This window comes from Populus nigra, chromosome 4, assembly GCF_951802175.1.
Source record: "Populus nigra chromosome 4, ddPopNigr1.1, whole genome shotgun sequence".
In the NCBI taxonomy this organism is placed as follows: domain Eukaryota; kingdom Viridiplantae; phylum Streptophyta; class Magnoliopsida; order Malpighiales; family Salicaceae; genus Populus; species Populus nigra.
Window position 1 is genome coordinate 16,345,752 of NC_084855.1, and position 72,089 is coordinate 16,417,840.

Below are 72,089 nucleotides of genomic sequence, written 5' to 3' on the forward strand. Positions count from 1 at the left end.
AGACATGTTGCCCACAACATCTTTATTCCAGTGCTTACATCTCTCTTTTAACATCTTAAAAGCTGAGACCATATTCCTTCTACCGGTTGATGAGACCAAAATTGAGTTCCAGAAGTTCTGTACCATCTGCCTGAAGTCAGCCACCAGCCATCAGCCACCAGCAGTTCATGAACCGAAATGGTTTTGGTCCTTAATTCGTAGAGTCTAATAATAGCTGCAGGGGTCTGTGGTCAGAAGAGAACTTTGAGAAACCGAATAAAGTAGAGGATGGAAGAAACTGCAACCAATCACCCAATATGAAAATTCTGTCAATGCGACTCGCTGCGTTACCTCTGGACCAGGTAAATCCTTTTCCATTTAAGGGGAGATCAATAAGTTCGCAGCCATCAATACAGTGCTTGAATCTTGTCATAGAAGCAGAAACTTTCGAACCACCTTTTCTATCCGAGGGTGACAAAGTTTCATTAAAATCACCTGCAAGACACCATGGGGTGCTGACACTATCTTTGAAAGTAATCAAGTAGTCCTATAATTCCTTCTTCAGGATACCATCAATCAGAGCATAGATAAAGGATACCATGCAATTTAAATTGTAACGAGTAAAGGTACCTTCAACATGTAAAATACGCCCATTCATAGCAATTGAACATCTAGATACACAAAATGAAGCTGGATTCCATATACATAAAATCCCTCTAGAGAGGCCTAAAGAAGGAACTGCATACCAATCACTAGCATGCCGGCCCCAGACAGAGCTAATAATACTATTAGTAATATTTTCCATTTTTGTTTCTAATAAACCCAGAACATCAATAGAAAATTTCCTACCCAAATTCCTCACGCATCTTTTCTTATCTCTACCCCCTAAACCACAAACATTCCAAACAACAATACTACCGATAAAAACGAGTTGAAAGAACCATACCATCAGACTGGATAAGATAATTAGCTTACTCCTTTTTCCTTCGTAGCCACTCCTCCTGCTCTTTTTCTATGAATCCCTGCAGTGTTTGTGTCATCAGGCGATTATCATCATGCACTTGAAGGATAGCTTTTCCCACTTCCCAGCAAGCATTAGCTTCCTCCCACGAGCCGGACAATAAAGTGTCAGCAGCTTGGTTACCATGAGTTGCAGGGGATCGATGGAGTGAGCTACTGGCCTCATCATCACCCGCCTGTTCCTTCTCAGAATAGATAATTGCATTTATGTTCTTAATGCCATTGTCCGACACTGAATACTCTATGATTGCCAGCTCAGATTGTTTTGGCCTGTGGTTTGCCAGTTTGCGTGATTTCCTTCTCGAAAAAGAGTGAGTTCTGCGTTTAATCCTCTTTGCTCTGTGTTTCTGCGATTTCTTATTTCTTAATTCAAGGATGGAAAGCTCAGATGGGTCAGCAATAGGTTTTATGAAGTTTGCAAAAGATGGCCCAGTGTCCGTTGAAGTAGCCATTGTTGTTGGGCCTACAATGGGTTGTTTCTGCCTTTGCTTTCGGCCCGTTTGCTTAGGCTTTCCACAAGTATTGCCCCCCTCTTGATCCAATTCTTCTCCCTCAGAAAGATAGACAACGAGCTGCCCAACTACAGTTCTATAATCAGCTGCAGCCGCCTTGGCATAGTCATATCGTACCAGTGCTAAACAGCTGTCAACTTCGTACACACTCTTCTCGGCTAAAGCTGCTTGTTTACATGGCTCCGTGATTTCTGGATATAGGTACATAGGTGGCATGACATTCTCGGTGAGTGCACTGTCAATCGGATTATTGTTACCCAATGCGGCAATGAGATCAAATTCAAATTCTGCACTTTTTCCTGTAGCTCTGTGGGACAGTGTAGCTCTCATCGGAGCATCACCTTGATCGTCCTCGTCGTCTTCAGAGAGACCCGATTCTGTGTAAAGGGAGATGTCCATGGAATGCTTGACTGTTGTGAGGGAGGGGATGAACGTGCCTTTAATTTCTGCCAAAGAGACCTTCACCTGAATTCCATCAAGTTTGAGTAGCACTTGACCTTGTAGAGGTTCCAGTTTAGTGGTTCTGATAAGAACTCTTATGCCTGATATGGATCCCTGGCTAACACAGGACGTGTCATAGCTAATAATATTTCCCCAACTCTGCAGAATGGCATCAATGCAATTCCTATTCCAACCTTCCATCGGTAGCCCAAATATGGATATCCAAGCGAACCTGTCATAGGCGCATATCCTTGCTTCCCATTGCCTAAGGTTACTAAGTAAAGAATACAGAATAGATCTTGCATTTTGTTATTCCTTCCATGAGGCTAACTCGTCCTCAAAAGTAACAATCACTTGACTAGCTCCTAGGAATCTAAAGCTCACAGCTTTCTCAATTGATTTTAATACCATTTCCTCCATGATTGCTACATCAGCATTTGGCAAGATCTTTCCCACTAAGCTCCTACTCAGCCATTCCTTATCCTCATCTGTGGAGTCGTATTGTATCATTCTCCTCTCATCACTAACTGGAGGCTTTGTGGACTTGAGGACCTCAATAAAAGATCTGGTATCTCTGAACAGAAGTTCAGGTTTATGAGGTGGAGCAGGTTTGGGAAGGGTTTTTGATGGTATCAAGGCAGGAGTAAAGGGACGATGTTTGGCTGGGTTTACTCTTAGTTTGTAAGTGTCAAACCAAAGGCTGCTGGCATGATCACAAAGATCATTAACAGACATGGGAGATAGTATGTCCACAAATCCAAAGCGTCGACCTAGAGCAGTTTTTCGCTTGGAGAGGAACAACTTGGTAATGTTGAAAGTTAAGCTGGTTACTTGCCTTTAAAGCTTCAGAAGTAAATCTTGAAGTTATAATGTGAAGAATGAAGAGTGAAGAATGAAGTAATGGAAGAAGGTTCTGTTAAAAGCATTTACAGCAGTTAAAGAAAACAGTTAAAGCAGTTATATTAGTTATAGCAGTTTTTTCTGTTAATTTCTGTTACAAATCGATTCTTACATATGTAAGAATCGTAGCCCTCAATTGATGAAAGGTTGAGATGAATTGATTCCTAAAATCTAGGATTCTGTTATTAATTACATGTAATGTGTATAAAAGCAGGATTCCTGCATTGGAAAATTAAGAGAAACAGAACTACAAGAATTTCTTCTCATCTTCTCTGCAAAACTCTTCTACAAACTCTTCGTTAGAAATCTCAAAATCAACATGGTATCAGAGCACATGGAAAACTGATTCCTAAGAGGGGCGTAAACTGTGAAAACAGCTTGATTAAACTGTTGCTTACTCAAAATGGTAGGATCAAGCTCGGTTGGAGGAGATCTAAGAACTCCACAGTTCAATGGCACAAATTATGATTTTTGGGCTGTAAAAATGGAGACAATCCTCATAGCATTCGATCTATGGGACGTAATAGAAGATGGAATACAATCTAAACAATCACCTGAGGTTGCAGATGGATTAGGCAATGAAGAAAGTGATGTTGAGCAAACTACTTTGCAAACATCCACTACCTCCAGAGAAAACAAAATTAAGAATGCAAAGGCATTAAGCCTCATACAAGGAGCATTAACAGATGATCTTTTCCCACGCTTAAGAAACGAGAAGACTGCAAAAGGAGCTTAGGACATTCTGAGCAGAGAATTCAGAGGAGATAAAAAGGTTAGAGCTGTGAAACTTCAAGCAATTAGAGCAGATTTTGAATACATGAGGATGTCAGAAGGTGAAAGTTTAGATGGTTATCTAGCAAAATTCTTTGCAACTGTGAATAATCTGAAATCATTAGGAGAAGATGTATCAGAAACCAAAATTGTGCAAAAATTGCTGATGAGTTTAAGTAGAAGATATAAGTCCATCGTGTCTATCATTGAAGAGACACGAGACCTTGATGTTCTAAGAGCAGAAGAGGTCATTGCGTCTGTCAAAGTCTATGATAAAAGGGAGGATTTGCATGATGAAAGGGACAAGTTAACAGGAACAGAAAAAGCCTTTAGTAGTTTAAAGGTTGGAAGCAATCAAGCCTACAGCTCACATAAAGGCTTCCAAGGCAGATCTACTCAAAAATGGCAATCACAAGACAGGAGGGGATCAAATTGGACTCCAAACAGAAACTTGAACAGCTATAACGATACAAGCTGGAATAACACTACTGGGGGGAGTAGTCAAGCAGGTGTTAAACTACAGTGTCAGGTATGCCAAAAGCATCATTTTGGATTGTGCAGGCATAAAGGAAAACCAAGATGTGGAAGATGCAATCGATTTGGCCATATTGCAAAGGACTGTGATAGTCACAGTCACAAACAATTAGCCAACTATGCAAAGGAAGAAGGAGTAACCACAGGAACCATGTTCTATGCTTGTCATTCTGCAAGTCTGCAAGACAGAAATATATGGTTTGTGGACAGTGCCTACAGAAACCATATGACATCTCAAGAATCCGAACTAATCAACATTGATAGAACTGTAACCTGCAAAATAAAGATGGGCTCTAGACACCTTGTGCAAGCAACTGGAAAAGGCATACTTGTGGTGAAGACTCAGCATGGAAAGAGATACATACAAGAGGTGCTGCTTGTTCCAGGATTGGATGAAAACTTATTGAGTGTAGGCCAGATGATGGAGCATGGTTATTATATCATGTTTGGAGGTAACAACGCAGTGATATTTGATGATGAAAGCCTCAACAATATTGTAGCAATAGTAACCATGGGAGGAAATCGTTGCTTTCCCCTTTCACTTGAGTCTATGACACCTGCAGCAAGGAAAGCATCAGTGATTGAAGATTCTTGGATATGGCATAAAAGACTGGGACACTTGAACTTTGCTAGCATGAAAAAGATACAGCAGAAGGAGATGGTATGTGGACTTCCTGTATTGACAGAAGTGGAAGATGTGTGTGCAGGCTGTGCTTCAGGAAAACATCACAGGGAAAAATTTAACAAAGAACAAACGTGGAGAGCAAGCTATCCACTGGAGCTGATACACACAGACCTGTGTGGACCAATGCAGAATGAATCAGTTGGGGGGAACAAATACTTCATCACATTCATTGACGACTACTCAAGAATGTACTAGGTATACTTCCTCCGAAATAAATCTGAGACACTTAATGTGTTCAAGAAATTTAAAGCTCTTGTTGAACTGCAAAGTGAGTATAAATTGAAGAAGTTAAGGAGTGACAGAGGTGGTGAATATACCTCAAATGAGTTTCAAGAATACTGTGTAAAATAAGGAATGGAGAGGCAGCTGATAATTGCATACTCTCCTCAACAGAATGGAGTTGTAGAGAGGAGAAACAGGACAATCTGTGAGATGGCAAGGTCCATGTTAATAGAGAAAGAAATGCCAGTGAGATTCTGGGCAGAAGCTGTGAGTACAACCGTTTATCTTCAAAACAGATGTTATACAACATCTGTTATGGAAAAAACACCATTTGAAGCCTTCACAGGAAGAAAGCCAGGAGTCAAGCACCTGAAAGTGTTCGGGTGTTTATGCTACACACATATCCCATCATCCCTAAGGCAGAAATGGGATAGCAAAGCTGGAAAAAGAGTCTTTATTGGATATGGCAGTTGTGAAAAGGGATATAGAGTGTATGATCTGAAATCTGAGAAGATTGTACTCTCAAGAAGTGTGATTTTCAGTGAGGACAAGTCATGGAATTGGGGAAGAAATCAGATGAATCAAATGCAAATGCCTCTTAACATTGAAGGAGATGAAGCTGAAGGTGAAAATCCTGAAGAACATTCTGCTGCAATTCAACCCGATAATGTTGAATGTTCTTATCCAAACTCTACAGTTGAAGAGTTAGTTGAGAATACTGACAGTGATAACAGTCAACAATCAACACCTAGCTCTACTCCAGTAAAGTTAAAATCCTTGGAAGATATATATGCTAGGTGCCACATGTGCATCATAGAACCTGAGAACTACCAAGAAGCAGCTGGAGATAAAGCCTGGCAGGAGGCTATGAAGGAAGAACTGGAAATGATAGAGAAGAACAACACTTGGGAATTGGTGGAGAGACCGACCGACAAACCTGTTATAGGAGTGAAATGGGTGTACAAAACCAAACTTCATCTTGATGGAACAATACAGAAACACAAGGCTCGACTTGTAGCAAAAGGATATGCACAGAAATCTGGAATTGATTACAATGAAACCTTTGCACCAGTAGCAAGGTTAGACACAATTCGAACGCTTATTGCACTTGCAGCACAAAAGGGGTGGAAGCTGCACCAATTGGATGTTAAGTCAGCATTCTTAAATGGTGTGCTTGAAGAAGATGTGTATGTAGAGCAGCCTGAGGGGTTTGAAGTAAAGAATGCTGGACACAAAATCTACAAACTCAGGAAGGCTTTATATGGATTAAAGCAGGCACCAAGGGCATGGTACAGTGAGATTGATGCGTACCTCTCCATGTGCAAATTCAAAAGGAGCACAAGTGAAGCTACTTTGTATACAAGGTCTGATCGTGAAGGTAATTTGATTATTGTCTCAATTTATGTTGATGACATTGTATACACTGGTAGTAGTGAGAGGATGCTGAGTGAGTTCAAAAGAGAAATGATGCAGAGATATGAGATGACTGATCTTGGACTTCTTCATCATTTTCTTGGCATGGGAATACTGCAAACCGATCAAGGAGTATTTATTCATCAAAGCAAGTATGCCAAATCCTTGCTTAGCAAGTTTGGACTTGAAGACTGCAAACCAGTCTCTATCCCTTTAGCCACTGGTGAGAAATTGAAGAAGGTGGATGGGAGTGAGTTGGCTGATGAAGGTCTTTACAGAAAAATAGTAGGAAGTTTACTATATTTGACAGCAACAAGACCTGATCTGATGTATGCTACCAGTTTGCTGTCACGGTTCATGAATGGACCTACCAAAATTCATATGGGAGCTGCAAAAAGGGTTCTAAGATATGTGCAAGGAACTCTCAGCTATGGCATTGAATATGTGAGAACCCAGTCAACAACTCTTATTGGATTTTGTGATGCAGATTGGGCAGGAAGTGAAGATGACAGCAGGAGCACCTCTGGTTATGCATTCAGTTTTGGAAATGGAGCATTCTCTTGGGCTTCTATGAAACAGAACACAATAGCATTATCAACTGCAGAAGCTGAGTATGTCTCAGCATCTGAAGCAACAACTCAGGCAATTTGGCTAAGATTTGTTCTTGATGATTTTGGTGAAATGCAAGCTGAAGCAACACCTTTGTTCTGTGATAACATGTCAGCAATTTCAATGGCCAAGAATCCTGTTTTTCATCAAAGAACAAGACACATAAACAGGAAGTATCATTTTATAAGAGAAGCTCTGCAAGAGGGAGTGATAAATATGAAATTCTGCAGAAGTGAAGAGCAACTTACAGACATCTTCACCAAAGCATTGCCGAAAGACAGATTCAAGAAACTAAGATTGAATCTTGGAGTTAAACCAGTAAGCAGCTTAGGAGAGGCTTTTGAAAGTTAAGCTGGTTACTTGCCTTTAAAGCTTCAGAAGTAAATCTTGAAGTTATAACGTGAAGAATGAAGAATGAAGTAATGGAAGAAGGTTCTGTTAAAAGCAATTACAGCAGTTAAAGAAAACAGTTAAAACAGTTATAGTAGTTATAGTAGTTTTTTCTGTTAATTTCTGTTATAAACCGATTCTTACATGTGTAAGAATCGTAGCCCTCAATTGATGAAAGGTTGAGATGAATTGATTCCTAAAATCTAGGATTCTGTTATTAATTACATGTAATGTGTATAAAAGCAGGATTCCTGCATTGGAAAATTAAGAGAAACAGAACTACAAGAATTTCTTCTCATCTTCTCTGCAAAACTCTTCTACAAACTCTTTGTTAGAAATCTCAAAATCAAGAGGTAACCCGTCCAAACTTTAAGGAAAGTCTTTTTCAGATCTTGATAATCAACCCAGGAAGGAAATCTCTCAAAAAACAGCTTAATAGGTTGCGAGATAGGAGGGGCACTGTCAAGTGGTGACAGGCCAAGGCTTTTGGTATTAGATGCAGATTTTCATGCAAAGGTAGCAGGGTGATTTGGAATTTGAGAAGACGATAAGGTTGCTGCAGATGATTGAAACAAAGTGTGAGCATGTTGGTCGGGTCTTTCTACGGTGGTAGGGGGAAGGTGGTGGATTAAGGTAGGTTTGGTGGGCAGGGGAGGGTAGTGGTTTGGGAGAGTTTTGGCCATACTCTATCCAGCTCAGCACATGATCAAGCTGGTATTGAACTCTATATATTCTCTCATCTCTGTCACTTTGTTGAACGAAGAAGACGATATGGGCGGGGTGTTTTCAGATGCCCAGTCTAAGCAAGGATGTTATGGCCGTGGAAGGAGCAGTCAACCAAAGGGTTCCAGATTCGAGAAAAAAGAATCTATCAAGCAGAAATATCGTTTCATGGAACAACATTCAATTAATAAAACAATGAATCAAAACAGAATTTCTTCTTCTTCTTTGTTTTACAGAATTCTTCTCTGCTTTTCTTCACATCTCTCTATTCCTTTTTCTGTGTAAATCATATTATCCTAACACCACCATTCCCCAACTTGCCATGAATAATCTTCCCTTAAAAAAGAGGAGGCTTTTAAAATATATAGCACGCCAAGGGGGAGAGATTTTGTGACCCGGAGAATTATTCATTATGCAACATGGTGAAAACAAAAGATAGTATATCTAATACTTTTTTTTAAAGAAATTCTTTCGCAGAGTATTTATTTACAGCATTTATATATGTTCGTATATATTATCAATTAATTTCTTACCAATTGGAGCATATTCCAACTTTTTGTAAGGTCATTAAAACTATCCAGATTAAAAAATCTCTATAATACTGCTCACCACGTATTTCGTGAAGGCAATTTGAAGTTCATTTGAATTGCCACCACGTACAATATTCCTTCCCTAATATGCACCAAAGTTTCTCACACGTATCTTTTCTTTTCTTTTTTTAATCCTGAACTAGAAAAACAAATGTGAAGCATCCTTTCTATAAAATGCCTTCCTAGCGACCAGCCTCCCTCATTAATAATCAGTAATTTCGTACATCTTTCTTCGTGCTTTGCATTGCAATGGCTCTAACCCGTTTTTTCTTCGCAGCCTCTATCCTTCTTTTGTCATCCTTGGTCATTACTTCTGCTAATGATTATAGCTATGACTCGAAGACAGACACTGTTAAACCTGGCCATCACCCAAAATCAGACTCAAATTATGATAACACCCCGAAACCAGACCTCCCCAAGCCTACATTAACCATACCAAAATCAGACAACGAAAAACCAAATTATGGGTATGATTCAATCCCAGAAGCTCCACTCCCCATTGGGATTGAAGGTCTTGTTCTTTGCAAATCAGGCTCTAATTATATTCCCATTAAAGGTAACCTCTCTAAACCCAATATATTTTTATGCTCTGTTACATTACAGCTTTTATATTTGAAGTCACTTGATTCTGACTGTGTGCATGGAGAGTTCTCATTTATTTAAAATAATATTGTATCTGAATTTCCTGAACTGGTCATTAGCATCACTCTGGTGACAATAAATAATCTTATTTTTCTTACAAAAAGGGAGGCAAAGGTTTTTCACCTTAAATTGTCTTTTATCATGTGCAGGAGCTTTGGTAAGGATAGCATGTATGGCTGTGGACCAGAACGGATACGAGACAACACCTTTCTCATGCTTGACTGGGGCAACTGACGCAAACGGTTACTATTACAAAACATTGCCTGCTTTTGGACTTGGTTATTTGAAAGTCACAGAATGCAAGGCCTACCTTGAAAGCTCTCCATTGGAGACCTGCAAAATCCCAACAGATGTCAACAATGGCATGAGCGGTGCCCTTCTTTCTTCTTACCACATCCTCAGTAGCAAAAACATTAAGTTGTATTCTATGAGAACTTTCTTCTACACCTCCGAAACAACACCAACTCCTGCCGGCGGTTATTAAATTTCTTCTTGGTTTACCTTATTTTTTATTTTTCAAACTTTTGGTATGGGAATTTGATTGCATTCTTATTGTTTATTTAGTTTAATTTATTTTGATTGTCTTGATTTATTGCTCATTATATATATTTGGATTTTAAGATTGTAATAAACTTGGTTCTTTATACATCAAGAAGTTAAAGAACTTGTTGTTTTTTATTTCTTTGTAGATAAGCAGCTTTGCAATAATTTTGATTTGAGTTCAGTACTTGCACCAGTAAACGTATCGACTTTTGTGAACAAAGGTTAGCGGAAAGCCTAAACTTATACTGAACGCCTCGTTATTATAGCTTTGTAAGTGGACCTTTTCTTCTCTAAGAATAAAAAGGATTATGAATTTTATTAAAGAAGTTAAAAGTGCATGTTCATTTCAATCTCTTGTGCCGCGTTACCAAACGATTACGATTGAATCATTAATTAGGTGTCCTTTCTCTCTCTGTCTTGTCTTTTATCCTATGCATAAGATATTTCATATATATATATATATATATATATATATATATATATTTATATATAAAGAGAGAGAGAGAGAGAGAGAGAGAGAGAGAGAGAAGGATTTCAAGAAAAAAAATGTATTGAAAGCCTAATTCTATTAAAAAAAAAACTCACCTTATCTTTATGTATACACTCATATTCATTTTACTATTTTTAAATAAAATTCATTAGTTTTTTTTTGGGTAATATGATTTTTTATTCATGATTTATTGGTTATTATCAAATTAATCATGGAAAAATTAGTCTTCACACTTTTTTTTCTTAGTAAAATAACTTATTTATCCTTAAAAGCAAAAAGTATAAAATTGCCTTTAGGGGTTTTTTAGTCTTTTATTATTCTAAGCACAACAAAATAATTTAATTACCCTTAAAATCATAAAATTATTAAACTAGCTTCAATGAGCTTTTTCATCTTTTCCTTAAGTTTTTTTTTATAATGATATTGACTGAAAAGCAATTTGATATTTTAATAATATAAAATAATATTTTAAAAAAGTCAACCAGCACGTGCAAGGCATGCACTAGCAGGACAAGGCACGAACCAACAAATGAAAGTCACTTGCACCTTTCAGGCGGAGTATGAGAGCTTTTCTAGTAGCCAAAAACATTCAACCATCATGTCATCTGAAGGATCGAGTGATTACACATCCAATGAGGTGGCACATATAGCGTTATGAACAATAGTTCACTGGCGATGAAATATTTTTCTTCTCCCTCTTTTTGCTATATTCTTCCATTGGGATTCACACTGGTCTAGCAAAAAAATAAAAATTTTCCTCCCATTTATTTTTATTTCAATTGTGATCCTCATTCTTTTCATTTCTATTTATTTGTTTTGAATCCTTCTTTTGATTTTTTTTTTCAATTTCATCGCTTATCATTTGGTTTTATTTGATTTTTATATCAAATATAGTCCTCATTCTTTTGATTATTATTTTTTTTATTTTCTTTAATTAATTGAATTTATTTTTCAATTTCATCCCTCATCATTATTTTTAATTATTATTTGTTTTGTTTTGGATCCTTTTTTGAAATTGATTTTACTTTTTTAATTTCATCTTTTAATATTGGAATGGTTGAGAATTGGGCTTCGTAACTTTTTCAATACGGTGATTCAAGTCTCATGACTCAGGTCACAGGTTTGAAATGTTAACCCAGATTGATATTGGTCTTTTCTTCTTCTTCTTTTTTCACATTGATTTTCTTTTTTAATTATATTATTCAGTATTGAGTTCATTGAAGATTGAGATTTTTTTTATTTGCTTTCTTTAGGGGATAACTCAACCACATGAGTCGAGTCATGAATTTGCCCTGCTAACTTGGATTGACTCGGAGCTTTTACATCATTTTTTTAAGTCAATTTTTATCCTCATTGTTTTAATTGGTTTTTTAGATTTTCTTTTAATTTCATAATTCAATATTGGATTGGTTGAGAATTGAATTTTGTAATTTTTTTTGATGCGGTGATCCTAGTCTCATAACCCAGATCATGAGTATGAAATGTTAACATGGATTTCCATTTGTATTTTTTTTATCAATTTTTTTTATTTCATCTTTTAACACTAGGTTTATTGAATATTCAACTTCTTTGTTATTAATGTTTTTGCTTTCTATGAGTATAATTCAACCTCAAGACTAATGGCATGGGTTTGCCATACTAACTTAGTTTTAATTTGAGCTTTTACATCATTTTATTTTACTTTACTTTTATGTCAAATTTGGTCATCATCCTTTTTAATTGCTATTTTTGTATGGTTTGGGTTCTTTTTTATTTTTATCCTTCAATATTTAATTATTAAAAAATAAATATGATAATTTTTCTCTAAATAATGATTATGGTCTCATGACTCAAATCAAGATTATGAAATGTTAACTTGAATTGACATTGATATATTTACTATTATTTTTTTAATCATATAATTAAATTAAATTATCTTATTAGATCCAGTAGGGTTTATGACTCGAGCCATATATTTTTTTTATGCTATAAAACACACTAGCAACATTTGAATATATTTTATTAAATTACAAAAAAAATAATCAACTTGGCCAACAACGAAACACCGACAATCTATCAAGTACCATCCGAAATGACTCAATATTATAATTTCCGCTATTATCTTAGCTCTCGTACATCTAAAATGTCTTATCTTAGATGAGGCCAAAATAATCCAAGTCTTTCTCTTTTGGTATATGACATGATCAAAGAGTTGATATCTTATCTCAAGTATAGGAGTGTCGAAATAATAAATAACCCGCAAGACCGGGATCGAACCACAGGGAGGTGAACTATATAGAATTATAAATAAAAGAAAAGATTTGAAAAGAGCTTTGAGATGTGACAATGATATAAGGATTTAAACAAAGATAAAACAATTGTCAACGTTAGAGGATCCACTAATGGTATTTCAAATAAGTATAGTATAAACTTTTTTTATTACTTGACTAGAAACCACACATAAAGGAGGTTTCACTCGGATTATAAATTGTTAATATGATTACATTAATTATCTTATTCGAGTAATCCCAATACTTGTAAATATTATCAGGTATTCATGGTGATAACTTATGTTAACAACAAATCAAGTTTTTTTCATAACACAGGTGTCGGTTATACTATACAGTTGGACTATGAAAGCACAAAGTATTTGTTATACCAAGGGTTGTTCAACACAAATCTAGATTAACCATTTAACAAGCAAGGTATTAAGAGTGAGTAAGATAAGAAATATAAAACATGTTAGTATCAAACATTAAAGTCCATGTTGAGTTTATACTATACTTATTCTTACACCATTAGTGTAACCTTTTTATCTTGACATAATAAACTTAGCTGAACATTATGAATAAGAGAAACATAGATAAACAAGAAGAGAACATGATTATATAAGTATAATAAAGGAAATGAAAGGCATAAATAAGGGTTGTGATTATTTATCTAATCAGTTTAGAAAATTATATGATGAAAAAGGGATAAAATGACAATTGACTATTCCTAGAATGCCACAATAAAATGGTGTTGTGAAAAGAAGAAACAGAACCCTATTTGAAATGGTTAGTCAATGATGGCACAAACAAATTTGCTTATCACTGACACGATTAAAAGATTGATATCTTCTTCAAAATGCAGGAGTGCTGAAGTAGTTAATAACCCGGCAAGACCGAGGTTGAACCACAGAGAGGTTAATTGTATAAATTATAAATAACAATAATACAACAACAACAACAACAACAACAACAACAACAACAACAACAATAATAATAATAATAATAATGAGAGCTTTGAGATGTGATATTGATATAAGGATTAAACAATGATAAAAACAATTGTCAAGGTTAGAGGATTCACTAATGATATTTCAAACAAGTATAGTATAAACTCTTATTACTCAACTGAAAACTACACACAAAGAAGGTTCCAATCAGATTATAAATTATTAACATGATTATATTAGTTATCTCATTCGAATAATGCTAATACTTGTAAATGTTGTCAAGTATTCATGATTATAACTTATGTTCACAACAAATCAAGTTCCTTTCATAGCACAGGTGTCGGTTATACCATACAGTTTTGGGTTATGAAAGTGCCAAGTATTTGTTGTACCAAGGTTATATAACATAAATCTAGATTAACCATTTAACAAGCAAAATATTAAAAGTGAACAAGATAATAAATATAAAACATGTTAGTATCAAACATTAAGGTCCATGTTGAGTTTATACTATACTTATTCTTACACCATTAGTGTAACCTTTTCACCTTGACATAATAAACTTAACTAAACATAATGAAAGAAAAAAAGATAAATAAATAAGATAAGAACATAAATAAGATAAAGTTAACTAAGTAAAGAAAAAGAAATGAAAGGCATAAACAAGATATTAATAAAAGCAAAACTTAAGCATTACAAAAATATAAAGAGAGAGAGCAAGAACATAATCTTGATCTGAAAACCAAGATGCCTAAATGCATGATAAATACCTCCTTTTATAGGCTAAAATTTGGAACTATTGATTTGATGACTAATTATTGAGTGGATAACCACCTCTTGACTTGATAATAATCCTTATCTTCTTGTCTGCAGAAAATGTCATTGCTAACATAATAATTTGAGCAGATAGTCTTCATGAAAGTTCTGAGAAAATTGTCTCAGCTTTCCAACAAAACAAGAATCGGTGAATTTGGACTTATAGAACTTGAGATATAGGCTGAACACTGAATAGTGTCTAGGCTGCAGGACAAATTCTGACTTCTTTGTTGTTGCTGCAATTTGAACTTGAAAACGGTCCTTTTAAATCTTGGACTCTCATGGAAGTTTTAGGCCTATGTCTTAGCTTTCCATACATATAAACTAGACCTAAATCCAAGTTCTACAGCTCCAGTTATGATCCAAAAACCGAATGGTGTTTCAGTTTGGACTAAACCAGCATCTCTTTTGTAATCTTAGCCCTTTCTTTGTCTTCTTAATTTCAGTAGTTAAATTCATCAATCAATCATTTGATTTATGTGATAGGCCTGCATTTAAGATGAACATTTATCATAAATTAAATGTATCTTATATTATTAGACATGTTATTATAAAACATGCTCTAGTTAAGGAGTTATTAATATTTTAAATGCAAAATGATGATATAAAACCTTGATAAAAATGCACTTTTAAGTACTAATTAGTATATAAAATGAGTGTTTAAATAAAATATTTGTATATTTCATATGAAACATTGATAATTCTTGGGAAAATAAATATCTTTTAATAATTTTTTTGGTTTAGTAATTATTTATTTATTTTTATTTTCCCATCCACTATCATTGATTTTTCTATTTTTTTATTTAAAGATAATATTTTTTATTTTTTATTTTTCTATTCAATATTAATATCCTTTTAGTATTGTCTAGTTTTTTATATATATACATAAAAGGTTGAAATAGCCTTTTGATAAGTAAGACTTGGATAAATAAAAATTACATATGTTGAGTCTTTTCTCATAATTATGATGTTCGTGGTTTTTGATAGTTTTGACTTACGATAAATCTCATTATCCTTTTTTTCTTGTTATGTTAGTAGGTATCAAAGTCCAATGATTCTCAGTAGTTAGCTAGCTGTTGTGTTTTGTTATTAGAAATCTTGGTGGTGGAATACATGATAAAGTGACCCACACAGAGGTGTTAGGGACCTATGATAGGATTGCTTGTGCAGAAAAAGTCATTGGTTTTCTAATTGAGGAGATTCTACTTAAAGAGTGTTAGGTTAGATGTTTTTTGTTTGTATACGCTTGTAGCTAATCTATTGGTTACACATGGCTCTACCTTTGTTCATATAAACTTATATTTATTATTAATAAAGGCTTTCTTTATCTTTAATATTTATTTATATTTGATTAATGAGTTTATAGTAAAAATAAAATTCATGAAACAAAAATATTTTGCAAATAAAATTATAAAGTGATTATAATTATGACATTTCTATTGTTTCAAAGCATTGTTCCTAAATATTTTTAGTCATTGATGTATTAAGATTGGACATTAATTAAGGATGTCGAGTCTAATACATATTATGTTTTTTTCTTTATGAAAGGAAACAATTGTTCTTATAAGCTGAGGTATGAGAGATACTTATAACTAATATATAGGTGCTTGTCAAATGACATATACACTGAACTAACTCATATGAGAATTCCATATGGAGAGATTATATGTGTATATGGAAAGACTCATGTGATAGTTGTAAAAGTGATGCAAAGCCGGAAGGTAAGCACCCTATAACCCATATGCAAGAAAGAACAAAGCCAAGAAAGCTAGAAATAGTTTTGGATGATAAAAGCTCGACACAATGATTACCTAAACTGAGGTACCAAAACTATTGGAATAAACCCCACCTAACAATTATAAAAAATATCATGAAGACACTTATTATTTGATAGTTAAGTCAGTTCAATAAAGAACCAAAAAGTATAAGTTTTGATCATACACATAAATATTATTTTGAAACCAAAGTGATGCAAACCTCATGATCACGTGGTCACGTAACCCACAATAAAGACTAAAATATGATCCTGAAATGTTGAAAGAGATCTGATAGGAGAATGACACAATGAAAACCTCTTCTAAAGAATACAAGAATCACTCTCACATACAAGCTGAAAATTTAGAATGATATTATTCAATGACTATTGAATTTTAGGCTTACAAAGAGTTTAAATACTTTTATGAAATAACCCCAATGAATCTACCTATATGGATTAAATTGGATCACTTACAAAACTGACCTAAACCCTACACTGATAAGCCCTAAAAAATGATCTAAACAAGCTTGGATCTTAGCTGAAAACCAAGTACTAATTAAGCCTAAATATGAAGAAAATAATAAAAATAACAAATTTGACACATAAACTAAAGTTGTTGCACCTAATTAAACAAAATAATCTAAGATAGACAAATTTCCTGATTTAAATAATGTCATGAATGAAATTTTCATCATGGAAGCACCAGGGTCTTTGTGGCTGGCTTTAGATATCCAAAATAAGCTAGGAATTTGATTTTTAAAGTTGCCTTCCTTCCTTGCTTGTCTAGGATAATTAATTAAAGCTTTAAAGAACTCTCTCAAAACATGAAAACCCTTGTTGCTTTCCTTTAACCTTTCTTGTAGGATTAGGAAAGTCTCTAAAATAAGCTAATCAATCTATAATTAAATACCGCCAGGCACCAGCTCTTCATTCCTTGTTTAGTTAGGATGGATAAGAAATTCTTGTAGGAAAAAAAATTTGGAACATTAATGAATCTTTACCACACTTGGAGATTATATAGTAGCCCATCAAATATCCTTGTAGAACTAGAAAATTCTTAAAACAAGCTATCACATCCTTGTAGAAAAATGATCATTGTCAAATACGAAGTTCACTAGTCAAAATAAAGTAAATAACAAAATTTGTACAACTTGTTTTGACCTATATTCCTATATTGCAAGGCCTTCTTAAACTTTGATGACTTGAAATTTTACCTTAACATGGAAAAATACCTTTGGAATCTTCTATTAAAGTTTCAGATCGATCCAACAGTTTGATTTGGAGTTATATTCAATAACATAAAGCTAGACAGTAGAAAATTTACACCAAAATCTAAATCTAACCTTGCTTTGATCGTATCATTTCCTCTTTTCAAGATGATTCATCCTTGAATCACCAATAGGTATAATGGACAATTCTCTATAATTTTCTATAATTATAATATTTATTGTCTTTAAGAATTTTAACTTATAATAAATTCTGTTATCTATTACTCTCTACTGTACCAAACTTTCACACATACATATACACATAACTATAGTGATTAAAACCAAGCCTATGGACCAATATGATGAATATATGCAATAAGTTTTTAGGTGTTTACAATATGAATATTCTCAAGGCATTTTTTTTATACTGATATTAAGTTTTTTGTTGTTGGGTCTTAAACAAGCTATCCATATCCTAACTATTTATAAAAAGTTATCCTCTTAGCTCACCAAAAAGATTCCAATCATAAATTTCCAATCGTAAATGATAAATGTGAATATTAAATTCATTTATTAAATATATTAAACCTCTAACATCTTTTATACGCGATCGTGTTTGAATGTTTGGCTAGATGTATATTCACTCACTAGATGTATACTTAATCTATTGTATGATATTATAGTTGATTATGTTGTATGTGACATCTTTGATGAATTAAGGATAAAAATAGAAAATAAGAGTCGACACCTAACTTTATGATAACTAGAAACCCTTAGTGATGTTTCAAATATTATTGAGTAAGGGGATAATTATGTAAAAAAAATAGAGATGAAAATAACCCTAAGATATCTTATCTAAGGTAAGTTATATTTTATGTTAAAATGCATCTATAATGCTTTTATACTAAGTACTTTTTTTGGGTCTAAACTAACGTTGATACATTTACAGTAAAGGATAAACAAAACCTTAAATAATAATTTAGGATACGAGGCATCTTTATAAGGCGTAATCCTTAAATTTTTAAATACGATTGTTGGACCCAAGAAATGTTGAATTGGGCTTTTGATGCGATCTAACTATCAAATGATCCATTGGAGGTTCTAGTTGGTCCAGTTACTAGGCTTAGGGCTAAAAAGTTTAAAGAAGCTTTCAATGGACGTCTTCAAGAGACATGGGCTAAGGTGGACTTCAAGTGGATTTGTAATAATAAAGAGCAAGTCTTGATTAATCTGATTCATGTTCAAGAGAGGCTTGTTGGTGGAACCAAGACCATTACACAATGATTGAGAGAAGAAGACTAGATTCGGACAGTTTGACCTTGCGTTACTCTTTTGGTCATAACTAGAGCTATAAATTGAATTTTTATGTGATTGTAGTTGTGCTGGAAACTAGACTTCCATACCTTTCCAACAGTATATGGAACGTCTTCTAATTCATTAGAAAAACATCTGTTTTAATTGGGTTTTTGTTGTTGCCAGACAGAATGTAGAAACAACAAACCTGTCTTATTTAATTAGTTGGGTTATCAAACTTTATTTATTTTGAGAGGAGACATTATATTTGGGTGTTAGACTTGTTTATTTTAATTAGTTTAGGCTAGTTTTAACTTGGTTTGATTATTATTTAAATTGGGCTTATGTGAGACCCATTAGGAAAACTAGGGTTTTGGCTTAGAGTTTAAATACTCTTTCAAAATAATTTTAGGGCGGATTTTTTTATGATATTTTCAGCATTAATTGTAGCCGACTTCTTGGTTGCTCAATCTTGGTTCTTGATTGAACTTTCAACTCTTCAAAGAACTAACCATTCTTTGTTGTGAATTTATATTTTTTTTACTCGTCTCCAGGTGTAGGCGTTGTGATCGAGTTGGTTTATAATTTTATTACCTTGGAGTAAGTTTTTCATTGTGATAAACTCATTCAAATCTCAAAAAACTTGGATTAAGTTGATCTTAGAGTCGTGAATTCCATTAAATTCCACTAGAGTTCACATAAGCTTTCGCCCATTTACTTTGGTTTTGTTTTTTCTTTTTAAAATAAGTATGAAAGCCACCATTTGTACTTAATGAGCCTTGATAGGATTTCGTCGATCCCACTCAAATCTATTCACAAGGTAATATATATATCCTAACACTTGGATATATCTAAATAAGCATTTTCAAACATGAAAAGATAGAGAAAGAAGCATATTTAAGGACAAAGAGTAAAATAATATTTACTACCTATAGAATCGTAGTTTACTATTTAATAAAGAAACGAATTAAAAGGTTATTGTCAAAGAAAACAATAAGACACCTTCTAACTTACAAGCCTGGACTCATATAAAAAAATATTCTATATTCTAGAGAAGGAAAAAAACAGTAACACGGAAAACAAGATATTTTTATTATACTATTTTCTTATTATGATTTTTCATAATTAAAAATTGTATCAAAACTTTTCACTTTTTTTTACCCCATTATAAACTCGATTGGTCTACTTAATCACAATCAAATATCATCATTCAACTCAAGTATTATATTTTTTTCTTTATTATATTATTCGATTATTTATATAATTTGATCTTCTTCTTTTTTTGCCTGATATTTTCTCAACCCAATCCTTTTATCATTTTTTTAAATTGTTTTCATGACAAAACATTGGAAAATCATTCGGTCAAAAATGAGTTATGATAAATTGAACAACATAGAAACATCATCTTAAAATGGAACAATAATATGAATTTTAGCTTTTTCTTCATATAACTTAATACTAACTAATGTTGCATCGTGTGTCGAGTGGAATGCTATAGCTTTTTCCAAGACACACGATAAGGACAGACTTGAGTCAAATTAAAGAACGATCAAGATGATGTTTCGGGGAGAGGACACTTAATTATTATGAAAAATTAAACAAATTAAAAAATCAGGTATCAAATTAAAAAACTTTACAACTTCAGGGATGTCATGCCCCCAAGTGCCCTCCTAAATCATACCATAGTTCCATCCTTATGGACTGTTAAAGGTTTAAGTGCGTTTGGCACAAGTCGAAAAATGGTGAATTTTATTATATATTATATTAGATTTTAGATTAAAAAACATCTAGTAATATAAATTTGTGGTCCAAAAGTAAAATAATAATGTCAATTTATTGAGATATGTATGTGTGTTAAAGACAAGAAACATGGTGACTTACAAATAAGAATGAATCCATAATCTAATAGTTTAGATTTTAGGATTGAATGCGGTCCATTCTAATATATAATTTGTTAATACTTTACTTTAAAATAACATAATATAACTAATAAAATAGGTTGCCATACAGTCTCAAGTATTTTTAGTATGAACACATTGTTTGTAGCGGGAAAAAGAAAAACCCCCCATGATTGAATTGTGCGGGTCCGGGGCAGATAACATGAAGGAAAACAAAAAAAAAACTATAAGACGTGCAGTCCAATATATATAGCAGCACCGGGCCATGTCTATGGATATAATATGGAGAGACTATCAATCGTGCAGCCAAATTACTTCCATCATCAAAAATAAATAAATATATATATATATATAATAAGATTGAAACCTTATAAAAGGTCTTCATGCTATCTTCCATCCTTCATCCCATTCCCTTCCTTTTCTTTCTTGGTATCCCTTACAAGATAATGGCTCCTACCTCTTCCTACTTCGCCTTCTTCATGTCTCTGTCAATGGTGGCTGCTATTACTTCGGCTACTGATGGGGGGTATGGTTCACATCCCAACCCTAACCTTGTAAAACCGAAGCTAAACAAGGAGAAGCCTCTCTCAACAATGATCGGTGTTCAAGGCCTTGTTTATTGTAGATCAGGCCCTAGACGCTTTCCACTTGAAGGTAACCCAATAATGTTTTTTAGAGAAAAAGGATTGCCTTCTCTTTAATAGGTGCAAAAGGACTATACATAATTTTATTCCTTAAAAAAAAAATGCATAAACAAGAACATCACTATATATCTTTTTTGCTGCGAGTGCAGGAGCTGTGATAAGGATAACATGCCTGGCTAACGATGGGTATGGATACGAAGCAGCGCCATTCTCATTTTTGAGTGAAGCAACCGATGCTAAAGGCTACTTTTTCGCCACATTGTCCCCATATGAAATGCAGGATAATTTGAAGATTAAAGAGTGCAAGGCTTTTCTTGAGCTATCACCATTGGAGACCTGCAAAATTCCTACCGATGAGAAGCACGGTATTACTGGGGCTCTTCTTGCTTCTTACCACTACCTTAGTGATAAGAAAATGAAGTTGTTCACCGTGGGGCCTTTCGTTTACACCTCCGCACCCAACTCAGGCTCTAATTATTAAAGCAGCTTTTGCCGTTGGCCTTCATTCTTGTAGCTCTTTTCATTTCAACGATGTTTACTCAAATCATGAACTATTCTATATATATATATATATATATATATATAATTGGGTTAATTTTATTTTTGTTATTTGATTGGCTCTTTTGTCTTGAAGAGATAATATGTAAGGAAAACTTCAAATGCGAAAATCAATAGAATTAAAAGAGAGAAAAAGCTTTTAAATTTTAATCTGGCTAATATATATAATACTTGCTATTCACTTGCATATATGGAGTTTTATATGATATTCCGTCTACAACTACATGCCGTCGGGGAGACAAGTGTGAAGTATAAGATCACTTCCGATGAAGAAAGTATAAACTTAGCTTTGTAACTATACGACGTGTCGGCATTAGAGGCCAGTGGCATGGTTGACGAACAAAAGTGTTTTTGATAGGCCAAAAAATTTCCTGCTGGTTCAACACCTACCAATCTACCCTCTCTTCTCAGCTCTCCCCTGCCCTTTTTTTTTTCTCCCTAAAATAAAAAGCTAAAAACACAATATAGAAATCAAACGATGTGTAATGTTACACATTTGTATATTGACTCCTATCCGGATTTATTTATTTAAATTTAGGCTTTTTATACAGAGAATTACAGGGAAAAATGAGTTTTTTTTTCTCTTGTTTACAAAAAAAAATTTCTTACTAGAAAAACCAACAATGAAATATATATATATATATAACCTACCATGCTATTCCCAAGTCATTCATTGTTCATTGAATTTACATATAAATTTGGTTTTTATTTTTATTTAATTGATCAAATTTTAAATTTTAATGAAAGTAATAATTAATCCAATAAAATTTATAATAAATTGTTTGAATTTTATCGGGTGAGTATATTATCTAATTTAATTAAAACAAAAGAGTGCTCATTGACGGATTCTAGATCAATATGCTAAGTTGGTTTTGATTTGAAGAAAAGAAAACTATAGGTTAAAATCTATCTAACAACCTTTTCCAGCATAATATTTCTAAAATTATTAGATTTGAATTCATTGAATCTTGTATTATTTTAAATATAAATCGATTTATCAACTATAAATGTGCCAGGCAGATAGACAGCATATAGGTCCAAAAAAGATGTCCACTTCCGATATTGTACCTCTTCTTCTTCACTCATGCGAAAAAGTCAATCCCTTTTTATCTCTTTCTTCCCTCTCCTCATATTTTCAAGTTTGGAATCTTTTGGACTCATTACTTTAACTTCGAGACAGGATCGGAACCAACGCAACATAACTGAACAATAATGGAAAAGTGTGGAAGCCCTTCTTCTAAACTTAGGAAAAGCAAGGCAAAAATAAGCATAAATACTGGACGATTGGTTGTGTTGGGTGGAGCCCTGGCTGTTACTAGTTTGATTGCTGCTGCTGCCGCTGCCGCCTTTGCTGTCAGGAGAAGGAGAAGAGATAAGGACTTCTTGTGCAAAAAAGAAGTCAAAGACCTGAGTTTTATCCTTCAAAATCCGTCCTCCACTTTCCATCAGAATACATGGTCTCATTAACACATTGTTTACTTCGATTGTTTGTTTATTTCTATATGTGTTTTAATGCTTAATACTTGGAATTACCAGAATGGTTTCTTAATCTGCAGCTTGACAGATGGATCTACAGGGATGCTTGCAGAAGAAACCCAGATTGATTCTATTGAAATGTTCTCCATTGAGAGTGTGATTTTGGTAATTATTGAAAATTTCGCTTTCACATAGATGACGGATCCATCAGGGTCTACTTCTATATTATGATGTCATACTGATGCTGAAAGGGATATCAAAACTAGGAATTCCTAATAATACCTTGTGAAATTTGGTTCAGGAGGAGAACTCCGCATCTGTGATCAATGGGGAAATTGAGAATTTTGATGGCGATGATCAAAAGAATCCAAAACAAGAAATGATTATTGCATCATGTGATAATTGTTGTGCCGTCGAAGAACTTGCCTTGCCAGTACTTGACAGCAAGTCGATGAGTGAAGCAGAGGACAAGATCAAAAATGATTCTGAAGAGAACTCGTCATGGTTGGAAAGAATTGAAATTAACAGACAGGAAGAGGAAGTAGATACTGAAAGGGTTATGGAAGAAGAGACTAAATCAGTGAGTTTGATTGAAGAAGAAAAGGTAGAACAAAAAAGAGTAGAAGGAGAAAAGGAAGAAGATGAGGGACACAACAATGAAGAATATGATACGGAGGAAGAGTCAGCTTGCGCTGAAAATTCAACTGCTGAGACAACTGTAGCAATGCATTTGGTTGAAGGTGAGGAGGAGGAGGAGGATAGCGATAGCGGTGAGGAATATGTCATGGAGGAACGCTATGAGAATTCAGAAGGAACAGGAAGCACTTGCGCTGAAACCAATGCAGAGGCAGTTGGGGCAGCGGAGTCAATTGAGGTATCGTCACAGAAACTCAAGAACGCCACGATAAACATGGAAAATTCAGGAAAGATGGTTATGGAGGAAGATGGAATTACCACCAAAACTGAAGAGTTCGGGGACTCAATAGAGGCACTGCCACTGGCAGTAAAGAACACCTCTGTAAACTTCCAAAGTTCGGAATCAAAAGAGAAGATTGTGGAGGAAGATAGAGGCAACAAAACCCAAGAGTTTGGTGATTTCAACGAAGCCAAAAGCAATATCCTCAACGATGACACAAATAATCATGAGACCAGCAAAAATCCAAAGTCCTTGAAGAAGAAAGAAATGCCAGAACTCGTTGAGGTGGATAATCAAACTACAGAGCCAACAAGGAGGAAAATTTGGGTTTGTTCAATATTACTACTAGCATTTTTGTTGTTAATTATATTTACTCATCGCTCTTGTCTTGTTCTTAATGGTGGTTCTTTACATGTTAATGAGGTTTAATTGAGTGGGAAACAGAGAGAGATAAGAGATATTCTCTGTGAAGTTAAGAAGAGCAATAAGAATTTCACTTATCTATTCTCGTTTGCCCCTCAATCTTGCACAAATTGTCGCTCGAAGCATTACTTGTCCACTGGTGATTATTTACACAATGATAATTGAGCTAAAAAAAACCCGGAGTCTTAGAACAGGGCATGACGTCAACCAGGCGTTATTTACATAAACGGAAAAAAAATATAAGAAACATAAACAATTAACGTAGAAATCTGTACAATGGAATCACCATACATGTCGATCGCAAATAAGTGCAGATGATGCATCGTTTTTCAGTCTTAGATTTCGGCTATCAAAAGGTGGTTGTAAAATCCTATAAATTATTCTAAAAATACAAAATTAAATTGATATAAAAATTATTTTTTTAGCTTGATTTATTTTTTTAGATAAAATGAATGCAAAAAACAAACACTGAGTTTTTCTTATTAAATGAAATCTTTTTACACCAAACTTTATTATTTTGATTGTTAAAATCATGACAACCAATAACTTTCTTTCTTCTATTATTTTTTGACAAGTTTTCCTTCTCTTTCTAATCCAAGCCTAAAAAATAAGAACTTTTATATGAAAAAAAAAATTATTGCAAATTTAAAGTTAGCCATATATTTTCTCCACTTTTTACTTTTTAGTTCTTTATATTTTAATTTGGTATTTTTATTACACCATAAAATAATGTAATTGAAAGTAAAAAAAATTAAAAAAAAAATATAAACTATTATTGTAAAATCCAGCCCGACCCAGTAGGTTGACCCCTTTAGCTTACATAATTAATTATGATGATGATAATTCTTATATTATGATTGTGAACATAGTGATAGTGAGCTTTCTATTCTAATCATTGTTGCCATAACTAACTACTACCAAGAATATTGTGGTCGAGCTCAATAGGGGGGAGAAGTTGAATGGCGACAATTATGAAATTTGAAGTATGAAGATCCAATATGTGTTTGAGAAGCAAGAGGCTCTACAAACACTGAAAGCTTTCATGGAAGAGCTAGAAAATGACGATACAGCCCACCATAGAAGAGACTAAGAGGCTTGGAAAAAGAACTCTAGTGCTCTCATTACACTACTGAGCAGTATGGATGATGATATCATGCAAGACTTCAGAAGGTATGACAATACTAAGAACATGTGGTCCACATTGAAAGAAAAGTTTGGAGGTACATCCTAGACAAAACCTAGGTCCCTCGTACCAAGTTTGACACTTGCAAGTAGCGCCCAAAACATACAATGAAAAAATATTTAAGGCAAATATCAAACATGGTTCGTGAGCTAAAGGACACTGGTCATACCTTAACGGATGAGCAAGAAGGTCTAAGATGTCATACGCTCTTTACCTCATAACCATGAGCATATGAAGATCCATTTGACCCACAATGAAAATATCAAAATGATGGAAGATATAATACGCCACCTTAAATTAGAAAACGATCGTCTTGAAGCCAATAAAACTAAAACTGATATATACATGGTTGGCTCTAATTCACAAGATGTAAGAGGAAAGAAGAATAAGCATTAAAGTCGGCCTCAGTGAATATTGCCAAGCTGGAAAAACAATACGAAAACCTTTTGGAAAAGATACCAGAGCAAAATTTCCATTTCAAGTAATTAATTATGATATTTGTGTTACAATGAATGTGAGGGCAAAATATGATGATGTCTATTTCATTACCTTTATAAATAATTTTACTTGATATAGTTATGTCTTTTTTATTTTTTATAAATCAGAAGTTTTAAGTTGCTTCATAAAATTCATGAACTTAGTGGAAAATCAATTGGACATGAAAATAAGAATTTTAAGAATCAATTTATTTATCTGATTAGTTTAGAAAATTATATGATGAAAAAGTAATAGAATGACAATTAACTATTCCTAGAATGCCACAATAAAATGGTGTTGTGAAAAGAAGAAATAGAACCCTATTTGAAATGGTTTGTCAATGATGGCACAAATAAATTTGCTTATCACCTATTGGGGTGATACACTATTAATTGACATCTATGTACTTAATTGTGTACCCTCTATGTTAGTTATAACTATGTCATATGAATTATAGACAAAATGACAACCCGGCTTGAGTTTTTTGAAACCTTAGGGTTATGTTACTTATACTCATGATTCTTCTCATAATTATGAAAAACGAGGTCCTAAAAGAAAGAAATGTATCTTTGTAAGATATTTTGAACACTTAAAAGAATATGTGTAATAGTTCCGACTATTTGATTTTATCAATGCTAAAAGATCCCAACATATGCTCTTCATTTGAGGGTAATTGTTTTTAACCAGAATTCTATTAAAAATTCAGTAAAGACTACTATTAATCTACCCATTCAATCCATCATAACAAGGTCCCATAATTTCAGACCTTATTTCAATCATTAATATTCAACACCTCGTAAAATCCACAATATATATATATATATATATATAAAGGATTAATTACAAGATAACATATGAGTCTGGTTCATTCATTATTTCAGAGTTTACATAACTAATGTACTACATTATGAGCTAAGATTTTTATATACATCAAGGTTTGCACAAAAAGCATATTGCACAATCACGCTAGTTCCATTATGCTTAAGTTAAATATTTACATAAGCTTCACAAAGTGGAGTCCTAAAAGACTAATGATCTCCCTGAACATTTGATGGACCTGTTACACAAACAACTTAGTAAGCATACCATTACGTTGACAAAAGAAATATAGATGATCATGTAATGTATACGAATTAAGTATAAATTTTCTATCGAATCCATAGAAATTCTAACAATCAACTTATAATTTACTTGTAAAGCATTTAAAACCCAATTAGAACTCATTTGCATATCCTTAATTTAAATACTCTTATTCACTTGCATGAACTGGGTGACTTTGCATAGTTCAACCTGGATATTTTTAGGCAATTATACTTATCAATTTCCCAGGTCATTCAAACACGGTTAACTTTTACAAATCGAGTTTTATCAATCATTCTCGGCAATCCTATCACGAATGTCATTAGCCAAATCTAATCTTGTAATTCATCTCTCTACAATCCTATCACGGATGCCATTAGTCGAAGTTAATCTTGTAAATACACTAGACTTTATTTACATTGAATATGACATTATTGTAATTGTATTAACCAGAAAGACTTTAAATTGTATAAGTGCAAAGAGAAGGGAAAAATCACACACCTACTATGCTTGTCTCGTGACCTCCTCTATTAGAAGATCCAATCATGGTCTCCCCTCCAAGCAAGTACTTAAACTCTAAACACTATCTAAATCAAAGTTCCAACTCCTCTTCTTTAATCTTGGTCGAACTTCCCTTCTCCTTTTTTATTCTCCTTCACTTGATTTTTCTTCTTTCCAATTAATGCTCACTAAGCTTAGTTAATGTTCCCTCAAGATCTTCTCTTGAGATTTTATGTTTCCTTTGCAATTCTATCTCTCTCATATATAAATGGTAGTTTCCCCTATTTCTTTTTCTATTTTTTCTTCTTACCCCAGCACACACATACACACTTATATATATGTATATACACACTAACTTTTTACCAAATTTCCTCTATATCTCAAATAGTAAATTTCATGTTCCCGAGATAAAATTCTTGGATCCTGACATTTGTCTGTATAAAATTTTTACCCAGGTGAATTCGAAGTTCATTTAGTTACATATTGATAATTTTATTTCCAGGTAACTCACTCCCAATAATATTTTATTCACATTTATGTATTTTTTTTCTTTTGTATTTGGTTCGTTCTAATGCTTATTTGGTGTTTCTGTTAAATCTATTCTATAAACACTTAGATTGCTTTTATGCCTAATGTTCAACTGGGGCTTACATTCTTCCCTCCTTATTAGAAATTTCATCCTCAAAATTTGAGTGACATACTTGGGTCTATAAACAAGTTGGGAAAGTTTTGCCTCATTTATGATTCTCTCTCCCATGTTTCTTCCTTGATTTGCAAGCTTTACCATAAAACTCTGATAATAAGGATTTTCCTATTACAAAGTTCTTTCTTGCCCTAATCGAATACTTTTACCGGTTTCACCTTAAATGTTACGTCTTTTTTCACCTCCACTGGCATTTGAGGTAACACTCTCAAAGGGTCCACATCAGCTTTTCGTAGCAAAGAAACATGGAATACATTGTGAACTTTGGCCAATTGTGAGGGCAATTTTATTTCATGTGCTACGAGTCCGATACGTTTCAAGATTTCAAAGGGTCCAATGAACCTCAAAGCTAACTTTCCTTTCATGCTAAATCTCAACATGTGTTTCCATAGAGCTACCTTCAGAAATACTTTATCTCCAAGACAAAATTCAAGGGGTCTTTTTCAAATATCTGTATACTTTTTCTATCTATCCTGAGCCACCTTTATTCGATCCTTAATGATCCTCGCTTTTTCACTAGTGATTTGTACTAATTCTGCCCCATACAACTTTATGTCCCTAACTTCTTCCCAATATAAGGGTGTTCTACACTTTCTGCCATAGAGAGCTTCAAATGAGGTCATTTCAATTGTTGTTTGATAAATGTTATTGTATGTGAATTCTACTAGCGAAAGGTGATCCTCCTAGATTTCACTAAATTCCAAAGCACATGCCCTTAGTAAATCCTCTAAGATCTGAATAAGTCTCTCAGATTGGCCATTAGTCTGCGAATGGAAGGCAGTACTGATATTCAAATTTGTTCCCAAGGCATATTGTATGCTTGGCCAGAGTTGTAAAGTAAACCTTGGGTCTCGATCTAAAACAATTGATATTGGGATTTCATGAAGCCTTACAACTTCGTTCACATAAATCTTAGTTAACTTGTCAACTAGATTCGTCATTTTAACTGGTATAAAAGGGGCAGACTTAGTTAGTCAATCCATAATGACCCAGATTGCATCATTTCCCTTCTTCCCCCTAGGTAGACTTGAAACATAGTCCATTGCAATCATCTCCCACTTCCACTCAAGGACCGATAATGATTGTAACAGCCCTGCCGGCTTTCGGTGCTCCATTTTTACTTATTGGCAAATACCACATTTTATCACGAAGTCAGCAACTTCTTCTCATATTTGGCCATCAGTAGTATTATTTTAGATCCTGGTACATCTTAGTATTACCTGGATGTAAAGTGAACTTAGACTTGTGAGCCTCTTGTCGTAACTTTTTTTAAAGATTTTATTATCAGGTACATACATGTGTCACCCCAACACCATAATTCCATCATCCCCCATTCAAAAAAGAGTTTCACTCCCCAATTTCAGTTTACTTTTTACTTTTAACACTTGATCATCAAACTGTTGTGTCTCTAATATTTGCTCTCAATACCCTAACTTCACCTTTAGTTGAGCCATTAAGGATCCTTCCGGACTCATATTTAATACTTCCCCCAATCTCTTTAGCTCAATCAAAGTTTTCACATCCCAGGTTGTTGATCCACCTATAATTCCTTTGTCTTTACGGCTGAGAGCATCCGCGACTACATTCGCTTTTCCTGGATGATAATCTATATTGCAATCATAGTCTTTAATAAATTTTACCCATCTTTGTTGTCACGTGTTCAACTTCTTTTGCGACATCAGATATTTAAGGCTCTTATGATTTGTGAAAATTTAAACCCGAGATCCATATAAGTAGTGCCTTTATACTCGTAAGGCAAAAACTACCGCTGCCAATTCTAAGTCATGAATTGGGCAGTTGATTTCATGAGTCTTCAGATGTCTCGATGTATAGGCAACTACTCTTTCATGCTGCATTATGACACAACCCAATCCTTTTCTTGAGGCATTGTTGTAGACTACAAAGCCTTCTGTTCCGGACTGAAGGATTAGTACGGGGGCAGTAATAAGCCTTCTCTTTAACTTTTGAAAGCTCTCATCACACTCCTTTGACCACTTCCATCTTGTGTTCTTCCTAGTGAGTCGTGTCAATGGAGTTGCTATTGTTGAAAGCCCTTCGATAAACCTCCTATAATATCCTTCCAATCCAAGAAAACTACAGATTTCAATTATCGTAGTAGGCCTGGTTGGGCCAATTTAAGGCCCAACAATTTCTTCCTCTTTATATATATATATATATATATATATATATATATATATATATATATATAAAGGTGGGCTAGGTTGAGGGTAAATCCAATCTTGCCTTTTGCTGGTAAAAAAAAAAAGTTGCAGGATATGAATTAATTCATGTTTTGTATACAACGAAAGCTTACTAAAGAAAAAAAAAACAGGAGAAAGTTAAATGGATGAGTGTGCTGCCCCTACTAGTGGCGATGAAGGAATGAGTTATGACTGCTACTACTGGCATGACTGAGGAACAAGAGGGAGGTTTATGGTGCTACTTGGGTTAAAGGTTTGCTATTATTGCTTTTAGGGCTTCTCTTGAGAGGATGTTGGCGTTGTTGGAAAACGTTGGCTACTGGAAGGAGAAGGAGTTGAAGTTAGTGTTGTTGTTAGGTGGTGTTGTCATCCGTGGCAAAGGAGAAGGGATGGTGGAAGGCTGGTCATGGTAAGGAGAGAAGGTTCCCTCATAGTCTTCTCTATGAGGGAAGCTGAGCTGCCATGGGTGTTGCTGGAAGTTATTGTGAATGGTGAAGGCTATTTTCTTTGGTGATGGTTGGATTAGTTGTCCAGTGTTGCTGAAGAAGAAGAAAGGTGGTTGGTTAGCCAGCTAAAAAAATAATGGCTTTTGTCTGATTTTTTCTTGTACCTCCTAACTGCTTATGTTAGGGTTGTATGACATGTTTATAAGAGAGATATGGAGGTTCTGAGGCTTATATACTAATGAGATCTCAACTTTTAATGTTTGATAATAGATCTTAACCATTCATCAGAGCTAAGGATAAAAGTTTTTCCTACTCTGCAACTAAAAAGGAAGGACAAAAGTTGTTTTTGTAGGCAGAACAATGTTGGGTAATGTTTTTAGGAGATATTATGCCGATGTTTTTAGTAACATTAGAGTTGGAATTATAGCTTGAAGTGAAGTACAAATATCAGGGTATAAGTTAGCACAAGATTTGTATGATATGGTTTTCGCGGTATCAAGAACGACAGGTCTGTCTCTTGAGAGAGTGTGTTGAAAATAGGGTTTGTGGATAATCATAAAATTATGATTATGAGATTAGGAGTCAGCATCTAATATCATGCTTACTAGGAAACCAATAGTCTACGAAAGTCTAGGTAAAGGACTGGTTATGCAAGAGTAAGACGCATCATCCCCAATGCACCCTCCCTAAGGTAAGCTGCATTGTTGTTTGATTGTTTTTCTAGGTCGTGTTTTTATCCATTGATCTTGTCTAAGGTTCAATGTAGATCTCTCTTAATGAGAAAGTCTCTACTTTATTAGGTTAAAGCTTAACTATTCTAAGAATCAAATTTTAACATCACACTTATTTCCTAAATATGATTAATTCCTAATGTTCCGAACATAATAATTGTTATAAGTTTTTTATAATTTGGTCAAATCCTAATGAATAATTATAAACTAGTTACGATATCAATTTTTACATTTTTAAAATATGATAAAAAAATGATTTTATCATCTTTTTAGAAAATATTTATGAAAAACTTTTAGGATTTAGTTATATGCACGAAAATAAAACATAGTTTTTTGAATTTTTTTATTTTAAAAAGTTTTAGAGAAAATCGGGTATTTTTAATATCAAATATGTATCTTACAATATAAGTCTACAACTTAATATTATACATAATTATTGGAAAAACATGCAGGGACCCATAAATGTTTTTAAAATGTCCTTTGAAAAATTTGAAGTTTTTTTTTATTTTTTTATTTTAATATGTGTTTATTATAAAATATATTCGGCTGAACTCGGCCCAGCTATCTGGGCTGGGCTATAACGGGTCCAGCCCTCTGGGTGGATGGATTGGTAACCCAAAAACCTACTCTCCTTCTTTTTTGAGCTAGACTTGGCACAACCATTTAGGCTAGGCTGAAACAAGTCCAGCCTATTTTTGCATGGCCATTGGCCCAGCCTAGTGACCATGCTTAATTATTTATGCCACAACAGTTCGGGCTGAGGGGGTTTGAGGGAAAAATAGAAGAGGAAAGCTTGCCTAGCTGGAGCAGAAAAGTTGTTGGCGGTGTTCCTATTGGTATAGGGAAGATTGATGTGTGGTTGTTGACCACAACAATGGTGGAGACGCGGTGGTTATTATAGCGCAAAGGAGACCAGTGGAGGAGAAGAAAAAAATTACGGAAAAGCTGACTTTTTTCCAAATTTTGGCCTTTGGTTTCTCCCCCTTCAATGCCTGGAATTCACCCCTATTTATAAAGGGTGGAATAGGGGCATTTTGTCTTTATTGGTGATAAATTTTGGCCCTTGATTCAACTAGGAAGGATCCTAATCGTTGGCTCAAAGATACAATCATGGACAAAAAAAACGTTGGTAACTAAAGGTTGCCTGAGTTGGCCTCTTTGGGGTGGTGCAACAGCCACTGTGGTGTCAATCAACCAGAAAGAATCATATCGAGGTATGGTCAAATATAAGGCAATCATGGTGGTGTATCAATTTTTGTGAAGAGATGAAACATTAAATGCTCTGAAAAGGTAGCTAGCCGAGTAACCTTTTCAGGCCAAAGGTGGAAGAAGATGAAACTACCAGACGACAAGTCATCAGGTTTTTTTCTATTACTGTTTGGGTAAAAAACCAACGTCGTTTCGGTCAAAACATACTATTTCATTTAAATGAAACGACGTCGCTTTAGCTTTTAAGGTTTTAATTTATGGATTTGACCAAATTTCAATTTAATTCTTTAACTTTTGATTTCTTTTCATTGCACCTCTAATTGACCATAAACTTTTGATTTAATGCAATTTTACCCTCATTGAACATGAATAGTAGCCCTGAATTTTAACGTCTTTTTTATTGTGGTCCTTGGTCTTGGATTTATAAAAATTGACTTTCAATTGATCAAAAAACTTTCAATTCTCTTTAATTTCACCCCTGATTTCAATCAATTTATTCTCTAAAATTCGATGCCTTTTTCATTTTGATCCTTGCCTATTAATTTCTTCAATTTAACACTAATTGACCCTAAATTTTGATTTTCTTGTGATTTTACCCCTGATTTCAACAAATTAACTATGTAAAAGTTAAGTTTAGTCCTCTATAATTCCAATCTTCTTAATTAAGTCCAAATTGGGTTCCTAAACTTATTTTTTTTACCAATTAAGTCCTTTAATTTTACTCATTTAAAGTATAATTAATTGAATCCTTTAATATGATCCAAATTAATTTTTAAACATAATTAAACTATTTGACCCATAATTGAATCAAATTGGTCTATTAAAAATCTAATTATATCTCTAGGCTTAATTTTTATACAGATTTGTCTAATAATTATTTAATTTGATCTTGAATCTATATTGTCGCTCTAGTTTTTGGTATAATAGGGTACAACAAGGCTTCTAATTCTATCCAAAATTGCAGCTTGATTTTTTTGTATATTTGAAATCCTCCTCAGCTTGTTTTTTTTTTAAATGCAGTCTTTTTACTATTATTATTTATTATGTATTTTTTATTTTAAAAGAAAAAGGGTAAAATTTTAGGAAATAATCCAAAAATAGTTATAACAAGGGTGAAGGAGTGAGAGAGAAATTAGGACTAAAATATGGGCACTTCGGCATCTTTTTCTCTTGTTTTAACTGGAAAAGATGATGACTAGTGAAATTATGGTATTTTTCAATTTGGTCCATAAATCTTCGGAGCTTTGTAATGGAACCCCTGATCAACCTTAATATTTTGGATTCCTTGCAATTTCACATTTGGTCTTCTTCAATTGGATCCTCAAATCTCTATGCTTTTTATAAAATGGTCCTCAGTCTTGAGATTCTTCAATTTAACACCTAATTGATTTCACCAAATTGACTTTGTAAAAAATATATTTGATCCTCTACAATTTTAGTCTTCTTAATTAAGCTCAAACTAGGCTTTCAAAATTAGTTTTTCACCAACTAATCCCCTAATAAAATTCATCCAATAATTTTTATGCAAATTCATCCAATAATCATTTAATTTCACCGCATTGTCTTTCAATCTTAGATACAATAAGGTACAATTGGGCTCCTAACTTTGCCCAAAATTCCATCTTTGTTCCTTTATGCTTTTGAAACCCTTTTTAACCTCCTTTGCTAATTTGCCAGCTTGTTTTCATTTTCATTTTTTTATTTTTTTTGTTGCTTTTCATTTTTTGTTTTGTTTTTGTTTTTAAAAGAAAATGACAATGTTAGGGAAAACCAAAAATTAGATTATGACAAAGGATACTATAAACTAAGATCTAATTTGATATTATGTGAGACCCTAAAGATTATCAATAATATTTACTTATGCCTTTATAACTCTTGTCTGATTCTCAAGACTTAAATTCGATGTTTGTTATCTTAGTATGTTATCAAAGTTTTATGAATGGTTTGATCTACAAGGACTTTAGTAGAAAAACAAGTCAAGTAAAGGTTGAGGGAATCAAGAAAAGAGAAAGATCATTTTGGTATTCTCATATCGACTTGTATTTATTGGTCAACCAAATTTGTTTGTCTATGTGATAAGACATAATTATGAATACAAGAAGTATAACAAATGAGATCATGACTAAAAAAAAAGGTGAGATAAATGATCTAAGGTACTGCATATTGTATCTACTATATATCCCATTATTTGAGAAGTTGTATACTCCTAACAAATGTATTGCAACTGAGTTATATGCTTAGTCACACAACCTATTTGTCAAGTATGAATTTTGCAGAAATAATGAGAGAGTTGATCCCATCATGTGTGAGTAGAAGATAATGGAAGAAATGGTTTTAGGTCATCCATGATGGGTCAACCCAATCCATATTAGTATTATTTATATTACTAATGATTAATAAGGGGAAAAGGATAAAGAGTTATATCTTAACAATAACTATCAAAGCTTATAACTCTTCAAACTTATAAATATATTGTAAACAATAATAGACAATAACTCAAAATTAAGAGAGATAATAGAAAGAAAAAAAAAAGAACGTATTCTTTTTCAAAAGAGGAGAAACGACTCTTAAAGAAGATTTTCTATCAATTCACATAAGAGTTTTTTATGGAAAAAAAGGTACACTTAGGTCGTGAATAATAAGCATGATTCTTTATTATTTAATGAAATTATGCTTAGACTAGTGATACAAGTTTTTGGACATGATTATTTTATGTTTCTCTCTTATGCTATTTTTCCAACAATTCTGACGATGATGAATTGCAATGATTAATTTTGTTTTTTTCTTCTATTGACCTGGTTGATCAAGGTTAACCTCCAAACTAGGTTTAATAATTATGATATAAATTGTGAAGCAAGATTTTTAAAGTGTTTTAAATATATTAGGTAATTTTTACTACAAATTAGAATTGGAAGGGTAGAGACGCAACATAGAAACAACTACCTGCCTTATAAAGTTACATAAGCTCCTAGACGTGTAACCATGTTGGTCTATAGCAAACTTGCAACTATTAATTCTGGGTTTTAATTCTAGGGTTAGTTTTTTGCAGTAAACATATTTCTGAACAAATCATGATGATTCTTTGATGATTGAAGTGAATTAATGCTAGATTATTAATCCTTATGTGATTTTCAACATGTTTGTGTTCTTTGTTTGTCCAAATCTGGTCTGGTTTGAAAGTCAAGTTGTTGGATTCACTTTGAATGTTCAGTGGCATTCTTTGTTTTTCCGTGTTTAATCCATTTTGATAAAGAGTTTTCTAGGTTTTTGTGTTTGTTTAAAAGTTTGTTTTGGATTTTAGTTTAGGTTTTGGTTTGTTTTTCAGGTCAAAGTAGTAGACTTTAGTTCCGTTTATGGTCGAACCAAAGCTTTTGGGTCAACTTAATTGGGTCAAAATTGAGTTAATTAGTAAGGCCTTGTTTGGTTTGCCAAAATTTTGATAAAAGAAATTTTGGTTTAAGGGTATGTTTGGCAAACACCCCTTTAAACCTATTTTGCCAATTTTAGTTTTATAGAAAAATAGTTTTTGCAAAACAAAGCCTAAATAAATAAAAAATATTTTTTCTTGCATATGGCCAAAAATCATTAAAATTATTTTAGCATTTTCTAAAAAAATCTAAAATACTTTGGCATGTTTTAAAAATAATATATTGCACGGATTCTACAACAAGTTTGTAAAATTCCAAAGGATTTTAAATTTTCAAAGGTCTTTAGAACGCATTCGACTTTTAACGTGTTATTTTTAAAATCAATGATTTTCCTCATTCGAGTTGAAGTTGATAAGAAAAATCCAAAAAAATAAGAAAAATCAAATTTACAAAAAAAAAGAAGAAGTTGAGGAACCAAACTTGGGGACATAACAACATTTTTTCCTATAAATAGGAGTTATACCATACTGTATGGGCTATTTTACATACAAAAGAGAGTAACAACAAAAAAAACAAACCCCTAATGACACGACCAAAAGATTGATGTCTTCTCCCAAGTGCAGGAGTGTCGAAGTAATAAATAACCTGGCAACACCGGGGTCGAACCACAGGGAGGTTAATTGTATAAATTATAAACAACAATAATACAACGACAACAACAACAACAATAAAGAGAGCTTTAAGATGTGATATTGATGTAAGGATTAAACAAGGATAAAAATAATTGTCAAGGTTAGAGGATCCATTAATGGTATTTCAAACAAGTATAGTATAAACTCTTTTTATTACTCAACTGGAAACCACACACAAAGGAGGTTCCAATCAGATTATAAATTGTTAACATGATTACATTAGTTATCTTATTTGAATAATGCTAATACTTGTAAATGTTGTCAGGCATTCATGATTATAGCTTATGTTTAACAGCAAATCAAGTTCCTTTCATAGCTCAGATGTCGGTTATACCATACAGTATGGGCTATGAAAGTGCCAAGTATTTGTTGTACCAAGTGTTATACAACATAAATCTAGATTAACCATTTAACAAGCAAAGTATTAAAAGTGAACAAGATAGCAAATATAAAGCATGTTAGTATCCAACATTACGGTCCATGTTAAGTTTATATTATACTTATTCTTACACCATTAGTGTACCCTTTTCACCTTGACATTATTAACTTAGTTAAATATAATGAAAGAAAGAAACATAAATAAACAAGATAAGAACATAAATGAGAAAGAAGTTAACTAAGTAAAGAAAAGGAAATGAAAGGCATAAACTAGATATTAATGAAAGCAAAACTTAAACATTACAAAAATACAAAGAGAGAAAGAAAGAGCATGATCTTGATCTGAACACCAAGATGCCTAAATACATGGCAAATACCTCCTTTTATAGGCCAAAATTCAGAACTATTGATTTGTTGACTAATTGATGAATGGGTGGCCACATCTTGACTTGGTGACAATTCTTATCTTCTTGTCTGACAAAAACGTCATTGATAACGTCATAATTTGAACAGACTTCAATTATGAATGTTCTAGGAAATTATCTCATCTTTCCAGGGTAAAAATTTGAGATCATTTGGACTTCTAGAACTTGAGATATGGGCTGAACACTGAACAGTGTCTGGGCTGCAGGACAAATTCAGACTTCTTCTTTATTGCTATAATTTGGACTTGAAAACGGCCTTGTTAAATCTTGGGCTCCACATGAAAGTTGTAGGCCTAAATCCAAGATCTACAACTCCAGATATGACCCAATTATCGAACAGTGTTCCAGTTTGGACTGCACCAGCATCTCTTTTCTAAATTTGGCCATCTCTTTATCCTTTCAATTTTAGTACTTCAACTCATCAATCAATTCTTTCATTTATGTGATAGGCCTACATTTAAGATGAATATTTACCATAAATTAAAGGTATCTCATATAATTAGATATGTTATTATAAAACATGCTTTAGTTAAGGAGTTATTGATACTTCAAGTGCAAAATGATGATATAAAACCTTGATAAAAATGCACTTTTAAGTACTAATCACACCCCTCAACTAGCTTATTACTAGTCCCTACTAATTAAAGCGTTAAAATAGAAAAACAATTTGCAAATTCCACAAAGCAAGGCATTCATTATTCAACTTCCATTAATCTATCCAGATAAAAAAAAACTCTCATTAAATTTATATATCTGCTCAATACCTTTTAAACAAGATATTAATAAACCTTTCTCTTGTGCTCAAAATATTAACATATAGTTATGGGGCTTTACTTGGAAGAAAACAATATTCTGTTCTAATATTTAAGGTTAACTTTCTTGGGTTGAGATTATTATTATTATTTTTTCTTTCTTTCTCTTTTTTTTAATACACACACACACACACACACACACACACAATGTATCTTTAACCCATGTAACGAGCTTTCGGCTAATGACTCCCAGACCAGTTGGTCTTGAGCATTAGGTGTTGAGACACCCCTACGAGCTTAGCAACTAGGGTTGCAGATACTGATACGTAGATAGTGCAATGTTTGATTCCCTTAAGCTTTTCTCCTTAACCCATGTAACAAGCTTTGGGCCAATAGCTCCCAAGTCAGTTGACTTTAGGGTATTAGGTGTTAAAACACCCATTCGGGCTTAATTGCTTAGGTTAGGGAGGCTACGAAACCAAACTTATCTACGTTTTTATTATCATTATTTTTTTATCTTTTTTTTTAAAAAATTATATACTATCCCTATCCCTTAGTTGTTACCTTTAACAAAAGAACATAAATAATGTAATAATCCAATACGCAACCCAAAAATCATATGTTAAAGTGTGTATGTGAAAATGAAGGTTTAAGAATACTTGTTAAATGAGTATATGAGTAGAATTAAGTGATAACAATGCGAGAGTTTGTAGACCTGAATATTTCAAGAAGTATTCTAATAGGCCTTGTTATGAATATTGCAAATAACCGTTAGAAAATGTTTACTAAGATGCGTCTCAAGAGTCAATAAAATTCCCCTTACTCTGCCATCCTAGTAATAACAGTTTTGCCAAATGGTTTTTAAAAACAAAAACAGTTAGTTGGTTAGTTTTTTTTAAAAAAAATACTACTACTCTCTTCCCCCAATCAAAACGAGACATTGTCCTCAATGTCCTAAGGTAGAAAGATAGAGTATAGAAGACATTACCTGAAACAACGAACACTAACAAACCTGAAACACACTTAAACAAATATAAGAAATAACAGAACAAAATACTATGCTAGAAATAAAACCAAAAGACACAAGGATTCACAAACGAAGGCTCAAAATCCAATCTAAGCTTTTTACGGCTTTCTGTAGTTTACCAATTTATGCGACTCATGGAAGGATCAATTACAGGGGTGAAAGATTGTAGTTTGTCGATCAATTGTTCAGCAGTAGCAGCACAGATTATGATTTGTCGTGCCGAAGATGTTAGAAATTCCTGTTCCACAGCTTGATCAAGAAAAGACAACAAATTATCATTAAAACCATTAACATTGAGCAAACCTATAGGTTTATGGTGAATGTGAAGTTGGGCCCAAGAGGAAATATTAAAGATCTCTTTCAATGTGCCCAAACCACCTGGTAAGGCAATGAAGGCATCAACATGGTTAAACATTGTATTCATTCGATCAAACATTATGGAGACCTGTAGTTCCTCTCCAATTGTTCTTCCAATGATGTCCCCTTTCGTTAAAGCTTCGGGGACGACCCCCAAAACTTGACTACCTCCTAAAAATGCAGCTATTGCCACACCCCCCATTAACCTAAGGCTGCCTCCTCCATACACTAAATGAATCTTTTTCTCAGCTAGTACCTGACCAAGATGATTTGCTACTTCTAAAAAAGCTATTTCCTTTCCAGGACTGGATCCACCAAAAACACAAATATTTTTTATGTGATAACTTGAGGAACTTGCCATTTCTACACGCTTCTATATCTGTCTAATGTAAGGGTTGAGTAGAAGTGAGGGGAAGGAAGAGAAGCTTTATAGATGAGAAATTGAAGATGCAATCATACCACCTATATGTAGGCCAGCTAGAGTCTCACACTCTCTCTCTTTATTTATTTATTTATTTATTTTGAAAAAGCATGTGTATGTACAGGTAATTGTGATTGTGGCTCACATCTTCCCTTCGTTTTATGTCCAAGAACGGCTTAAATGCCCTCTATGGGTCGGGGACAGGCTTCCCATATAGTTTTCTTAAAAACTGGCAAACATGGTCTTTTATAGTTAGATTCCCAAGACTAAGTCTATCATGTTCTTTATGAAAGTGGGGCCATAAATCATGAAATGCACAATGCACATCTCCACCAGGATATGTCTCCAAAGTCAATAGAAGATTATCTAAAGATTCCTTATCTTTTGAAATAAATCCTGACTTTTGACAATTTTCACAAGCTTTGCAGAATGCATATGTGTCCTTGAACATGGTGGGCCAATAAAATCCATTTTGAAAGATTTTTGCAATGGTCTTTTTTTGACGAGAAATGACTCCCACATGCTTTAGAATGACAAAATTTAATGACACTACTTACCTAATTGTCCGCAATGCATCTTTGAAATATTTGATCAGGACAATGTTTGAATAAGTTAGGGTCATCCCAATAAAAGTTTCTCACTTCGTTCAAAAACTTTCCTTTATCTTCGGTACTCCAATGAGTTGGCAAATCTCCTGAGGCAAGGAAATTGATATTTTTAGCAAATCAAGGCATTGAACTAAGAGAAAGTAAGGATTTGTCAGGAAAGTAATCATCGGTTGGTGTGATGTCAGATATCGAATCTGTTGTCACTCTTGAGAATAAGTCATTTGCAAATCTTCAAATTCATCAAACTCAGTATTACTCAAAGTATATTCAAATTGATCATAAACCAATTCTTCAATAAAATCTACTTCTTGTAAATCATTATCATCTCTAGGTTGCTTGCAAATGTTGAAAATATTCATCTCCAATGTCATGTTTCCAAAAGATAGCTTCATCAGTCTATTCCTACAATTAATTAATGCATTAGAAGTTGCAAGAAATGGACGTCCTAAAATAACAGGAAATGCACTACATGCGTCAACAGGTTGTGTGTCCAAGACAATAAAATCCACAGGATAAATGAATTTATCAACTTGTACTAACACATCTTCAACTATTCCTCTAGGCACTTTTACAGATCTATCGGCAAGTAAAAGAGTTACAGAAGTTGGTTTTAACTCACCTAGATTTAGACTTTGAAAAACTGAATATGGAAGTAAATTCACACTAGCTCCAAGATCAAGTAAGGCTCTTTCAATTTTATGTTCTCCAATAAAGCAAGAAATTTTAGGACAACCAGGGTCTTTATATTTCAAAGCATTATTATTCTGAAGAATAGCACTTACTTGTTCGGCTAAAAAGGCTTTCTTTTTCACACTCAGTTTTCTCTTCACAGTGCACAGATCTTTCAAAAATTTAGCATAAAAAAGAACATGTTTAATAGCATCCAGCAAAGGTATATTGATCCTTACCTGTTTGAAAGTTTCAAAGATTTCAGAGTTGTGATTGACTTTCCTTTGTTTGGTCATGGCATGAGGAAATGGAAGTGCTGGCGGAGAATCAGTCTTTTCTTTGCAATGATCAGATTCAACCCCTTCCTTACCCTCAGAGATTGACTCATTATCATTCTCACAAGGTTGAAGAATGGGTTTTTCAATAACCTTACCACTGAGAAGAGTGATGACTAATTTGACTTGATCCATGTGTTGGCTTCCAGAACTACTTGCATTTGCATGGTACTGCCCCTTGGGATTTTGTTGTGGTTGAGATGGAAACTTACCTTTCTCTTGGAAACTGAGAGCAGATGTCAATTTTGCAAGAGTATCTTTAAAATCTGTCATGCTTTGAGCAAGTTAAGTGTTAATCGTCTCTTGCTTTTCAATGAATGCATGCAATGTTTCCTCAAGATTTCTTCTAGAGGGTGGAGCATAAGGAGGTGCATAACCATAAGAATTTTAGAAATTATGTTGTGCTTGAAACGGTGGCTGTGAAGTTTGTGCATTATTGTTATCACTCTTCCAATTGAAATTTAGGTGATTTCTCCAACCAGAGTTGTATGTTTGCGAGTATGGGTTATGATTGGGCCTTTGAAAATTGTTTAAAGCATGAGCTTGTTCATGGAGACATTCCTTAAAAGAAGGCAAAGTTGGACAGTCATTGGTTGAATGTTCATTGGTTTCACAGATTTGACACACAATGTCTTGAACAGATTTTAGTTTACCACTCTTTCTTAATTCTAGTGCCTCGACTTTTTTAGCTAAAGATGCAAACTTGGCTTGGAGGTCATGATTTTCCTTAAGGTTGTACATACCCCCACTAGATGTATGAGGTTGGGTTTTACTTGGTGCCTCATATGTACCTGTGGTGTCCTAATTTTATGCATTTTCAGCTAGCAAATCTAAGTATTTCATTGCTTTATTAGGGTCTTTATCCTCAAAAGTTCCATTGCATATCAATTCAACCATTTGCCTATCTCTAGGAGTTAACCCTTCATAAAAATGTGATACCAATTTCCATGTTTCAAAACCATGATGAGGGCAAGTATTAAGCAAGTCTCGATACCTATCCCAACATTGGTAAAATGTTTCTCCTGGTTTTTGAGTGAAAGTGATTATTTGTCTTTTGAAAGAGTTTGTTCTGTGAGATGAAAAAAATTCTTTAAAAATTGTTGTTGCATTTCATCCCAAGCACGAATGGATCCAGGTCTCAAATTTTATAGCCATATTTTAGCTTTATCTTTTAATGAAAAAGAAAAAAGCTTTAACCTGATGGTGTTCATGCTACAATTTGAGTCATTATAGGTGTTACAAACCTCCTCAAATTCCCTTAAATGCAAGTATGGATTTTCTAAATCTAAGCCATGAAAAGATGGTAAAAGTTGAATAATGACTGTCTTAAAATTAAAATGAGATGCATTAGGAGGAAAAACTATGCATGAGGGTGCACTTGTTCTTGTGGGATTCATGTGGTCTCCAAATGTTCTAACCTGAATATTCTCATTATTCTCATTATGAAGCGATTGGTTATCTTTTTCGGCCATATTTTCTGAAAATGATGAGGATACCCTACAAAGTTTACCACTTAATGTACGTGACCAAACTCTCATGCACGTGTAAAAAGAGAATTAAAAAAAAAAACAAAACAAAAAGAAACAAAACAACAAAAAAAATAATCAAAATTAAATATAAGAAAAGTGAAAAGTGAAAATAGAATAAATACTATAATTTGTACAAGAATTTACCTCCTCAGCAACGGCGCCAAAAACTTGACACGACCAAAAGATTGATGTCTTCTCCCAAGTGCAGGAGTGTCGAAGTAATAAATAACCCGACAAGACCAGGGTCGAACCATAGGGAGGTTAATTGTATAAATTATAAACAACAATAATACAACAACAACAACAACAACAATAATAAGTTAAAGAGAGCTTTGAGATGTGATATTGATGTAAGGATTAAACAAGGATAAAAATAATTGTCAAGGTTAGAGGATCCATTAATGGTATTTCAAACAAGTATAGTATAAACTCTTTTTATTACTCAACTGGAAACCACACACAAAGGAGGTTCCAATCGGATTATAAATTGTTAACATGATTACATTAGTTATCTTATTTGAATAATGCTAATACTTGTAAATGTTGTCAGACATTCATGATTATAGCTTATGTCAACAACAAATCAAGTTCCTTTTATAGCTCAGGTGTCGGTTATACCATACAGTATGGGCTATGAAAGTGCCAAGTATTTGTTGTACCAAGTGTTATACAACATAAATCTAGATTAACCATTTAATAAGCAAAGTATTAAAAGTGAACAAGATAGCAAATATAAAGCATGTTAGTATCCAACATTACGGTCCATGTTAAGTTTATATTATACTTATTCTTACACCATTAGTGTACCCTTTTCACCTTGACATTATTAACTTAGTTAAACATAATGAAAGAAAGAAACATAAATAAACAAGATAAGAACATAAATGAGAAAGAAGTTAACTAAGTAAAAAAAAGGAAATGAAAGGCATAAACTAGATATTAATGAAAGCAAAACTTAAACATTACAAAAATACAAAGAGAGAAAACAAGAGCATGATCTTGATTTGAACACCAAGATGCCTAAATACATGGTAAATGCCTCCTTTTATAAGCCAAAATTCAAAACTATTGATTTGTTGACTAATTGATGAATGGGTGGCCACATCTTGACTTGGTGACAATTCTTATCTTCTTGTCTGACAAAAACGTCATAATTTGAACAGACTTCAATCATGAAAGTTCTAGGAAATTGTCTCATCTTTCGAGGGTAAAAATTTGAGATCAAAAATTTGAGATCATTTGGACTTTTAGAACTCGAGATATGGGTTGAACACTGAACAGTGTCTGGGCTGCAGGACAGATTCGGACTTCTTCTTTGTTGCTACAATTTGGAGTTGAAAACGGCCTTGTTAAATCTTGGGCTCCACATGAAAGTTGTAGGCCTATGTCTTATCTTTCCATCCATATAATATGGACCTAAATCCAAAATCTACAACTCTAGATATAACCCAATTACCGAACAGTGTTCCAGTTTGGACTGCACCAACATCTCTTTTTTAAGTTTGGCCATCTCTTTGTCCTTTCAATTTTAGTACTTCAACTCATCAATCAATTCTTTCATTTATGTGATAGGCTTGCATTTAAGATGAACATTTACCATAAATTAAAGGTATCTTATATAATTAGATATGTTATTATAAAACATGCTTTAGTTAAGGTTATTGATACTTCAAGTGCAAAATGAAGATATAAAACCTTGATAAAAATGCACTTTTAAGTACTAATCACCTAAACAAAGAACTCTTTATGCTCTCACTCTATGAGCCGTTATGCTTCCTCTTAAGCTAAAGGAGTTGCAGCCCCCACTTCTAATTTTTTTTGAAACATAGTCGTCAACCCCCCAGGGTCCTTGGCTTTTGCTCTCCTAGAACCAGAGAGCCAAAGACCCCTAGCCATTTCAGATCCTCCCTTCTCTCCCTTCAGTTGCTCATCCTCTGGAAACCAGAGCCAACCTGTCTCTCCACAGTTGCCCATCTCTAGTCTGCCTCACAACCAAAGTCGACTAATCTCTACCTCCATCTCCCTTATGAGATCTCCCCTCTCTATTTTTCAACCACAGACCGACCGTCATCGTTCCCACAACAGCTCCAAATCAGCCATTTCCTCTCATGTTCAACCCAGTAATTGTCTCCCAGCTTCTCCACCCGAAGTTTTCCCCTCAGCAGCCTCTTCTTCTCCTTCGGTCTCCTCAACAGCGATGGCTACAGACCACGAGATAGGCCCCATCTCTTCCCTCACCATCGACCACAACGGGCCGTCTTTCATCAGCACAGACTCGGCAAAGCTTCCTTTATCAGCGTAAACCGGCCTCCACCAAATGCAGCGACAACCCTCATTACCTTCTTCATCTCCTTTCACCAGCCCACAGACCTGCGGTCCTCCTCCTTGCCGTCAGTTATAAGCAAAAGAGAAGAAGTGAACTAAAAAAGATCTGCTTAACCACAGATTTGGAAAAGAAAAGAAACAAAGAAGCAGGTCTAAAAAACAAAAAAATAAAAGGCTAAAATCAATTGTTTATGGTGTTTTTTTATGTTTTGCAGGTCACCGCTAACGACTAAGGCAAGAAGGGAGGAAACCGTTACAGATCCCCCCGCTGACTTGATTTTTTGCAACGACGCGTAAACCCACGCGCCGCCACTGTTCCTGCTGTCCCTGAGGCTTCACAACACTGTTCCCGTGACTTAAAGGCTTCCAGCACTGTTCCTGATTCTATTTTGGGGCCTCTTTTTGTAAATTTAAATTGTTTAATTAGTTGTTTAGGTTATTTTGAACATTGATTATTTTGTAATAAAAAGTAGTTTTGGGTGTGGTAAAATATAGTAAAAAAGTGATGTGTGTGTTTGTACTTTTTTTATGTATGTTTTTGAATGATAAAAAATTAAAAAGACAAAAAGAAAAAAAAATGTTTTAATTTGCATTGAATTTGGTTTATATTTCAAAAAAAAATATCAAAAAATCTTTTGATATCCAGGATTATAATCTTATACGTAAGATGGATTCTTGATATCAAATAGAAAAGTTTTTTTTGTTTTTATTGATGCTAGAGCAATTAGTTTTTTTTTATCTGATAAGATAAGGATCTCCTTACCGAGAAGAATTTTTCTTCTCTTTTTAAGAAATCATTGGTAAGACAACTTTTGAAAACCTTTAAATTACATCAAATTGCGAAGCAGCTTACCTTAGGTAGGGTGCGCTAGGGGTGCTAATACATTCTCTAGCCATAACCAGTCCCTTACCCGTGAATCTTTTACAAGACCAATACACCCGAGTTTCCTAGTGACCTTGAATCAAATACTAGGTGACGACTCCTAAAGAACCTAATCAACGAACGAAAATCGTCAACAGAAGCTGCGTGGGTGATGTGCGACAATGATGAAAGCCCATCTTTGTTATCCCTTCATATTCTAAAATATATCCCTTGTGGTCTCCATTTGAACTTGTATAAGTTTTTATTTGTAAAAACTATGACTAAAATCATACCCCACACTAGGAGCAAATGAAAATTCTAAAGATCAAAAGTTGATCTTAATTAGGATCACACCTTACACTAGGAAAGTGAGCAAAAATTCAAAGATCAAAGAAATAGGAGATGTTGTGGAAAATCCAAAAGAGCCTAAGAAATTCAAATGTTGAGAGGCATGCCCAAATGAAAACACAAAAATGACCAAGTCTATGTCAAAAAGTAAAAATAAAGATGCCCTACCAAAGCAATCAAAAAGGGCGAATTAAAGAAATATGATGAAAGAAAAGAAAGACATAATTACAGTGATCTTAAGTCTTCAAAGCATTGAAATACTCTTGAGCCTATGAATTCGTTTCTTTCATAGCCAAAAAGTTATAGCCTGATTATGTGCTCTTAAAAGTCCTTTATAATCAAGCAAGCAACTTTGACCAATAAATGGGGTTCGTTAAATACAGAAGACCTTTTTCATAAGAATCATGACATCACAAACAAGCTACTTATTATTATTCATGCTGATAAAATCAATGCTAAAAAATAGAGACAAATGTTTCTCTACAAAACATCAAGTTTTACTCGAGCCTCTTGTTTTGAAACTTATAAAAACAGAAGGTCATCTCATCACGTACCTTCAACAAACCAAATCATTTTTTTCCTTAAAAAAGATTAAAACCCCTGGAAATTGTAAGAAATTCAAAATAAAATTGTTTTAAGCTTACATCGAGTAAATTTATATTTTCAAAATGCAAGAAACAAAATTCATTTGAGTCATGGATAACTCAACTTTGAGCTAGAACTTCTTTCTCAATCATTACCCTGTCAATTGTCAATAGAAATGCACAAAAGATGCATCTTAGTGATGAATAACATGGCTTAGGGTAACGATCAAATAACACTTTTAAAATGATAAATCTCATTATTTCTTTGCAACAATTAGACTTGAATGAGTATGATCCTTAAAATTTACGAGTTGATTCTAAAATAAAAAAGTGATTTTCAAACAAAAAAAAGTCAATGGTCGAGTTTGCAAAGTTTGATATAAATGACATTGATAATTTTTGTAAGTCATCCTTGAAAAGTTGAGTAGATAGGGGCAATACAATGGACCCTAAGAGGGATAATAGATAATAAGCAGATCAGGTAGGGGGAAAAGGCACATAATCAAATGGTGATTCAAAAAATCCATCAAAGCTATGAATAGAGTCTAGCAATGACAAATGCCTAAATTAGCTGAGGGCAATGCTATTTGAAGAAACTCTATGATTTAATGAACTTTATTTTTTAATATCCTCTTAATGCCCACCTTGGCTCATATATTTTAAAAAGTCTATTAATTTTCTCCTTGAATTTCCTTGCTCTAAGTCTTGTAACTAGATCCAATTAAATCTCTAATAGATCTCTTGGTGTTAAAACTAAGATCACATCATAAACTTCGGTTCACCTTTGGGGCTCTACTCAACAAAATCTCGTAAGTCAAAAGGTAGTTCACAATAAAGATAGAGAAAAAAGAGATGTGTAACCTACCTTGACAAAGCTTTTCTACCTACATTGGACTTAGTTTGGCAGCATTGTCATGCATATCATTTGATACTACAATTAGCATATCCTTCATTGCTTATAAATGTTTGGTAACTTCTAAGTAAAGGCCAATAATCCACCGAAAATGATGCATAAAAAGGCACCTGCCAAAGGCATTTATAAAAACTAGGATGAGAAAGCGACACATAATAAAAAGTCATTGACGAAGGAAATCCAGTCGCTTGATAAAAGGGTCATAACCAAGGTTGTTAAAAATGTTTTTTTTAACATGACACGAAATATATAATATAAACTCGGATCGTAAACTCGAATCATAAAATCGTAAAATCGCAAGAAAAATATTTTAACTATTTATATATTAACAATTTCAGTCAAGTAGTAAATAATAATATAACACAATTAAAATAAAAGTGAAATAAACAATACAAATGTTCAAACACCTTAAAATACATATTTCAAATAAAATTTCATACACGGTTTAAATAACTTAAAAATACAAAAAGAAAAAAAAAGATTGAACAACTATGTTTTATTGATAGAGTTTCAGAACATTTTATAGAGGACAGGTCTTGAAACGCACTACAGAAAATTAGTGAGATGATACAATATTCTAAGCACCAACTTCAAAAAAAATTTAACAAAGACCAATACAGTGAACCTGTGACAACGAGAACAAAAACATAGAAAATGACATCAATTTAATCTCATGCCACCTCACCTTCCACCTTTTTTATGTTAGTAACAAGTCCTAAAAATAATGTCCAAATATCCCACCAAGCAAGACATGTATTTAAAGTTCTCTCTGAGTCTTTATCATCTCTCTTTGTAGTTAACAAATGGTTAGTCTAAAACACAGTATTTCTCTCTATATAAGTATTCCTATCTCTTATTTTACTCTTTTGATTCCTCACCATCTACCTCTGTCTTCCCATGATTTCGATCCTCCGATCATGCCTTCCCAGCCTAAAATACAGTATAAGGCTTTCCTATACCCAAGATCCTCTAATGCTGGTGTTAGTTTGCTAAGATTGAAAATTTGAGATTTGGGTAACGGGAAAATGGAAGATTGGGGAGTGGGGACTATGTAGTGGAGCGTCAAGGGACTCAGATAGGGAGGCAGTAAATTTTTTAACTTTTACGGGTTAAAACTCGAAATCGGTCAAACTTGTAAAATCGATCCGATTTTACCAATTTTGACAGAGTTTGACCAATTTCGAGTTTAAACCTGATTTGACATGTTATATACATGTTGACTCGTAAAATCATAAGATTTTACGACTCTACTTGTGATTTTAACAACCTTGGTCATAATAGTAAACCTTTTCCTATTCTTTCTTTTTCAGTTCAAATACCACTATTTTTTTCCTATAAGCAAGAAATTGCAATCAAAATTCGACTAAAAAGACAAGAGTTAAAGGAAATGTGATGATTATAAAACAAAACCAAGAATTATAAATGAATGGGAAATGAACTCAATCAACTCACCTAGTTTGATCGAAGCAAATTTGTAGTAAATAGAAATAATGGAGAAATAATAAATTTCTTTAATAGAAATCAAAGTCCAAAATCATTAAAAAAATAAATAATTCAATTTGAAACCCTAATTTCAATAAGAAAAAAAATAGTCCACCTATTATTTTTTTTCCTTCCTTTCAAGTCTCTGTAGTTTTTGAAATTTTATTTTTGATCCAAAATTTAATTTTGTTTATTTTCAATCTCTGGATGTGAGAGAAAAGAGAAAGACATCATATTACAGTAAAAGAGAGAAAAAAAATTCTTAGTTGATCATAATCCGACAATAAAAAAGATCAATCTTGATGTCAACAAATTTCATTTGACAAGGATGATCCTAATAAGGTGTTTTTGAACCTTTATCTTGCTTAAAAAAATAAATCGGGTCAAGAAATGCTTTTTTTATCAATTTGATTTTGTGTTTTTTGAAATTTTTAGGGTTTTGGATTGATAAATTATTTTTTTTATGTTCTAAGGGTGTTTATTAGGTGTTTTTAGGTGAAAGTATTTTAACAAATGAATTTTTAAACATAAAAAGGACCACCAATTTTCCAACCACCACTACGGTGGCTGGATTTTTGGTAGGCAAACGATGTCTTATGCCTTTATAGTTTTTTCAAAATAAAAGGTAGAATCGAATAACATATAATCCACCCTTTTAGAGAAAGGAAAAAAATATAAAAAAAAGGTTAGCCATGCAGGTCTGGCCTTGCAGACTTGCTTATGTTACCTCTATTAATAGGTCAGATGTGTTAGGCCACTTATGCCTTTATAGTTTTTTCAAAATAAAAGGTAGAATCGAATAACATGTAATCCACCCTTTTAGAGAAAGGAAAAAAATATATAAAAAAAAAGGTTAGCCATGCAGGTCTGGCCTTGCAGACTTGCTTATGTTACCTCTATTAATAGGTCAGATGTGTTAGGCCACCTAGGCCAAGGCACTTGATGTTATTTTAAGAGAGGCAAAATGGTCTTTTTCAATTAAAAAAAATAGTGAAATGAATATATTACCCTTAAAGAAATTGAAAAAGTCACTGGCATGAAAGCTTTTTTTGTCATTTTCTTTTTTTATAAATAATATAATTACTCAAATACTCTTGAAACCAAAATTTTTAGAGCTATCATCTAAGGGCTATTTGGACTTTTTGTTGTGGTTTTTTTTATTATATACAATGTGAATGAAGGTTAGTTTGGTCTTTTTAGCAATATATAAAAAAATGGTTAGCGGTTAGGGAAAACACACCAACTTATGGAAGAGGATCGTCATGTTCAAGTGGTGCATGTGCCCTCCTATGATAGCCAAAATAGCCCGACCATCATGTCAATATAATCGCTAAATGGAAGTGCTTCTAATGAGGTGGTGTGTGTCGTGGTTCACAACAGTTAGATTTTCTCTTTTCCCCTATTTTTCCTCTCATGGCCTTGGGATTTGTGCTGGCCAAGCAAAAAAAAAATTGTCCTTTTTTTTTCTTATTTCAGTTATAGTATTCATTGTTTTAATTAATCATTGATTGTTTTATAACATTTTATTTATTTATTTATTTATTTATTTATTTCAATTTCATCCCTTGAAATTTAATTTAATTTAGTTTTTATATCAAATTTGGTCCTTCTTCTTTTAATTGTTATTTTTTTTCTTTTTAATTTTATCCAATAAAATTTAATTTGATTTGATTTTTATATCAGATTTGGTTCTTATTCTTTTAATTTCTATTTTTTATATCATTTTCTTAATTGATTTTTGTTTTTCAATTTCATCCCTCATGATTTTATTTATTTTTTATATTGAATTTGATCATTATTCTTTTTTATTAATTTTTTTCTATCTCACCCTTCAATATTTAATTGGTTTTGAGTTCGAATAGTGGTTTTTTCTGATGCATTGATCCTATTCTTATGACTTGGGTCACAAGTGTGATGTGTTAACCTAAATTGACATTAATCTTTGTTTTTGCACCAATTTTCATTTTCAATTACATCCTTCAACGATGAATTTATTTACAATTGAGCTCTTTTATTTTTTAAAAAATTACATTATATGAAGATAGTCCAAACTCATAACCTTTGGATTTGTCTGGCCAATATGCTTATGCCACCCTGTTTAGGTCCATTGAATATTTTTTTATGTTTTTTATGTTTTTTTTCAATTTAATCCTTTGAATTTAGTATTTTATTGAATTTTTTTTTATCATTTTCAAATAAAATTCAGGCAAGTCTTTTGCATTTTTTATGGTTTTTTATATTATAATATTATTTGATTTAGTGTATGGCCTATTTGGTTTTTTTTTTGTTACTTTTTAAACACGATGTATTTTCATCCCCTTAAGATTAAAAAAAATAATTAATCATTTTGTTGTTTTCTACTTTAGGCAAGAAAACCTCCTTTTATTATCAAACTTTCAATAAATTAAAGGTTTTTTTTTGTTTCATGTACGCACAACTTTTTTTTGTTGTTTAGATGAAAAATAATTTTTAAGATAAAATGTTGTTAGATTTAATGAATTTTGGATCACAGGTTTGACTGGTTAACTCTATATTTTTTTTGTTGAAAAAAATGTTTTCTATAAAAAAAAAGTGTTGGATAAGCCATTATATTCTCCTTTTCTTTTTCTAAAAAATTGATTTTTTTAATCTGCAGCGAAGCAAGGGTCATAAAGCTAATTATATATAATACATGTCTCAACTGATCACAATTATAATTTATCATTATTCCTTCCTACAAGATATAAATGAATCAAGCATAAATCCATATGTTGATCCTAGTTTAATATTCTAGCATCGCTTACACACACACATAAAAATCACTATAGAGAAAAACATTGTGCTTCTTCTTACATTTCACTATAAACTTATTATGTGTTTTTTTTTTCAATTTTGGTAATCAAACTGTTTTTTTAGTTGATTTTATTCTTTTGTGGCCAAATTAAAGGCCAATTGTATCAAATTTGTTGAGGAATGAGCAAGATTGAAAGAAAGAGTGTCAAAATAAAAAAGATAAAGAAATTAGATGGCAATTTCAAAATTAGGTCAAAAAGTTCACCTTGGTCTTATTAATTTTCAAATTATATATTTTTGATCCCTCAATATTTTGAAAATATAATTTTGTCCTAAAACTTTAGACTAGGTTTTACTTGCCCTTCTTTCACCTTGCCTGAGATGGTAGATTTGAGGTCATTAAGTGTTTTGCTTTTGGGTTAATTTTGGGTTTTTAGGTTATCTGAGGCTATAAATGAGTTTATCATGGTATCTAGGGTATAGATATTTTAGGTCAAAAACACATTGAATGTTGAATTTTTAGGGTAAAAAAAAAACCAAAGTCTTGATTTGATGGCAACCACAAGGTTGTCGGCGTCTGGGTGACCAAAAAACAAGTTGTCTATTTTATTTAAACAAATAAAGGGTTCATGACATTGTTTACCCTTAGTATCAAAAAATAGCATCTACTCTTTTATATTGGGAAAAAAACTCTTGGCGTGCTAGCTAGGCCTCTTTTCATAGGCCTGGCCTGTGGGTAGGCCCACGCTCTTGGCTTATTTGTTTTTTTTTTAATATATTTTCAACATCCTTTAGTAAAAAAAAAAATTCTTTTAATTCTTTGTTTGTTTTTTAAAGATCTTTTTTTTCTTTGACTTGAAAAAACAGACATTTTTCCCACACATATGGTTGACATATAATTAAATGAAAATAATTTTGAAAACGAAGTTATATTAGATCTAGTAAGATGCATGACTCGAAGCGCGGGCTTGATTGGTTAACCCGTGGTTAATCCAGATATTTTTTTTTGCTCCTTTTGAATTGAATATTTTTATTTTTTTTTATCATTCAATAATGAGTTGATATCATAATTTGTTTCAGTTTATTTTTTATATAGATATTACAATCTTAAAATTTAAGTTGTAAATGTAGCTAATTAACTCAAGTTTAGGCAAATTGATTTTTTATTTAATAAATTAAATGCATGAATGGAATTTTTTATTTTAGAATAAAATTTGTTCTCCGTGTCTAAAAACATTTTATAAACATTTACATATTAATTTTATTATATTGAAAAAGAAAATTTATCCAGCACAGGCTACATAACTAGCATACAACATAAGTTGTGAATCCAGCTCTGATCTCATTGACACACACTCTCATTTGTTTGGCCAAACTAAAAGGAACAAATCCAAAATACCTAAAAAAGAGAAAAATTGAAGCTCTCACTCAAATCACATCTGGTGCAGGCAATGAGCTCATAATAAATCAGACAAATAAATTCTTCTCGATATGGAAGACAAAATAGTCAATTACATCCTGGGTTCTGTTTGCCGCCCGATTTAACAATATTTGCATTCAAACATGAAGCTGAGAGAGGCATCTTTGCTTTCTGGCCGATATAGGCCAAATCGATGTCCACAAGCTCTACTCCTTGACAAGGAACCAATGAACTGCACGAAAAACTGACAGCAACATCGGAAGTTGAGGTGCCTTTGATGTTCTGGTAATGAACATTGCTAATTTTCACTCGTGATGGCTGCACAGAACATGAACAAGCTTAGCAATCCAACGTTAATTAAGCTCAAAAAAAATTAAATTACATACAATATAGGATTTATCAAATATTCTGATGTTGCATGGGTATACATAATATGATAAGATTTTTGTCTATGAATTACCGCGCCATTGCGGGAACCATACTTCTGATCAATGATAATGGGATTTTTCACACTATCCATAGTGATATCTTTAAAAGTGATATTTAAAGCTTGGCTAGGGTCAGATGCAGCATATGATTTGATTCTCACACCATTGGTGGTGTTAAACAATGTGCAGTTAGTCACAACAATTCCGCTCACATCCTCCTCGTTCTTGTACTTGCCAAGGCTTCCAACACTGGTGTAAGTCCAATCCAAAAACAGAGAAGAAGTAAGTAAACGAATACATTTATACCTGGAACTTCATGAATGATGTTCACTGGATCAGAAATGGGATTGCAGGGAGGGGGAATCAGTACGGAAGTTACCTAAGGCCATGTCCAGGGCCGCAAAAGACTTGAGAGATGAGAATATTTGTGGATCCTTGTCCAATGGAAACACAGTCATCACCTGTTCCAATCTTGCTGCTTGTTACGTGGACACCATCAGAATGGCTTATGTGAATACCATCTGTATTTGGGCTATTAGCAGGAGCAGTCAAATTGATATTGTGGATCGAAATGCTGTTGCAGCTTGTAACGTGCATGTGGAAATATTTGCTATCGACAGAGCTGATCTCGTGAACAAGAGCATTGTTTACTTTGCTCAACTTAATGGACTGCAACATGGAAAGAAGTAACAAAATCATTCCAAGTTTATACTTTTACGACCACATGTATAGTAACTTTTGTGAATTAACTCTCCGGCAACTAAGTATGTTAACAAATGGGGAAAAGTTTTCTTCAGAATGAAAACAAATGCCCGGACAGTATCTTGCTTGCAGTCAAAGGTTCTTTAAAACTTATGTCAACACTGACAGAAGTGATGGCTTATGTGAAGAATGAGATTCTTATTGTGCAGGCCTGGACATATTCCTGATCATGGTCAGGCCAATGATTAATAAATTTTGTGGCAAGTGCTATACATACACTGGGAAGTGGCTGGCATTCCTTGTTTTGATGGCAATCGTTGTACTTCCAGACGGCACTGCCTTGCCCATCAAAAGTTCCTCCACCGTTCAATGTTAAACCATCAATTATTTCAAATAAGATCCATTGTTCTGAACTATATTCACTGAGATCAGTAGTAGCTTTCACGTTTCCCTGTACTTCAAAAACTATAGGCTCTGTGCTTTTGCACGGCCCTTGAAATACGACAGGGCTTGTCAAAAATGTCCCTCCAGGGATAACCATCTTTGCTGGAGCACCTGAATCACATGCTGCCCGCCATGTTTGGATAAATGCCTGCATGATACACATTGTTAGACGTTAATTGGAGTTGCAAACCTTTTTAGAGCGCAAATCCTGTTTAGCGATTAAAATCCAGGCTAGTTAATTATTTTGTCAGAAAAAAATCAAACCTTTTCACGTGTTCTGTTATCGGTTACACAGAACTAAACCAAGTAAAGGCAATCAATTATAAGACTGGCTTTGTCTTGCGAACTCACCTCTGCGTTATCGGTCTTATCATCAGCCTTGGCACCGTGTTTTGTTACATCAAAAACTGTAACCGCGGCACCACTACCATCAATGAGGCTACGATGGTCACTGAGACCAATATGGTGGCGAAGTGCACCATCGGCCACGCAAGAGAGCAAAGCTAAGCCTAAAACAAGAATGCTTCCTGCAATGGCCATGGTGACGTTTAGCCCAGAATGAAAGGTTTCTTTTTAAATCTTCAAAGTTCTTGCAGAGGAATGTGAATTTTACCTCGCCATGGTTTATCTTTTATAGATTAAAATCTCTATCTCTATCTCTATTTTTAGTGATGCCCCCCCAAACATAGTACTGTAACCTTAGTTAAGTATGAATCTGCGTCTTCCCTGCTATATTTCAGGTCGCTTGAAGCCATCGAAATAAGATATCACTGTATGTTGACTTAGAATGACCGATTCTTTTCCCATAAATATATATGCACAAGTGATCAATACCTACTTATAGGAATAGAAATAATGGGATGTGTGGCTCTCAACCACTGGTTTCCAGAAGAAAAATAGAATTTACTATATCATGAACAGTGTAATCCAAAAACATTCTATCTTAAGATACATACACCATATGAATTTAGGATGCTTCGGTGAGGTATAGAGCGGATCTAAGCCACAGCTCGATTGGCAAGCATGATGTTGTTCTTATTCCTGGAATGTTCAAGTCTCCTTATGAATCCCAAAAATAAAAATTCAAAAGCCTTAAGATTTACATTCACTAATTATAGTGATTAATTACATGGAATTATTGTAGAGTCGTGAACATACAAAAACCCTTAAAAAATATATATATTTACGAGGTACTGGCGTTACCACCGGGGCAGGTTTATTAACGAAATACTCAACCATTATCACACCCTTGTTCTTCTGGGCTGCCGTGTAGCATTCCATAGTTTCCCTTGTATAACAAGAACCTTGTGCACTTGAAAGCTGTTGTTGAAATGTTGACTGCAGAGGCATCTTTGCCTTACGAACGGGGCCTATGCTCTCCTCCAACAATTGGAAGGCTTCAATTCCAATCTCTGCAAGCTTGTTTGAAGGAACCATTCTCAAGCAGTCTTCCTCTATACTCTTCTAGTAATCAAAACATGTCTGCTGTTACTAGTGCTTGTCGTCGCAATACCTATGGAGCATAACCCTTTGATAGCATAAGCTTCGTTCCTCTTTTTTCACATTATCATGAGACATGCATTCTCCTCCTTTCTCTCCCCCCAAATTGCTGGAAAATGTAAGAGATGCATTGATCAGATTTGCTTTCAGTGGACACTTCCTTTGTGATGCTATAAACATGTATTCGTAACTATCTTCACTTTCTAGAGCGCCATAAAACCCTATAGATTTGCATTCAGTGGACACTTCCTGCGTGATGCTATAAACATGTAGTGGTGTTAAAAAAAACCGATCAACTGATTAAACTAAAATCATCAAGAAAATATTAATTAAAAAAACTGAACTGATAGAAAAAACTAAATAAACCAATTAAAAAAACACCTAGTCCGGTTCAATTCCGGTTTAAAAAAATTTAAACCGATTGAACTAGATTAAATCGAACCGATTTAATTAAATCTAAATAACTTAAAAAACATATAAAAAAACATCCTTAACCCTAAAACATTTTATCCATTTCTTTCTTTTCAGCCACCAACACCCCCCTTCCCCTTTCTCTTTCCCTCTTCTCTACCATCCCACCCCTCCCTCCCTCCCTCCCTCCCTCCCTCCCGGAGGTTCTTTGTGCTCTTTTCTCTTTTTTTTTTCATGTGTTAACATTAAATCTTACTTTTAAGTTTACATCATGGCTACCCCACCCTTGTAGGATTTTGTGAAGAAATTTGAGAGAGAAGCTTTAGGTCCATGGCTCTTCAAGGAAGAAATAATTCTTTTTAACAATTGAATCTGTCTCTTGCTGATATCTGACTTCATTATTCCTGTAATCAAGGAATCTCATTTCAACGCTCACGAAGATCTCTATAAATCTTCATTGGTTTTTGGTTTTTTTAGTTTTTAATGTTAAAAAATTAACTTGAATTGAACAAAACTAGTTTGGTTTGAACCGATTCTCGGTTCAATCTAGATTCTATTAATAAAAAATATTATTTTTTAATTTGGTTAAATTTTTGAATTAAAACTATACTATGAACACCTTGTAAACATGTATTCGTAACTATCTTCACTTTCTAGAGTGGCACAAAACCCTATAGATTGAAACAGTGTATTTATATTTTTGTCATTCCTTGTAAAAACCAACGGCCTATCTGATAGGATAAAATCATTTTTATGGGGTGATTATTTGGTCATTAACAAATTAATTTGTATATTTGTTTTAGCACATAAAATAATTATGATACACATATAGCTTTTAGCTATAATCTTTATTGACTTTTGAATTTTCTTTGCATCGGAAAATGTGGTGGATACCTTTAAAACACACAAATATATATATATATATATATATATATATATATATATATAACTTGCATAGATGAATTTTTTGCATTTTCATAGTTTTAGCACAATAAAAAGTTAAATTTGACCTTAGAATTAAAAAAAAAAAATCAAAGCCTAGTGTGAAAGGTGTTTTTTTCTTTTCATTATAGTTTTTTTTTTTGTAATATTAAATTTCATTTAATGCCTGCTTGATAATTTAATAAAAAAAAGCATGTGTAATGTGTTTGGACACCCCCTCGCTCTTCTAGTGGGGTTTTCGATGCTCCAACACTACCTTTCATCACAACGTTTTAATTGTCTTGACAACCTCTTGATTATATAGCACGTGTGGCCAACAAGTCTTGGGTTTTGCATTAATAGCCCTTTTTTTTTTCCTTTCTTCTCTTCATCTTGGTTTCCACGTCTGTCCTTTAAAATTTTATGGCAAACCTTCAATTGTTTTCTCATTTTGTTCTTATTCTTTGAATTTTTATTTTTTTTATAGGAAATCATTTATCAAATTAGATTACTTTTTTTGAATTTCATCCTTTTTTAAAAAAAAATTCATGTGTTAGATTGGATTCTCATTCTTTTTATTACTATTTATTTTGTTTGGGATAGTTTTAAAATTGAATTTGTTTTATGATTTTATTGTCCTAAAATTTTTATCATGTGATAATTAATCCTCGTTATTTTGATTGTTATTTTTTTTTTTGGAAAATTTTTTAAATTGATATTTTTTTCTTGACTCCATCCTTTAATATTAATTTGATTAGAAATTGATATTTTTGGTTGAGCCTGGGTCTCAGATTGAAAAGATTGTGAGTTTAGGATATTAACCTAGATTTAAGAGATTGACCTGGATGTGCTTAGTTTTCTTTTTTTTTAAGATTACTTTTTTTTAATTTTATCTTTTAGCATTTATTTAATTTTATATTGGGCTCTATTATTTTTTTATTTGTTTTATATTAATTTTTCACTGATTTTGAATATGATATTGATTATCTTATCTTTTAATATTGGATTGTTTACTGATTAAATTTCATGATTTTATTCAATTTGTTTTTGCTCAGATTACATGGTTTAACAAAAATAAATTTGTCTTTGTTACTATTTTTATTAATATATTTATTTTCATTTTATTTTTTGTTTATAATATTAAATTGATTGAATTATTATTGAATATTTTTCTAACTTTTTAAAAATATTTGTATGGCTTAAGGATTATATTTTTTTTAAAAAATACATTAGCCTCTGATGTAGCGCGTGCCATTAATAATCTAGTGCTTAGAGCATATTTAAGATTGTGGTAGCGGTTACAGTTTAAAGTGTTTCTCGTTTAGAAATGTATCAAAATGATTTTTTAAAAAAAAATTATTTTTAAAATTAACATATCAAAATAATCTAAAAATATTAAAAATATAATTTTTAACAAAAAAAATTAAAATTTAAAAGAATATGATTTCAACTACGTTACTAAACGGTCCCAGTAAATAACCGTGTCAACTCCCTATCTGAACTGAAAAAAATAAAAGAACTCCAAGGGGTTTTTTTTTTAATTAAGAAAGTTTACTTTTTATCTTCAATATGTAAGTTCAAATTTTAAGAGAGGGTTGTCCAGAAAAATTAAAAAAAAAAGTTTTTAGTTTTTATTGACTTACAAGTAGGTCCGAAAATAAAAATACTACATATCATCGAATAAAAAAATAATAATTTGTGAAAAAAGAGGAGGATACATCTGGAACGATGTTTCAATTATTTAGCCACGGCAAACCCAGTGATGTGTGGAGAAGATAAAGAATCTGGGATAGGATATGTACATGTTCTTTTTGATGAAATTCAAAGGAGGGGGTATATCCAAAATTCTTGGCTAAAAAAAAAAAAAACTTTAAAGTATCTTTTGAAAAGACGGATTTGTTTAGGATCAAAATTCCAGAATGGTTCGAAGGACTTGGCTATACTATTAATCAAATAAAAAATTACTTGACATTATTATTAAACTCCATATTATAAAAAATTACTTAACATTATTATTAAATTCCATCTCATACATTAACTGTGAAACCTTTCAATTATATATTTTAACTAGCCAGAAGTTAAAATTTAATTATAAAAAAAATGACTCATCATTATCAAATCAACTTAATTAGGATAAAAACAACTTAACCGACCACTAAAAACATTCTGATGGTGAATTGAAAAAAAATGATAAAATTAATAGAAAAATAAAAACAACAATTCTTGGGCCAACATCTTAATCAACCCGAGTTTAAAATTAAATTATTGAGAGTTGCCCTAACATAACTTAATTAACCTGATTTGTCTAAAGACAACTTGGCCTATCGATAAAGAAAATCTAAAGATGAAATTGAGAAAAAAAATGAAATTGATAAAAAAAAAAACCTCTCAACCTGATTTATTATCTAGCCCATATTTAAAATTAAATCATGTGAAAATTACGTTAAAATGATTTAATTGACCTGTTAGGTTTAAAGGTAACACAGTCACTTGTTAAAAAAGTTTGAGATAAAAATTTAGAAAAACATGATGAAATTAAAAAATAAGATGGGCCAAAGAAAATAAAATAGAGAGAAGAAGAACGAAGCTGCATTATATTTGTATATATATACGCCCAATACAATTGATACCAAAAGATTCTGAATATATAACTCTTATTTGATATCATTAACTAATTTAGTATTTTCATTAATTTAAAAAATTATTTTGAGTTTTTAAAAATAAAACTTAATTAAAAATATTTAACGACGTTTTATGTCTATAAAATTTTATTTAAAATATTTATATTATATATATAGTTTTTAAAATAAGCTATATATAAATATATGATATAAAAAAATAAAAAATTCTTCTACAATTACACTTTTTATATCTTCTTTTTAATTGTAAGTGGTTAAATAGTTACATTTAATTATATATATATATATATATATATATATATATATATATATATATATATATATATATGTTAGATTCTTCCTTCATTATTCTCAATAACCTTTCCAAAGGCAAATTCCAATTTTGAAATTTACTATTTCATCCCAAGAGAAATCAATTCTTGGAACACACTGTCCCGCCCTAAAGAAAAATAAATTCTTGGAACACATCATTTTGTCCCAAAGACAAATCAATTATTTCAACACATTATCCCATGCCGAAGGTAAATCAATTCTTTGAATATCTATTTTCGTCATTTAAAAACTAACCATTAATGTTTAAACAATAGGCTTTTATAAACTTGGAAATAACAAAATTTTGAGAGATAGGGTTCTTATCTTGAGTTTATGGGATGCATGCTCTTTGAGAGTATTGATACCAAATTAACTCAATGTGGTAAGTTTTTTTTAAGAATTTTCTTAAATTTTTATAAGACACCATAACCCAAACCAATCTTTCTTACTAACACAATTTAAAACAATAGTATATTAACATTATTTGGCTAAATTCTTCACCCTATCATTTCTTTACGCATGGCCAGCCTCTGGAATGAAAGAAAAACCACATTATATTTGAAATTTTCTTTTATTTACATTATTAACTATATCATTTGAACCAAAATAATTCTATCAATTCACCAATCTTTTCTTCCAATACTATTTTAACATAAACCCTAACTTGCATAAAATTTGGTGATTTTCAATTCTTATAAAAAAGCTACAACATAAACGAAATTAAAGCAATGAAAAAATTTTACCACCACCAATTAACCTAGATTGCCTTGTTCGTTGCTCTATTTCTTCCAAATATTGCTCCTTTCACTCTCCAAATCACTCTTTTTCTCTCTAACTATATGTCGCACGTGGGCGCGCACGAGCGGTGTCGTAAGGGTCAAGGAGTCGCTAATTTTATCATTTTTATACATTTTGGTCCTTCAACTTTTCACTTGTTATCTTGGTCCTTTACCATCAACTTGGGCAATCTTTTGGGCTTTATTCATGTGTATCCTCTTATATTTTGAATATTTTTATACTTTTTCTTCTTTTCTTATTTTTTTTGTGGGGTCAAAAATAGATAACAATAAGTGCCCTCTCTTTATAATGTTTACAAAGCAAAATTTTATCAAGGTTTTGCATAGTAATGAAAAAGTGTATGTCAAACTTGTTGGGTGATCCATCCATCCAAAAACTTTGCTTTTAAAATTCAAAAACTAATCTATTTTCATAAACGACCTGTCCTTTTTAAATTTTTTTAAAAAATCAACAAGTGTTCATGCTTCCTTTCATGGGTGACTTGCCTATTATGAAATTCAAAAGTTGGTTTATTTAAACGGGTGACCTGCCCTTTTTAATTTTCAAAAAGAACTTCAGCAAGTGTCTATATTCCCTGAAAGTGCTCTATTTTCACGAGCAATATGCTCTTTTCAAACTTCAGCAAGCATCCATGCTTCTCTGAAGTTGATATATTTTCACGGGCAACCAGCACTTTTCAAATTTCAAAAAGAATTTCAGCAAACGTTCATACTTTTCTAAAATTGGTTTATTTTCACGAACGGCTTGCCCATTTTGAAATTCAAAAACTAGCTTATTTTATAGGCGACCTGTTCATTTTGAAATTCAAAAACTAGTATATTTTCCTGGGTGACTTGCCCTTTTCAAATTTCAAAAAGAACTTCAGCAAGCGTCTATACTTCCCTGAAATTGATCTATTTTCTTAGGCAACCCGCCCATTTTAAAATTCAAATACTAGTCTATTTTCACAGGTGATCTCCTCTTTTTAAATTTCAAAAAGAACTTCCACAAGCGTTTATGATTCTTTAAAATTGATCTATTTTCATGGGCGACATGTCCATTGAAATTTAAAAACTTGCATATTTTCACGGGTGACCTGCTCTTTTTAAATTTCAAAAAGAACTTCAGCAAGCGTTCATGCTTCTTTGAAATTGGTTTATTTTCACAAGTGACATGCCCTTTTTAAATTTTTAAAAATAATTTCAGTAAGCATTCATGCTTCCCTGAAGTTGGTCAATTTTCACGGGCGACCTACCTATTTTGAAATTCAAACTAGGATTTTCATTAAAATCCTTCAAAACTTTCCAAAAACAAAATACCCTTAAAGGGTAAACTCTTAAAACAAGTGTATTGTCTTGTGGCTTTAGTTGTCCACACCATATGGATGGGATTTTTTTTCATTTCTCGACTTTCATTCACTCATGTACATTTCTCCTCCTTTCCTGTTGATTGACGAATTCTACACAAATAATATTTCAAAGTTGAGGTTAAACCATGTACAATGCATGCTTTTTGAAATATAAGCCCCCTCTCATTTCTTCACAATTTTATTTTATGATTGTTAAGGGCTGTAATTTTCAAAGTGGTCACTTTCATCGGCTCATCTTCCAGTTTACCCAAGCAAGTCCATGCGAGTTACTTTCAAATCTTTACCGTCAAGTTGCCTTTCTAGCCTCTTTTTTTTTTAGTATTTAGGCCATGACGAATACTATCCTAATTGGGAATGCATTAGAACTCTTTGTGTGACAAAGAAGATAGGTAAAGTTAATAAAAGATTACGATTGTGTGATTGACTACCATCCTAGTAAGGCTAATATAGTAGTCGATGCATTGATTAGGAAGGGGAAAATAGTGATGAATGATATGGAGATTTAGGAATAGGGAAGTATAGTGAAATTGAAGAAATTAGGCTTGCGATTAAGTGTAGGGTCTGAGGGATCACTATTAACTCAATTAAAGATCTGATCTATACTTTGAGACAGGATATCAAGGAGAGTGTAAACCAGGTAGATGAAAAAGTAAAGGATATCAAGGAGAGTGTAAACCAGGGTATAGAGAAAGCATTCCAAATGTTATCTGGTGGGCTAATAGCTATGGGTAGGCGAATTTATTTACCTGATCATAAGACTTTGAAGGATGAAGTATGAAGAGAAGCTCATGAATCCTGATTCGCTACTCATCTGGGAAGTACAAAGATGTATAAAGATTTAAAGGAATACTATTTGTGGCCAAATATGAAGAGGGAGATAGCATAATTTGTGTCGAACTGTGGGATTTGTCAACAAGTAAGATAGAACACCAGAGACCTGTAGGGGATTTATAGTTATTATCGGTTCCAGAATGGAAATGGAAGGATATTTATATGGATTCTGTGACAAGATTACCTAGGGGAAAGAAGGAGAATGATGTTGTATGGGTGGTTATGGATTGACTGACAAAATCTATTTTTGTTTTTGCCTATAAAAATGACTGATTTTGTGGATAAGCTAGCAAAAATTATATGTAAATGAAGTAATCAGACTTCATGGAGTGCCAGTATAGATTATACCGGAGCAGGATCCAAGGTTCACGTCGAGATTATGGCCTAATTTACAACGAGCATTGGGGAAAAAGTTGAATCTAAGCACAACATCTCATCCTCAGACGGATGGTCAATCTGGAAGGACTATTCAAACTCTTGAAGATCCTCTGGGGTCCTGTGTGCTGGAGTTCAGAGGGAACTGGGAAGATCTCCTGCCATTGGTGGAGTTTACTTATAATAATAGTCATCAAGCTACTATTGGTATGGCTTCATATGAAGCATTGTATGGGAGGACATGTCGTACCCAATTTGTTGGGAGGAAGTAGGAAAAAGGAAGCTTTGGGGACCTGAAATGGTACAACTGACAACTAACAAGGTGAGGGTGATCAGAAAGAGGATGAAGGAAGCCCAGGAAAAAAAAAGGGGGGGGTTATGCAGATAACCAAAAAAGGCCTTTAGAATTCCAAGTGGGGGATAAGGTATTTTTGAAGGTGGCGCCTTGGAAAGGCATCATTCGATTTGGAGAAAAAGAGAAATTAGCTCCGAGATATATATTGGCCCTTTCAAGATTAAGGAAAGAATCGAACAAGTTGCCTACCGTGAGAGTTGCCTGCATATTTGGATAAGATTCACAATGTGTTCCATGTGTTATTGCTGCGAAAGGCCAAGATAGACCCCTCATGGGTATTACCACACGTTCCTATGAAGATTAAAGGGGATTTAACCATGGAAGCTAAGCCTATCAAGATCTTGGATCGAGATGTGAGGGTGTTAAGGAATAAGAGAGTTTCTCTGGTGTGAGTCTTGTGGAGAAACTCTCGAATAGAAGAAGAAATATGGGAAGAGAATTTGAAATGAAGCAAAAGTTCCCGCATTTATTCTTCAACATAGGTACGTAACTTAAATTTCGAGGACAAAATTTATATTAGGAAATGTAAACCCCGGGGAAAAATAAAGGTTGCTTAGATTGCAAACTAACTACATGAGAAATATAAGTGAAGAAATTCATGCATATGGTTAAATAAAAACGGAAATTTAGAAATTTTTGGATATAAGTTTATGGATGAAATATTTCAAGACAATATAAATCAACCCGAAAATGTTGAGGGTTGGATTAAATTAAAGAAAATAAGATAAACTAAAAAGAAGTGGGGGCAAAATGAATACATTTAAAGAAAATAGGGTCTAAATGCAAATAAGAATAATTATAGAGCATAACTACTACTCTTCTTACCAAAATTAAATCTGCAACTATCGTGAAGAAAAAAGAGAGGGAGTTTTAGTATCTATTTCTACAAATCAAGAGAGAAACACCAAAATTTCAAGAACCCATCCAAGATTAAAGGTTTATAGATGGAATAGACACTTGTGGGCAAGTGATTAACAAGGAAATTGAACAAGAAGAGAAGATGGATGGCTGACTATCATTAGATAAGAAAGGAGGAAGTTGAAAATCTTCAACTGGTTGAAGATCAAAACCTTAATTCGTACTGAGTAAGGTGTTCTAAACATGATCTTATAAGTCATTTCAAATTTGATAAGGAATTGATGCCTTGATGTGAATTATAGATTAGGATTCTTAACTTAAATTTGGGGGAAAAGTATTTGTTGTAAAAATAAAGTTAAGTCATGTGTGGAATGTGATTTAGGGACGTGAAACCATGATAATTTACCCAGAAAATATAGTTTGTGAAATTTATGTGTGAAGGGAAGGGGGGGTAACGAATCTGGACAGACTCGTCTCCTGACTTTCAGTAAGATTTTGGATAGGAGGATGAGGGAGAAGCAATTTCCTTCATAGAAATTATAGTTTTGGATGTTAGCTAACTAAGGAAATTGGTCTTGCTCAATTTAGAGCTGTAGAACTCCAGTTATGGGTTATCAACCGAGACTGGGTCATGACAGACCCTGTAGAGCAGTAAGTCTGATTTTTTATGAGCAATTATGACTATCTTAGGGGCAGAATTGGGTTCTCCTTCCTTAGGAGACTTGTAGCCCCATGTCTTAGTTTTCCAACGAGACCAATCTTGCTTGCAATGGAGTTCTATAACTCTAGATATAGTTAAAAATCTGAAGAGAGGTCGAACAGTAACAGTTCAATGTCTAGACAGTAACAGTTTAAAAATGAGACAGTAACAGTTCAATATCTTGACAGTAACAGTTCAAGACAGTAATAGTTCAATGTCTAGACAGTAACAGTTGAAAAAAATGAGACAGTAGCAGTTCAATGTCTAGATAGTAACAGTTAAAAAATGAGACAGTAACAGTTGGACAGTAACAATCCAAGCGTTTGTTAATAAGAGATTTTGACTACCTTAGAGGCAGACCTGGATTCTTCCCAAAACATAGAACTTGTAGCCTTATGTCTTACCTTTCCAACGCCATAAATTTCATTTTAATCGAAGTTCTATAACTCTAGATATAGTTAAAAATCTGAGGAGAGGTCAGACAGTAACAGTTCAAAAATGGACAGTAACAGTCCAAGCATTTGTTAATGAGCGATTTTGACTACCTTAGAGGCAGAACTGGGTTCTTCCCAAAACATTGAACTTGTAGCCTCATGTCTTACCTTTCCAACGCCATAAATTTCACTTGAATTGGAGTTCTATAACTCCAGATATAGTTAAACATTTGAGGAGAGGTCAGACAGTAACAGTTCAAAAATAGATAGTAACAGTCCAAGCGTCTGTTAATGAGCAATTTTGACTACCTTAGATGGAGAACTGGGTTCTTCTCAAAACATAGAACTTGTAGCCTCATGTCTTACCTTTCCAACGCCATAAAATTTGCTTGAATTGGAGTTCTATAACTCCAGTTATAGTTAAAAATCTAAGGAGAGGTCAGACAGTAACAGTTCAAAAATGGACAGTAACAATCTAAGCGTTTGTTAATGAGCGATTTTGACTACCTTAGAGGCAGAACTGGGTTCTTCCCAAAACATAGAACTTGTAGCCTCATGTCTTACCTTTCCAACGCCATAAATTTTACTTGAATCGGAGTTCTATAACTCCAGATATAGTTAAAAATCTGAGAAGAGGTCAGACAGTAACAATTCAAAAATGGACAATAACAGTTGGACAGTAACAGTTCAAACGTCTGTTAATGAGCAATTTTGACTACCTTAGAGGCAGAACTGGGTTCTTCCCAAAACATAGAACTTGTAGCCTCATGTCTTACCTTTCCAACGCCATAAATTTCGCTTGAATCGAAGTTCTATAACTCTAGATATAGTTAAAACTCTGAGGAGAGGTCAGACAGTAACAGTTCAAAAATGGACAGTAACAGTTGGACAGTAACAATCCAAGCATTTGTTAATGAGCAATTTTGACTACCTTAGAGGTAGAACTGCGTTCTTCCCAAAACATAGAACTTGTAGCCTCATGTCTTACCTTTCCAACGCCATAAATTTCGTTTGAATCGGAGTTCTATAACTCCAGATATAGTTAAACATCTGAGGAGAGGTCAGACAGTAACAGTTCAAAGACGAAACAGTAACAGTTGGACAGTGAAAGTCCAAATATAAAGAAAGGAATGATAACTAGGATTGGACAAAGAATGACAGTAATAATGAGTGAAATGAGAAAAACATAAAGTACTATGAAATGACTGAAAGAAAGACTTATTGGTTGTTGATATTGTTATTAGAAAACATATCCTTGAGTGAAGAAAATTTATGAGATAAACCTGTGATTTGCAGGAGGGACCACAGACATAGTGCAACAGCAGCAGCAGGGAAGCATGAGTAGAGCTTCTATTGCTGGTAGGTGATTCACATCTATGTTTCCTAGTTAAATTCCATGATTTAATATATTTTGATGTGAAATGTAAATTACTGAATGTATGTGTATTCAAGGTGAAAAGTTGTTATGTGAATTGCCAAGTGATGAAATTGTCAATGAAAAAGGAAAATATGAGAAGTGTGATTTGAGGCATAAAACTAGCATACATTAAGTGTATGTTAGGATCCTGGGTAAGGGGATCACCATGTATTGTCTAGCATACATTGAGTGTATGTTAGGATCCCGGGTAAGGGGATCACCATGTATTGTCTAGCATACATTGAGTGTATGTTAGGATCCCGGGTAAGGGGATCGTCACGAATGGACTAACATACATTTAGTGTATGTTAGGATCCCGGGTAAGGGGATCTCCATGTATTGGCTAACATACATTCAGTGTATGTTAGGATCCCGGGTAAGGGGATCACCATGGAATGGCCAGCATACATTCAGTGTATGTTAGGATTCCGGGTAAAGGGATCGCCTTATATCGACTCCTATGGGGTGGTGATGACGATACCAGTGAAATTGGTATCGGGAATGTGATAAGCAAAAGTAATCACGTTGATGTCTGGAATGAAGGTTGATAGTGGCAGAGGGAATGATTATCAATAGTTGAATAAGGAAGAGATTTTATAAAAAAAAACTAGAAGGGAGAAGTAAATGAAATATGAATGCATGTTGCCATGTTGAAATTATTAGATATTCATATTGTTATATTTATGGAAATATTCACCTTGCAATAATATGTATTTTGTTTCAGGATCATCGAATGCACGACAGGAGTAGATCATAGCTTATGTTCCCTTTTTGAAGTCTAGGTTCTAGGGAGTATACCCTTGTATTTTGTAAACATGAAAATGGTTGTATAACTTAATTTGTAAAATAAATGTTTAAACTTGATTGGATGAATTTAACGTTGTAGTTTATATAACCATATTTCATGTCTATGAATTTATATTTATTTAAATTATCCATCCATAATGATATTTTTTTTATATCATACATATCATAAATATTATGGTTGATAGGTGTGAGTATAATTGTGGAATTGAAACCCAGGTTGATTGGGTCGGGAATTAAGTTATGAGATGCGAACTGTTAGAAGTGTAAACAGGTTACATGTCGGTAAATTGGAACCTTCCGATATAGGGGGGACTCCATCGAAATTTCCGGTAGATGTTAACACGAAGACCGTGAATATGTATATATATATAAAAAATTTAACTACCCTATTTTTCTATTGACATGAGATTGTGGTTTTATCCCAGAAATGGGGGATGTTACACTTTGCCTTATGACAATGTTGTTTTTTATGTGCTTTTATCAAATACATGTGACACATATTTGAGTTTTATTTTAGGGTGTTTTCCCTAACAAGGATTTCAAAAGACTTATTTTGTCTTTTCGAAACCTGAGATTTTTCATAGTCATGTCAAATAGCAATGTTCATGCAACTCTCATGATCTGACTAGTCTTTAAAGAAAGATATTTCATCATGGTGATTGGTTTAGGAGATGGCTCATTTTGCATTGGGTTGAAAACAAAATCAAATACTTGTTTGAAGTCTTGTGTTTGAATATTCTCAAAAAAGATGAATAGCTATTCATTTTATCATGACTCTTAAGAATGGTTCCTTATGTTTTGAGAGCGTATTTATCAGTCTTTCTTACTTACTTGATTAGAACAGACTTTTCAAGGTACGTAATGAAGGCTTAGTTTGATGGCTACTAAAGAAAATGAATTCACAAGCTCAAATGGTGTTCAAGGGTTTTCATGGGTCTAGGATCACTTTTATTCCTTTATACCCTTTCATCCCTTTATACCCTTTCATCCTCTTTTGTTATTCTTCTAGCATATGATATGCTATCAAAGTCCTTTGCTTTTAGGAGTCAAGACAAAAGGATCTTTCCAGGTTTTCTTTTGACATTATACCTTTGATCGAACATCTAATTAGCTTTTCTTTCCTGAAATCTTTTTACCTAATGCCCTTCTCTTTTTCAAACCCTTGATAGAAAACCTAAACATGTTTCTTTCATTTGCAAATTCCTCAATGATTTTCCTTTTCTTCATTTGTCGAAGTTGGAGAAAAAGCCTTTACTTGTTTTTTCTTATACTCATGTGTCTTTTCAAGATTTGTTATTTTAGCAATGTTATTTTAGCAAAGCTCCTTTTCTTCTTTTTGGGCTTGTTCGGCTTATAGACACAATCATGGATTCCGTTCATAGGTATTCTACCTTTTTTGAGTTTTCCGACCACTTCCTAATTATTTTCTAATACTTGCCCCAGTGGTGAATGTGATCCTAACAAGGGTTATCTTGCAAAAAAAACTTCACTTTAGCTCGAATTGGGACTGCAATGAATATATTTATTTCTAAGGGGTATCAAAGAAGGGCCTTTTTCTCATTTCAAGCAACATCGACTAGGACAAATAAATTGTGACCTCATCACCATTGCGATTTGCATGGAATATTTTTATGAGTTCATGATTCATGAAAACTTTATCCTTTATTTCATGTAGCTTTTATACGACAAACTTTGATTGTTGGGTCATCTAATTTTAGATCCTATTTTGATAGTATTTAGTGCGTTCTATTATATAAAGGAGGATGAGCATAGGCTCTTAATGGAATTTAAAGTTCGTGTTTAATGTAATAGAGACATGTATAATTCCACCTATATAAATATAGAAATGGTACCGCTTTTGACAAGAGTTAGGGTTTTCTCTTATAAATATTCATGAAAATACAATTTTAGCACATGACCATAATAGTGCTAAACAATTGTAAACCTCTTTAAGAGTTTGGATAGTATTATGTGTGTAGCATCTTTTATTTTACAATAAAAGTTTTGGTTTAATCTGTAGACACCAATAACTTTAATAGAATTCAAGTTATACTATTAATTGAAGGTTTAAATTGTAAAATATCTTCTTGTAAGTATAATTCGATCAAATAAAAAGATATTCATTACAAACTAGTGTGGATTGTTGGTGTAGTTTGTAAATAAATAAAGAAGACAAAGATGTTTATCCCATATTGGAAAGAAACACTCTCCTAAGTGTTTATAAGTGTGAGTTTTTATTGTGTTGTAAATTAAGTGGAATCCATGGTGGAAGGACTTTTCTAGTGGACTTTCTAATGCTATTGTTTTCAATTTCATCATTCAACAATGAGTCGATTTGTGAATTCAACATCATAATTTGTTTC

General features: G+C 33.1%; 4 protein-coding genes across 4 annotated transcripts; 3 read left to right on the forward strand and 1 right to left on the reverse strand.

The window, feature by feature from the left end:
- The first annotated feature begins 9,007 nt into the window (after positions 1 to 9,007).
- LOC133690730 (protein SEED AND ROOT HAIR PROTECTIVE PROTEIN-like) lies at positions 9,008 to 10,109 on the forward strand. The gene is made up of 2 exons (XM_062110996.1): positions 9,008 to 9,345; positions 9,581 to 10,109. The coding sequence occupies exons 1-2, from the start codon at positions 9,039 to 9,041 to the stop codon at positions 9,913 to 9,915; spliced, it is 642 nt and encodes a 213-aa protein (XP_061966980.1). The 5' UTR covers positions 9,008 to 9,038; the 3' UTR covers positions 9,916 to 10,109.
- A 10,913-nt stretch (positions 10,110 to 21,022) lies between these two features.
- On the forward strand, positions 21,023 to 21,983 carry LOC133693003 (protein SEED AND ROOT HAIR PROTECTIVE PROTEIN-like). Its single transcript, XM_062114189.1, has 2 exons — positions 21,023 to 21,285; positions 21,425 to 21,983. Exons 1-2 carry the CDS (start codon positions 21,078 to 21,080, stop codon positions 21,754 to 21,756), a joined length of 540 nt encoding a protein of 179 aa, XP_061970173.1. The 5' UTR covers positions 21,023 to 21,077; the 3' UTR covers positions 21,757 to 21,983.
- Positions 21,984 to 22,896: 913 nt separating this feature from the next.
- On the forward strand, positions 22,897 to 24,729 carry LOC133691616 (uncharacterized). Its single transcript, XM_062112195.1, has 3 exons — positions 22,897 to 23,290; positions 23,390 to 23,474; positions 23,611 to 24,729. The coding sequence occupies exons 1-3, from the start codon at positions 23,046 to 23,048 to the stop codon at positions 24,652 to 24,654; spliced, it is 1,374 nt and encodes a 457-aa protein (XP_061968179.1). The 5' UTR covers positions 22,897 to 23,045; the 3' UTR covers positions 24,655 to 24,729.
- Positions 24,730 to 54,533: 29,804 nt separating this feature from the next.
- Positions 54,534 to 57,457, reverse strand: LOC133691729 (exopolygalacturonase clone GBGE184-like). Its single transcript, XM_062112335.1, has 6 exons — positions 57,208 to 57,457; positions 56,372 to 56,547; positions 55,854 to 56,168; positions 55,254 to 55,543; positions 54,910 to 55,123; positions 54,534 to 54,764 (listed from the first exon to the last, which is right to left on the reverse strand). Exons 1-6 carry the CDS (start codon positions 57,455 to 57,457, stop codon positions 54,534 to 54,536), a joined length of 1,476 nt encoding a protein of 491 aa, XP_061968319.1.
- Positions 57,458 to 72,089: the final 14,632 nt, after the last annotated feature.

Excerpts from the sequence above, each read along its gene's own strand:
- LOC133690730 (XM_062110996.1), top strand. The coding sequence starts at position 9,039 with ATGGCTCTAACCCGTTTTTTCTTCGCAGCCTCTATCCTTCTTTTGTCA. Across the intron at positions 9,346-9,580 it reads TAATTATATTCCCATTAAAG|GAGCTTTGGTAAGGATAGCA; the intron begins GTAACCTCTCTA and ends TATCATGTGCAG.
- LOC133693003 (XM_062114189.1), top strand. The coding sequence starts at position 21,078 with ATGGCTCCTACCTCTTCCTACTTCGCCTTCTTCATGTCTCTGTCAATG. Across the intron at positions 21,286-21,424 it reads TAGACGCTTTCCACTTGAAG|GAGCTGTGATAAGGATAACA; the intron begins GTAACCCAATAA and ends CTGCGAGTGCAG.
- LOC133691616 (XM_062112195.1), top strand. The coding sequence starts at position 23,046 with ATGGAAAAGTGTGGAAGCCCTTCTTCTAAACTTAGGAAAAGCAAGGCA. Across the intron at positions 23,291-23,389 it reads ACTTTCCATCAGAATACATG|CTTGACAGATGGATCTACAG; the intron begins GTCTCATTAACA and ends CTTAATCTGCAG. Across the intron at positions 23,475-23,610 it reads CCATTGAGAGTGTGATTTTG|GAGGAGAACTCCGCATCTGT; the intron begins GTAATTATTGAA and ends AATTTGGTTCAG.
- LOC133691729 (XM_062112335.1), bottom strand. The coding sequence starts at position 57,457 with ATGGTTCCTTCAAACAAGCTTGCAGAGATTGGAATTGAAGCCTTCCAA. Across the intron at positions 55,124-55,253 it reads GGCCCTGGACATGGCCTTAG|TGTTGGAAGCCTTGGCAAGT; the intron begins GTAACTTCCGTA and ends GACTTACACCAG. Across the intron at positions 54,765-54,909 it reads AGTATGGTTCCCGCAATGGC|CCATCACGAGTGAAAATTAG; the intron begins GCGGTAATTCAT and ends TGTTCTGTGCAG.